The 60,948-nt window shown below is 38.6% G+C and overlaps 1 protein-coding gene across 1 annotated transcript; it reads right to left on the minus strand.

The window, feature by feature from the left end:
- Positions 1–47,083: 47,083 nt before the first annotated feature.
- LOC138875041 (uncharacterized mitochondrial protein AtMg00810-like) lies at positions 47,084–48,140 on the minus strand. Its single transcript, XM_070153850.1, has 2 exons — positions 47,888–48,140; positions 47,084–47,820 (listed from the first exon to the last, which is right to left on the minus strand). The coding sequence occupies exons 1-2, from the start codon at positions 48,138–48,140 to the stop codon at positions 47,084–47,086; spliced, it is 990 nt and encodes a 329-aa protein (XP_070009951.1).
- Between the last annotated feature and the right edge of the window lie 12,808 nt (positions 48,141–60,948).

The raw sequence follows: 60,948 nt of genomic DNA on the forward strand, positions 1-60,948 counted from the left end.
GGCGAGCTTCTAGAGTTTATAAAGGTTTGGAATAAGTTTTCCCTGAGTTACACTTTGGTCCCCAAATTTTCTGGTATCTGCACAGTTCACCGCGGCCGCGGTGAAGGCCAACTATTCTGCCTGCATTTTGTGGACTGCCGCGATCCTACCGCATTCCCACCGCGGTCGCGGTGGATTTCACCCCAGTCCACTTTTTGCTTCTTTATGCTCGGGTTCTTCTTGATTCGACATTTTCTTCACATTATTGATTCCAAAACACTCCATAGTTCTTCCTAACCTGGATTATTCCCTACGAAGAAAAAGAACACCAATTAGAGCATTTTGTTATCATTTCGCCTAAAAAATAACAATAAAGCATGGTATAATTATTGTGCAAATATCGTCTATATAGCCTAATATCAACACCCCCACACTTAAACCATTGCTAGTCCTCGAGCAATCCACCTCACTCTATCAAAGTTCCTTCCCTAAGCTTTTCCCTTAACGAATAACACCCTGAACAATTCACCAAAGTTGCACCTAATAGTGAACAACATGTGCCTCAGAAGTCGAATCTCTCGTACCATGCATTATTCACACTTACTCAAATCACTCTATACAGAAGTCAAGACTTGCCTTTCCTTCGTGAATTAGATGCCCTCACATCACACAAGAGAGTAGTTCCACAATTAATATTATTAAGAACAATTAGGAACTATGAGTAAAAATTCACTCACTCTCCAAAAGAACATTCACATGCCACAAAGATGCACCATAGGCTTGCTCGTAGTGTATTACTCTACTAATCAGGCCTATTCAGTCTAAGATCAATTAGGACTTCACTTGATTGTAATGTAGGCTAAGGGATTGGTAGGATATATTTGGATATAGTGACTAACCTCCCTCAGCACTTTTAATACAACACATTAACATTCCAAATCATACTTATGTCAACCAGACGTTCCACCACAATTTATTTATAACATCCCATTCCTTTAAGTGCATTTGTATCAAGCTACCACTTATCAACTACTACATTTATTCACATTTTTTTCGTGGTGCTTCTTCTTTTACTCTTCAAAACTGCACCTTTCCTCTATTTCATTGGCTCCACTCAAAAACCAAACCACACTTTAACTTTTGCATATGTCAAGGCCATTCAAGTGCTCATGGGAGGTAAAAAGGGTTCAAACAGATGATTATTCAAACACTTGGGTAAGGTTCGCAATGTGGTTGCCAAAGAAGCAGGCTTATAGACTCAACGTGGTTAACAACGATGTATTACATTTAGGTGGGTTTACTTTATATTTCTGGCTTAACAAAGAAATGCCTATATCATTTCTAAGACTGAATGAAGCTACTATTTTGCTTTGCAAATACACAGGGCAAGTGCTAGGCATCAAATGTGAAGCATAGAATACAGTATAGCTCTCACACACATGGAATATGACTCACTCCATATTGATTTATCATGACATTCTCTTTTGAGTGTTCAAGTCAGTTACAAACATACAACTTTAAGGCACTTTGGCAAGAGTCAACCATTGAGACTAGGCGTTACACTCTAGTGTCGATTGTGTTCAGGTGTATTAACGCCAAGGGATTCTCTTTCTATTTTAGCTCGTAGCCCACCAATCCTAACTAAAACTAAAAACAAAATAAACAAAAAATACATACACCCGGTTCAAGCTAAACCCCTGGAAAAGAACCGTGGCCCAAAGAAAACCAAGGGGGAGTTACTACACTACCTAAAAATAAAATAAAAAATCTTTTTGGTATTTTCTCTAGACTAACTTCCCTCAAGAAACTTTCTCAAATATCCGTCATCAGGAATAGTCCTTATATTCTTTTTTTTGTTTTACTAATGTCCCTTAAGAGACCCGTCGAAAGGTGCCCGTCTTCGGGCCAAGTCGAAGTTAACTACATGACCGTACCATGCCAATCAATCAAAAATAAAGCAACATCATACAAGATTACACAGTCTATATACAACAACAACCATCCCCCACCCCATACTTAAAAGTATGGCATATCCCCATGTCAACAAGTAAAAAGTAGAGTAAGGTAGGGGGACTTCCCTGAAAATCAAACTTGATCAGAGACAGTGCCAGGATCGAGGTAACATGATCTTCCTAGCGCTCGAAGCCATCCCATAATCTTTTTCTCTGACTTTGCCTGTTGCGTGGCCAGAGTGTCAACTCTGGTGCCCAGGTCTGTGACAGAAGTGCGAAGACCAGCCATTTCTTGCTCCAGGGCTGTCAGGCGGGTACTTCGGCAGGGCTGTGATGGGCCTGCTGCAGCAACTCTCGTAGGTGGTAGGACCTCAACTACCTCAGCATCATCATCAGATTCATCATCCGATTCATCAACATTCACCACCAGCTCTCTTCCAACTCCGATTTTTCTTGCCAAGAATGGGGCTTTCAATGGCAATTTCCCATCAACTCTAAGGTTTTTAGGGACTCTAGCAAGACGGCACCGCTTGGTGACCAGAGAAGGGAAGTAGAAGCCTTTGAGTATCTCAGGTGATCTAATGAACATCTTGTCATGGAGGAGCCAGGCTACATCAAAATCCTGGTGGGTCATAAAACTATAGATAGCTGCTTCCCGTGGCCCATTGACATCAGTCGTATTGCTGGAAGGTAACAAGCGGCTATTGATGTGAGCCAGCACTTTGCCTCCCAATTAAGAGATTGGGAGTTCAATGTTATTAGACGTTTTATCCATATAAACTCCCTGTCAGGCACACATATGACATCAAGAATTGGTGCCCAATGGATCTTCGGGCGGTGGTAAGCAATATAAGCATCCATGTACCCCGTGAATATTGGTAGACGATACACCCGACATATGGCCTCGATGGACGCATTTACCCGGGTATTACGTATAATGACAACCACATTCTCATGTTCCGGGCAGTTAGCATAGAATTCTTTTACCATCTGAACATTGTCCTCCTCTGGTTCCTCAAAGAATATGTCCAGCTAACACCTCTTCAACTCATTAAAGATATTCGGGCATTCCACTTCTAAGGCTTCCCGGTCAATATGCACCTCATGTAACAATTTCTTAGACACCTTTGCATTGTACCTGTACTCCGCCGGTTTGGAGACAAACCTAGTGCTGTCAAACTGTGGCGCACTAGCTTGACCCCTAGCTCTCGAGGAACTTCCCGTTCCACTAGCGGAGGACCCTATGTTGCATCTTTTCCTAGATGGATGCATTTTACCTGTCAAACAGAGAAACACCTATCAAGGAAGGTGTGAGATGTGTGAACTATGGGTGGTTACTCAGACTTCATCACAACCATGGTCACATTAGCCCTTATAACTCCATTGGAGCAATTCCCCAAACATCTTGTGAGCAAGACAATTCCTAACACCTATAGCCCATATGGATACATCAATGCTTCCCCCAAATCACAAGTTGTACTACATCATTACACCCTACAATAATTAGTTCAACACCCACAAACATACACCTCTATACCACATTATACACATAACCCCTTAACAAGTAACCACAAAAACGAAATTCAAAAGAAAAAGAAAGAAAAAAGAACAAAAATCTACTAGAATTACTACACCATTAAAAACATGAAAATAGCATACAACTAAAACAAAATACAAAAGAAAAGGTGGGGGTGACATACCTTGATGGAAGAACTAGTGAGAGGAATGGAGATGGGGGAATAGGAGAAGTGAAGAAGAAGAGAGAGGAATTTGAGAGGTTAGGGTTTATAGTGAGAGAGAGGAATTGGAGAAGTGGGGGGGGGTTGGGCGGTGTTGTGATGAAATAAAATGGGGGGGGGGGATTTTGAGAAGAAAATAAAAAATAAAAAAATAAAAAATAAAAAATTTAAAATTTACTTACCTGAACGACGCACTTAAGTGTCTCACCGCGGTCGAGCCACGGTCCCACCATGGTCGCGGTGGGTAAAGAAATTCGAGGCAGTGTACAAGCCTCTCAATGTGGTCGAGCCGCGGTCCTACCGTGGTCGTGGTGGGTTACACAAAGTTGAGGCAGAATACTCGCCTCTCACTACGGTCGAGCCACGGTCGCGGTGTGAGGATTTTTTTTTTCAACATTACATACGAGAATGAAACAACAACAATCGTGGGTTGCCTCACACGCAGCCCCTGATTTAACGTCACGGCACGACGCAGCCTCAGAGCATCACTCCTCATTCGCGTACTGGGGCTCTTCCAACATTATTATCTCTCTGTCCCCTTTCTCCTCCGCAATTCCAAGGTAATGTTTCAACCTTTGCCATTCACTGTGAACTTATTCATCCCATCTTCTGATTTAATCTCAACAACTCCACTTGGGAACATTTTCACCACTCTGAAGGGTCCTGACCATCGAGATTTCAACTTACCCGGAAACAATCTCAATCTGGAGTTGTATAACAACACTAGCTCTCCGGATTTGAAGTTTCGGTCCACGATGCGCTTATCATGCATTAGTTTCATCCTTTCTTTGTACAATCTAGCACTCTCGAATGCCTGGAGCCTGAATTCCTCTAGCTCATGTAACCCAGTGACTCTGTTAGTGCCTGTTGTCTCCATGTCCAAGTTCAACTGCCGCAATGCCCAAAGTGCTTTGTGCTTGAGCTCTACTGAGAGGTGGCATGCCTTTCCAAACACCAACTTGTACGGTGACATACCAATTGGAGTTTTGAAGGCTATGCGGTATGCCCACAATGCATTATCCAGCTTCCTTGCCCAATCTGTCCTTCTTGCATTCATTGTTTTTGTAAGGACACTCTTAATCTCCTTGTTGGACACTTCAACTTGCCTGTTCGACTATGGGTGGTACAGGGTGGTCACCTTATGACGAACTCCATACTTTTCCAATAGCCGTGTGAACGCTCTATTGCATAAATGGGTTCCGCCATCACTGAGTATAGCTCTTGAGGTGCCAAAATGTGTGAAAATGTTCTTCTTTAGAAAGCATGTTACCCCTTTAGCATCATTGGTTGGGAGAGCCACTACTTCGGCCCACTTGGAGACGTAGTCAACTGCTACCAATATGTACTTGTTACCATATGAGCTGACAACTGGCCCCATGAAGTCGATCCCCCACATGTCAAAAACCTTCACCTCTTGAATTGTGGTCATTAGCATCTCGTGTCTGCGAGATATGTTGCATGTCCTTTAGCATGAATTGAAACTTTTGACCCAAGCATGGCCATCCTTGAACAGAGTTGGCCAATACAAGCCCGACTCCAACACCTTAGCTGATGTCCAAATTTCTCCAAAGTGTCCACCATATGGTGAAGTTTTTCTTTTGAATTGAGGAGAGTTCATAAGGTACAATACCACTTGCTAAATAATTATCAATGTCAGCATACCACGGTGCCTCCTCTATTGTCATTGCTAGTAACTGTTCATCCGGGAATGTCTCTGTATATCCTCAACCTTTACCTTCTTTTCAGCTCCTTCCAACCTTGAGAGGTGGTCAGCTCCTTGGTTCTCTGTCCCTTTTCTGTCACGCATCTCCAGATCGAATTCTTGTAACAGAAGAACCTAGCGAATCAAGCGTGGCTTTGACTCCTTCTTTTCCATCAGGTACCTAATTGCTGCATGGTCAGTGTAAACAATAACTTTCGAGCCAATCAAGTATGACCTGAATTTGTTGAATGCAAAAATGACAGCCAACATCTCCTTTTCCGTCACGGTGTAATTGAGTTGTGCACCGCTTAGCATTCTGCTTGCATAGTGAATTAAGTGCATTAGTTTATCCTTTCGCTGCCCCAAGATTGCTCCTATAGCATAGTCACTTGCGTCGCACATGAGCTCAAAAGGTTGCTCCCAGTTGGGTGCAACAATGATGGGTGCAATCACCAATCTCTTCTTCAACTCCTCCAATGCCAACCTACAATCATTAGAAAATACAAAGGGGTGATCCTTTTCGAGGAGTTTGCATAATGGGTTAGCAATCTTCGAGAAATCTTTTATGAATTGCTTGTAGAACCCGGCGTGCCCAAGGAAACCTCTCACCGCCTTGACTGAAGTAGGTGGTGGCAACTTCTCAATCACGTCAACCTTAGCATGGTCAACCTCGATTCCCTTACTGGACACTCGATGCCCCAAGACTATCCCTTTTTGTACCATAAAATGGCACTTTTCCCAGTTCAGCACTAAATTTGTCTCCACACATCTTCTGAGCACTCTTCTTAAGTTGTGAAGACAGTCCTCGAATGAACCCTCCACCACGGAGAAATCATCCATAAAGACCTCCATAATGTCCTCCACCATGTCTGTGAAAATGGCTAACATGCACCGTTGAAATGTCGCTGGTGCATTGCAAAGCCCAAAAGGCATTCTCCGAAAGGCAAAGATGCCATACGGATAAGTGAATGATGTTTTCTATTTGTCTTCGGGGGCTATTGAGATCTGATTGTACCCTAAATATCCATCTAAGAAACAAAAGTGCGATTGCCCGGCCAGCCTGTCCAATATTTGGTCAATGAATGGTAGGGGGAAGTGGTCCTTCCGGGTGGCTGTGTTCAATTTCCAGTAATCCATGCAAATCCACCATCTGTGACTATACGAGTCGAGATCAACTCGTTGTTCTCATTCTGTACGACCGTTATTCCCCTCTTTTCAGCACACATTGAACAGGGCTGACCCAATTGTTGTCAGAGATGGGGAAGATGATTCCCGCTTCTAACCATTTGATCACTTCCTTCTTCACCACCTCTTTCGTATTCGGGTTTAGCCTTCGTTGATGTTCTCTAGAAGGTTTGTGCCCTTCTTCCAAGAGAATCTTGTGCATACAAAAGGTTGGGATGATACCCTTTTTTATCTGACATGGTCCAACCAATGGAAGTCTTACATTCCTATAGTACCTGCAGGAGCTGCTCTACCTGCACATCTAGCAAACCGGATGATATAATAATAGGCAAAGTAGAATTAGGCCCTAAGAAAATGTACCTGAGGTGAGCTGGGAGTGGTTTCATCTCCAGCTTGGGTGGTTCCTCTACTGATGATTTTGCTAGAGGTGTAGCCCTTTTTTCTAACTCAAGGGACTCGAACTGAGGTTCCCTTTTCCAGAATCCTTGGTCTTCAAGTGCCATGACCCACTCAGCCAACCATTCACCATCTATCTCCTCTAAATTTGTCAAGCAGGCCTCCAATAGATCTTTAGCAGTCACGGTCACATCATCTTCATGCAGGATCACATCCACTGCCTCCACTAGGGAGCAATTAGAATATTCACTAAGTCTCCTCATGGATTGCTGAACATTGAATATGACTTCTTCATTGTTCAGCCTCATTTTTAATTCCCCAGTTTCACAATCGATCAGTTCTCTCCTAGTAGCTAAGAATGGCCTCCCTAAAATGATAGGTATCTCCTTATCTACCTGACAATCCAGACTAACAAAGTCTGTGGGGAACACAAACTTCCCCACTTGTACCAATACATAATCAAGAATTCCTGTCGACCTTTTAACCGTGCGGTCAGCCAGTTGCAAAAGCATCAAAGTCTGTATAGCTCTGCCAATTCCCAGTTTGGTATATATGGCCAACGACATCAAGTTTATGCTGGATCCTAAGTCATATAATGCCTTTGCAAAGGCATAACTCCCAATAGTGCACGAAATATTAAAGCTACCTGGGTCATCCATTTTTGAGCCATGGGTCTTGTCACTACTGCACTGCAGGTCTGTGTCAGAGTTACTGTGGACAGGTCCTGAAAATCAAACTTCCGTGATATTAGGTCCTTCATCATCTTTTCATAGCTTGGCATCTCCTTGAAAGCATCCATCAGAGGAATATTCAATTGAATTTGATGAAGCATCTCCATGAATTTCCTGTATTGATCTTCCTTCTTTTGTTTTGCCAGTCTCTGAGGGAATGGTACATGTATCACCCTTTGTGCACTGCTCGATGGCTTCTCTTTGTTGGGGTTCTGTGTCATAAGAGGTACCACCTGTTCTGCAGCTTGTTCATTCTCCTTAGCCTTACCCCTATTATCTTGAGCATGTTCAACCACCACTGTAGTAAGCTCTGCTGGTTCATCTACCTCCAATGGAATTGGAGTTGCTGGCATGGTCTCTTTGCTGGCTTGTGTGACTTCCTACTCTCTGTCTAAATCTCTCCCATTCCAGAGACTTACTGCCATCAGTTGATTCGGGTTTTGCTCCTTGGGGTTAATGTTCATGTATGCTGGCAATGTTCCCTGAGGGTGATTGTTTAAGGCCATAGACAGCTGCCCCAACTGAGTTTCAATGTTCTTTTTTGCTGAGTCACGCACTGCCAACTTTTCCTGCATCTTACCTTTTTTTCCAATGAGTTGTTGAAGCATACCCCTGATCTCTACCATGTTGTTATCTTGTTGCTGAGGAGGTGGTTGATATGTCAACTATTGCTGGTTCTGCTGTGGATAGTCCTTTTGTCTATGATATGGCACCATTTGGCCTTGGGGTTGCATACCTCCATATTGTGGCATGTTTGGTCTGTATTGCTGATTTGGTGCCGGTCTCCACTGCTGTCCTCCTTGTCTCTGACCCCTAAAGTTATTGACATAATTCATGTCCTCTCTTACCCCTTGGTTGTCACCTTCTCCACTCCATGAACACATATAAGACTGATTAACGCAGGGTGTACACAGTCCTCTATTAGTTGTGTCAACAATATGCACTTGCTTTGTACCCATCTCATCAATCTTCTTTGTCAATATACTCATCTGAGTCATGAGTGTGGCCATATTCTCTGCATGCGAATTATTTGGGTCAAGATGAACTAAATGCACTATTGGTGCCAGTGTTGTACCTCTCGTCATCTACCCTGTATTTTGGGACATCTTGTCAAGAAGGAATTTGCACTCGGTGAATGTCTTACTCAAAAATGCATCTCCAGCTGAAGCATCCACATTGGCCTTTAGATTGTCAGCTAACCCCATGTAGAACCTCTAGCCGAGCATTTGGTATGGAATACCATGGTGAGGACACTTTACTAGTATCCATTTGAATCTTTCCCAAGTTTCCTGCAAGGTCTCAGTCGGTTGCTGCTTGTACTGCAATATTTCATCAATCTTCCTTACAGTCTTATTGAGCGGGTAGAACTTATTCAGGAACTGCTTGACTAATTCCTCCCAGGTGACAATGGAATTTATTGGGAGCAAATTCAACCAGGTCTGAGCTTCCCCAGTCACAGAGAATGGGAACAGTAACAACTTGATAGCTTCTGGGGTCACATTTGGCTGCCTTTGGGTCACACAAATCGACAGAGAATTTTTCAAGTGTTGTTGAGGGTCTTCAATGTGTGACCCAGAGAACAATCCCTTATTCTACAGCAGATGCAACATGTTGTTGGTGATCTGGAATGTCTCTGCTTGAATTTAGGGCACAACTATGGCAGTTGCTAGGTTGTCAGCTGTGGGTTGTGCCCAATCATAAAGTGCAGCTTCTGGCACAAGAGGTGCCACCACTCTGACGTTTGGGTTAGCTGGCTCATCCCTGATGTTTCCGTTGACATTCTCTACGTCACCCATGTCAATTTCAAGTTGGTGTGTTTTTTGTGATTGTTGGATCCTCTTGTTAGCACGGTTCAATGCCCTGAATGTTTTCTCGGGGTCTGAGAGTCCTTCAAGCATTTCTCCAGTCTTCAAAGAATTTCTAGGCATGCACCTGAATCCCACAAGAGTTCAAACGTGAGAATTTCAACGAAAAAAAAATTGTTCAACACCTTAGAGGTTTGTTTTAGACTAATAATTCCAGCACTACTTCTAAGTTGTAATATATAACATCGTTACATCCCTAACAATGGTGCCAAAATTTGATCACGCCCAACTATGTCTTATAAAAGACAAAGCGGTCATTACAAATATAATCCGATTTTAAGTCCGGAGTCGAATCCCCAGGGAACTAACCTATCTATTACAACTCTTAGCAATGCTATTATTAACTCAAACAATTTCTAGATGTAAGATTTTGACCAATAAAGATTGGGCTTTTTGTTTACTACTTCAAATGATATTAAAAATAACAATAAACTAAAGCAAAGGTAATTCAGTGGTAAAAAGATCTAGGACATTGATTTTCCCAATTGCTAGTTTAGGTTTTAACTCTTTTGCTATAATCTCGCTGTAATACTCTATGAGGATTAAGAGCTATGGGTTATCGTAATTATCTCTCGATCAACTACGATAATTTACCAGAGCATTCTTTCGAACTACTCTAGCTGACAATATGTGCAGCTCTAAATTATCCCACCAAAGTTTCGTTATCTCTTAACCCACTTTTAAGTTCAAGTAATGAATCTCTTCAATTACCCCAAAAGTGGTATTGTTCAACAGCAACCTAACCTAATATTCTTTCTCAAGCAATATGAGGTAATTAGACACGATTAATCAAGGGCTCATTCAATTAATCACCTTACAAAACGTAGTTGAACAATCATATAATAAATCCGGCTCGATTATAACAAGTTGAGTCAAAACTTCAACCAACAATTGGTTCCATCACCCCTAGATCAATTGTATAGCTACTCATAACAAAACAAGATAAAACTACAAAGTTGTTCATAATGTATAATTGCAAGAATTAAAATGAGATAGAAAAACTCTAATGTTTGGTTGATCTTCTCACACTTGTTCTTGCCTCAAAAGTAGTCTAAAAACAAGCTTAATAATATCTTGGGCGAGCGTCTAGAGTTTATAAGGGTTTGGAATAAGTTTTCCCTGAGTTACACTTTGGTCCCCAAATTTTCTGGCATCTGCATAGTTCACCGCAACCGCGGCACGACCGCGGTGCGACCGCGGTGAAGGCCAACTATTCTACTTGTGTTTTGTGAACTGTCGCGGTCCTTTCGCGGTCCCACTGCGGTCGCGGTGGATTTCACTCTAGTCCACTTTTTGCTTCTTTATGCTCGGGGGCTTCTTGATTGGACGTTTTCTTTACATTATTGACTCCAAAACACTCCATAGTTCTTCCTAACTTGGATTATCCCCTGCGAAGCAAAAGAACACCAATTAGAGCATTTTCTTTTCATTTCGCCTATAAAACAACAATAAAGCATGGTATAATTAAGGTGCAAATATCATCCATTCATAGGTCTTAGAAAATACGTATGTTGATAGATTTTATTTCATGATCTTAACTGAAGGCATAATGATCTTATTACTTTCCGAGAGATCTTATTGACTTACTTCCATATGCATTTATTCATTTATACATGTACATTAACCCATGATCAGATGACGTTATATATATATATATATATATATATATATATATATATATATATATATATATAGGGTATGGGGAAAGGTTACGGCGTTATATATGCACCACCACCTGATCAGCTGGTATACGTTGATGATTTCGCCCACTGAGGCTGATATTATATGATGGGTTGCCCTCAAAGGCTTGAGGATGTTATGTACACTTATACCTATGCATGATATGACATTTATACGCATATACATGACACTATAAATGTTTCATGATTCATTGAGCTATTCAGACTTACACGTTGAGTCCTTTACCCCATGTTTTCTTCATGTCTTTTATATTCTACTTTTCATGCCTTACATACTCGGTACTTTATTTGTATTGATGTCCCTTTTGCCTGGGGGACTGTGTTTCATGCCCGCAGGTCCCGATAGACAGGTGTACAATCCTCCTAGTAGGCTATCAGCTCAGCAGAAGGTGTTGTTGCACTCCACTTGCTCCGAAGTTGCCTATTTGGTCAGTCTGCTTTTGACATGTAATGATTGGTATTGCAGGTCCCTGTCCCGACCTTTATGACATTTATGTACTCTTAGTGACTTGTAGACAGTTTTCATGTATATGGATGATTTTATGGCCTTGTCGGCCTATGTTTTGAGTGTACAAATGATCATTTCGGTCTTATAGGCCCGTATGTCACATGTATAAGATTGTATACTATGTTAGGTCATTCTATGTCGAGTATTCTTTTTGGTTTAATTCTTGTCATCTCATGACGGTCTTTCCAGCTCATTCACCCGTGATAGTATGATAAGAATGATAAGTTACGTTGGTACTCGGTTGAGTTTGGCATCGGGTGTCGGTGGCGGCTCTTAGGTTTGGGTCATGACAAAAGTGGTATCAGAGCAGTTCTGTCCTAGGGAGTCTACAAGCCATGTCTAGTAGAGTTTTATTTATGGGTGTGTTGTGCACCACACTTATAAGAAGGAGGCTACAAGGCATTTAGGAATGTCACTCTTTCTTCTTACTCTAGATCGTGTGGTAGAGCTTAGTTGTAAGAATTCAAACTCCTAACAACAACAACAACAACAACATACCTAGTATTATCCCACACCATGGGGTCTGGGGAGGGTAGTGTGTACGCAGATGTTACCTTTACCTTGGGAGGATTGAGAGGTTGTTTCCAATAAACCCTCGGCTCAGGAAAACATAAGTACCACATTAATGAAAATATAGACAAGAAGGGATAGCACCAAAAAGCCATATAAAAGTAGTATAAAAAAAGATAGTTGGTAATAGATTGTATGTGGTTGTGGAAGAGTTGAGTCAGAGGAACTCGATTTTGCAACATGCTTGTGATAAGTAAATGTGAGGTCTTCAGCATATCACGTGTGTACTAAGATGTGTAAGCTTCTTGATAAGGAGACCTAAGGCAAGAATATCTATCCACCCATATGGTAAAATGAAATAAGAGAATCAGAAGGTAAATACAAGTTTCAGCAAGTAAAAGAAGCAAGGTGAAGAAGGGTACGAGGTACCTAGTTAGAGAACATTATAAGTATTAATAATTCAGGTAGACAAATATAAGCATTTTGAGTTACCTTCAACAGTAACAGAGGTATGTACAATTGGCCTCACCCATCTCAGTTATGCCCTGTGGGAGCTAACAGATATAGTTTAAGAGAAGAATGGGATATCAGGATCCATCTGGGGTTAGAATAACCCAAAATAGTAGATTGATTGTTATCATTAGCTAACATTTATGAAGGATAGTGCAAACATGGTAATAGATCTCTTTGTGAGACATCCAGATGGTGCACTCTAGAATAGTACAGTAAAATATGAATACTAGAATGTTTAAAATTTTCAAAAGATATGTAGTGGAATCCTAGAAGGGATAAATATTTACCTTAGTATGACTCCTGCCCCTAGTGAAAAAAAGACAGAGAGAATGTTAGGCATCCCGAATAGCCAGTGAGATGAATCAAGGGGAGCTAAAAGTGAAAAAACGCTTTGTTGAAGTTCTCAGAATAAAGTGATAGACATAAATATTAGTCGGAGAATAAGAAGAGAATAAATGAAGCATTATGAGTAAGATGTGATAAATGGGTGATAACGGTAAATAAAAACATGACAGAATGACAGAGTCTATAGTAAAGTAAAGGAAAAAATATGAGGCGACAGGCCTTGAGACAATAAAGCTGTATAAGCCATAAGTTATACCCTTATTCCGAGAAATGAGTTGGTGACTCGAACGTGATTATCAGAAGATTAAGTTAAACCCCCGGAGTAATAAAAATTAGTATGGGCTAGTGAACAAGATAAACTGAACGTGAATTAGAGATCGAAAGGTTTGATAATAGTCGGCATCGTGAGATTTTAGAGATAGCGTTCCGGGAATAACAGAATGTACAAAAAAGGAATAACCTATAAAGTTCATTTAGGAAGATGCTTCCCTAAAGCAAGCCCTGAAGCTTAAGGGACTAAATGTGCTTGTTACCCTAGGTATCACTCTCGTGAATAAGAAATTCAGTTATCCTTGGTACAGAAGGGTTACTGCAAGGTGAGTAAGAGTTAGTGAAGATGTGAAAAGACACCAAAGATGAAGAGGTAAAATATTTATAGGTAAATCCTCATAGCATTAACTATTAGTACTCCCCTAAAGGGGGGGAAGATGGTGTGATATGGTATTAAGTTGGAGTTATGTGGTTCAAGTAGCTGTGGAATAGTAAAGGAAGAATACAGTAAAAAGGTGAAAGGAATGAGATTGTAGTTATTCATATCCTACAAATATGTTACGACTCCAGAACATTATGCAAGCACGACGCTGGGAAGAGGTAGTAAGGGTTGCCACCCAGGATGTTATTGATAAATAAGTGCGAATGAACGCTGGATACATAAGGAGACAGTGTGAAAGGTAAGTTAACACAAAAGAAATAACCTAAGAGAGATTATGCAGAATATAGTTATGGCTACATAAGAGGATACAAATAAATCAACAAATTATGCAAGATAAACGTAGTGAACCCCAACATAAGGAATCCAATCTCGTGAATATGACATCGTAATCCTTGAGAAATATTCAGATAGGAGTTGGGATAGTTAAAGGTAATGTATAAGTGTTATTAAAATAAAATAGAGTACCACTGGGAAGACAGTCAAAAATTTCAGTTCAGAAGTAACCATACAAGCAAAAGGGTGCGGAGATAAGTAACTATGTATAATTATAGTCTAGCAAGAACATCAAAAATTCTGTTAGATATATGATGTAATAAGCTCGCAGCTTTACAAGAGTCAGAGGGTATCCCCTAAGTACTACAATAAAAGACTAACTACGGATATGTGTAGGTTGCAAGATGAAGTATCGTAGAGCGACAAGGTTTTATGTAGATGGGAGTAAGGATAAGAAAAGGTGAGTGAGAAGGTGACGAGAATAGGTAAATCCTCAAGAATAAACCCATCAAAAAAAGAGCTAATTGTTTCCAGAAGTTATTAAAAGCTCGGTACAGTCTGAATGAACTAAGAGGAGTATAAGACTAGGATAAATTAGAAGAGATGAAATGTTATCCTGGTAGTAGAATAAGGGTGTAATGATGATATATAAGAGGATGGAGTTTAGGCCTCTGATTTGTTAATGATTTTAAGAAAAGGGATCTCATGAATTGCACGTGATTAGAATACCCCCATAAGATGAATTATGTTAGGATGCTATGAAATACAGTTTTTGAAGTTTAGTATTGTCCCTAGGTAGATTGGGGTATATTGAGATACTTTATGCCTTGTTTTGATTATGTGCTCATGTTGATTCATTATTTATTTGGCTTATATGACTTCTTTCACTCTCTTATTCATGTGATATATCAAGCCTAGGTTTATGATTATTTATGAAGGCATAGGATTCTTGATTGTTGATTTGCTTAAATCATTTGTAGTCATGTAGAATTTCCATGAGCGCATTTCTGCATAATTACTATGAAGTCCTTGTACATCTTTTATGTGTTAGTTCTTGGGAATATGCATACATTTTGTATATGGATACGTGATTTGGACTAAGATTTGTGGCACGAAAGGTAAGGTCGTGCACATGAAATAGAGCTATGGCACACAGACATGATTAACAGATATTTTATTAAACGTAAGCTATCAAGCTACTTGCTACACTTGGATAAGGATCCGACCTGCTAGAGTCAGGTGATTATCCATGTTAGTTTTGGCCACGTGAGCGTGTTGGTCATGGATTGTGTTTTGGGTCGATACATGGATTTTTTATTAGGTTATGGTGATACATGGATTGTGCATCTTGGTACATAGATTGTGTACCAGTTAGTTAAGGGATATAGTTTGAGCATGCATAGATATCTGTAATGACCCGGCCGGTCATTTTGAGAGTTATAGCTCCGTTCTCCCATTTACACCTCATTATGTGCTTTATAGCTATTATATAACTTGTCGGGGTAGTTGATTCGGGTCCAGAGAGATTTTAGAATGAACTAAGACACTTAGTTTCAAGGTTGAAAGCTTAAGTTGAAATAGTTTACTGGATGTTGACTTATGTGTAAACGACTCTGAAATGGAGTTTTGATGGTTTCATTAGCTCCATTGGGTGATTTTGGACATAGGAGTGTGTTCGTATTATGATTTTGAGATCCGTAGTTGAATTAGGCTTGAAATGGTGAAAGTTGAATTTTTGGGAAATTTGACCGGGAGTGGACTTTTTGATATCGGGGTCGGATTTCGATTCCGGAAGTTGGAGTAGGTCTGTGGTGTCATTTGTGACTTGTGTGCAAAATTTGAGGTCAATCGGACGTGATTTGATAGGTTTAGACATCTTTTGTAGAAATTGGAATTTCCTTAGTTCATTATGCTTGAATTAGGTTGCGATTCGTATTTTTTGATGTTGTTTGATGCAATTTGAGGGCTCAACTAAGTCTGCATGATGTTTTGGGACTTGACAGTATATTTGATTGAGGTCTCGAGGGCCTCGGGTGAGTTTTGGATGGTTAGGAGACCAATTTTGGACTTGGCATTTCAGCTGAAGATTGCTCGTTTCTGTTACAAGTTTCCTTGTATGCGATCGCGTGGGCAGGTCCGTAATCACGTAGGCTTGTTTGGGAGAAATGGTACTTTGCTCAATGCGTTCGCGATTGAAGGTTCACGTTCGCATAGGTTTGCTAGCTGTGAGTCACAAATGCATAGGAAATGCCGCATTCGTGAAGAGATGAGGTGGGCAGATGGGTGTCACACATTTGTGCTTCGCGATTGCATGAGGTGAGACGTGATCGCATAGGTTGGAGGAGGCAGAGGTCCGCGTTCGCGGGGATGTCACCGTGTTCACATAGAGTAAGTTTGAGTGGCAGGCTGGTTTGTTCTATGCGAACGTGTGAGGTTGATCGCGTTTGCGATGAAGGCGCACTTGGGCAGAATTATAAGTTTAAAAAATGAGGGTATGATTTCATAACACAAAATTGATTTGGGAGCTCGGTAGAAGGTGATTTTTGGAGGGATTTTCACGTGGGTGTTTGGGGTAAATGATTCCTATCTAGTTTTGGTTAATTTCCATGATTATGCCTTTGATTCCATCATTTAATTTGTGATTTGGGGTGGAAAATTGGGGAAATGAAGAAGAGTTTTTAGGCTAGATTTTTGAGTGTTTGAATGGGATTTTGATATTGGATTTGAGTAATGTTGGTATGGGTGGACTCGTAATCGATTGGGTGTTCGGATTTTGTGACTTTTACCTGATTCCGAGACGTGGGCCCATGAGCGGTCTTTGGACTGATTTTTGACTTTTGATTTATGACTTAGTATTTCCTTATGGAATTGATTCCTTTAGCCCGTTTTGGTTGCATCAAATTGTTTGTGGATAGATTTGAGGCATTCAGAGGCCGTTTTGCGAGGCAAAGGTATTTTGGAGTAGAGATTTGCTCGACTTGAGGTAAGTAACAATTCTAAATTTGGTTCTGAGGGTATGAAACCCTGAACTATGTGTCATATGATTGATTTTGAGGTAACGCACATACTAGGTGACGGGCATGTGGGCGTACACTGTAGGAATTGGCACTTGGTCCTTTCCATGGAACTGTATAGATGATTAATTTGTTGATGTTTATAAATTCTTCATGTGATATAGTAATTGAGCTGCAAACCCTATTCTCATACTTAGGCCATGTGTTGATGCTGAAGGGGCCCTTAGAGGTCATGTACATGTTAATCTATCTGCTAAAATTGTTGTGTTATACTCAATCTCAGTTTTACTTGCATATTATATCTCAGTCTTTGTTGTTCTTTGTTGATACATTATATCATTTCTGTTTGGGCTGATTTTCATGATTTTTGAGAGCCCGAGAGACTAGAGAGATTGATGACTGAGTGAGGTCGAGGGCCTGATTGCGATATATTGATACTATAGCACGTGAGTTTTTCGGGAAGGACGTGAGTTGTCTGTGCATATCCAGATATTTATACTATAGCACATGAGTTGTCCGTGCGGATTATAGCGCTTGGGCTGAAGGAGCCCCTCCAGAGTCTATACATATCCCAGTGAGAGCGGGTACCTAATGAGTATGAGTGTCGAGTGCCGAGTGATGAGCGATTGAGAAAGACTGAGTGACTGTTGCTTTGACAGGATACTTTGATTTCATTTATTGTTGCACTTAGCTGCCATATATCATTGTCTCTAAATATCTGAAAGATATTATATTATGTTCTACTTGAACTTGACATGAGACAACTGATTGGACTTAAATTGACAAACTTGAAAGCATACTTACTTTCCTATGTTGTAATTACTGAAATTGAACTATAATTGTAGCGCTCATCACTACTTTCAGTTCTTTATTTAGTCTTGTTACTTACTGAGTTGGTTGTACTCACGCTACACCTTGCACTTCGTGTGCAGAACCAGGTGTTTCCAGATATGGTGGGTGTTGATCCATTGCGCAGTTGACTTTTCAGAGATTTCAAGGTAGCTGCTCGGTGATTTTGCAGACCTTGTTTCTGATTCCCTATCCTTCCACTTATTGTATTTAGTTTCGGACTATCATATATAGTATTTTCTAGACTAGTGATATTTAGATGCTCATGTACTCAATGACACCCCGATGTAGGGAATTTTTGTGTTGTATCTTGGGTTTTCTATTCCTTTTATGAGGATCTATATTATTTAAAACTGCTTAAATTCATTTTTCTGTTAAAAGTGTTTGAATTAATTGAAATGTCGACTTGCCTAGTACCACGTTAGGCGCCATCATGACAGGTTAGGATTTTGGATGTGACAATATCCTTGATTCATTTTGAGGTATTGATTTAGATACTAATTGTTGCGGGACATCTAAATATGCTAGCTGGGATCCTCGACTCCGTTGGTTGAAGCATCCCATCTTTAAATACTATATCTGAGCAGTGTTATGATTATCTATTGAATTGGAAACGCATGCATTATACCTTTCAACTATTGATATCTTTGATACTTGTTGTTCATAAAATTATTTATTGTTTTGGTTCTAAGCTCTATTTTTATATCTGTGTTGTAAGTATTCTGATGCCCATAGACTCGCCACTACTTCTTCGAGGTTAGACTGGATATTTAATGCGTACCGACTTTGGTCTACTCGTACTATGCTTTTGCACACCTATTTGTGCGGATCCTCAAGTGGGTACTACAAGAGCCTCTTTTTTATCCCAGGTGTTTGCTCAAAGACTTAGAGTGAGCTACACTCCATATATTCATTTCGGATTACCCGAGTCCTTGTCCTTTTACCATTCCCAATCTATTTTGTTATTTCAGATAACCTTGATCATGTATTCAGGCTTGTAATTATTTAATAGTTACTAATGCACTTATGCTACCTAGTACTTGGGGTTGTAATATTTTGGTCGTGTTCGGGCCGTGTTATGATTGTATAGGATATTTTACTATTTTGAGATCATTCTTGCCTTTATTTATGATACGATTCTACTAATTAAAGGAATCTGAATTATATTTTGTTGATCGTGAGTTGTCTTGCTCGGTAAGTATAGCTAAGCAACATCATCGCCTAAGGTTCAATTTTGATTCGGTACGAGTTGGTATTAGAGCCCTAGGTTGTGTAGGTCTCATGAGCAGGTCTGTAGAGTCTCATGGATCGGTTCAGAGATGTTTCTACTTATCTATGAGAGGCTACAAGATATTTGGAAACTTCTCTTTCTTTCATTCTCTATCATGCAGATTTATGTACTCAGGAGTTTGAATCTTTGCTCTTCTATTTTCTCGCAGATGGTGTGGACACATTCATCAAGATTAGTTGGGTCAATGTAGTACCCCAGGCCAGGGCCATGAGAGGATGGGGATGAGGTAGAGGCTTGGTGGAGCACGCGCCGTAGTTAGAGGCCTTGTTAGAGTACCTACTGTGGAGCCACTGGTAGCTCCCATTGAGGAGCAGGTTCTTGATCAGGGTGAGCTGGTTGGACAAGCTCAGGACCCTGAGGGGTTTATCGCAGTCCCAGTACTTTAGGATGCCCTTGTTTGTCTGGTTAGGATTGTGCATGGTTTGTCATATACCGGAGTACTTGCTCTGGCACCGGCTACTTCTCAAGTCAGGGGAGGGGCACATGCTCATGTTACTCATACTCTTGAGAAGGTTGCTTCCATGTATTAGACACCTTGAGTAATAATAATTGGGGGGACATCCTCCCGTGGTTGATGTTAAGCTAGTAATGGAGGCTGCTATGTCTGAGGAGGAGCAGAAGAAATTTGATCGGTTTAGGAAGATGGGTCCTAGACAGTTTGATAGTGATCATTTGGCTAATTCACAGGATTTCTTAGATGGTTGTCAAGAGATTCTGCAGAATCATGGCTTGGTTGAGTTGAATGGGGTCAATTTCACTACTTTCAAGCTCAACAATCCAGCCAAGATTTGGTGGCAATCATATGAGAGTAGCAGTCCAACATGTCAGTTCCACTCACTTAGGGTCACTTTTCACATCCTTCTTAGAAAAGTTCATTCCCATCACGAAGACGGATGAGATTTGAGGCCAGTTTGAGCACATTAAGCAGGGTTGTATGTTTGTGACCGAGTATGAGATGAGATTCACGGAGCTATCTCGTCATGTAGCTTTTCTAATCCCCACCGAGGTTGAGAAGGTTAGGAGGTTCATAGAGGGGTTGATTTTTTTTATAAAGAATGTTATGTCTAGGGAGGCAGAGACAGGGACTACATTCCTTCAAGTCTTGGACATCGGCGCAGGAATTGGCACATTCAGGGTCAGGGTAGGGAGGACATTGTGATGAGAGGCAACAGGTCCCGACATTCCAGCAGTTTCAATGGTACCTTGTATTGAGGTAGGGATTATTGATACCCAATTTTTTCCTCATATCTCTCAAGTACACATATACCTTCAAGTTAGTGCATGAGCATCACCAAGTATTTTTCCATAATTTTCTATAATTTTTAAAGGCTTTTATTCAATTTATTCTTGCATTTTTATATAAATAATTATTAATTGCATCACAACTAATTTTAGCATGATCTATTATTTAATTTTTCATCATTTATATTCATATTAAGCTTTAATTATTTTTATATATACTTATTTTGCATCCTTAGGCTAAAATTGCATATTTTGCAATAATAGACCATATATATGCATAATTATATTATTTACACAAAAATGACTTTTTATATTTTTATAATGTTCAGTAATTATTTTAAATCATTTTCATGCACAAGTGATATTTTTGTTATTTATTAATTATTTTTTTATAAATTATTTTTTGGTTAAATTGGGTATTTAAAATATAGCCCCCTAAAACCCCAATTTCGGACCTAGCCCAATTACCCCAGCCCAATACATCAGACCACACCAAACACCCAACACCTAGACCCATACCCATTTAAAACCCCGACCCAATTCCCTTTTTAAATCACAACCGTTAATCTCTCAAGATCAACGGCTCATATCACCTCACCCCTTTTAATTATACCCATCCGCCCAAACTATAATAATTTTACCCCAACCCGTCGCCCCTATACACTTTCTCTCCTTCATCTTCTTCCTCTCAAAAACCTAGAGGTCATGATTCCTTACCTGTGATGACCCAAGAGGTCATCACTTGTTTTAAAATAAAATTCTGCATTTCGAGACTTTAAAAACCTCTTTTAGCATCACCTCAATTTTTGTGCGCAGTCCGGGCACGTAGCCGAAAAGCCTAAATGTAAACATCTATGAAAAATAATAAATTTTGATTATAAAATTAATTAATTTGACTTTGGTCAACGTTTTGGGTAAACGGACCCGGACCCGTGATTTGACGGTCCCGGAGGGTCCGTAGGAAAATATGGGACTTTGGAGTATGCCCGGAATCGAATTCCGAGATCCCAAGCCCGAGAAATGAATTTTTAAGGAAAATTATTTTCTGAAATTGTTTAAAGGAATTGGAAATGAATTTTGATTAGAACATGTTGGTATCGGGCCTGTATTTCGGTTTCGGTGCCCGGTACAGGTCTTATATATGATTTAAGATAATTCTGTGAAGTTTGGTAAGAAACAGAATCTGTTTGACGTGATTCGTACCTTAAATGCAAATTTAATGTTTAAAGAAATTTTGAGAAATTTCATTGATCTTGAGGTTTAATTCGATGTTTATGATGTTATTTTGGTGATTTGAGTACACGAATAAGTCTGTAAGATGTTTTTGAGGTTGTGTGTATATTTGATTTGGAGCCCTGAGAGCTCGGGTGAGTTTTGGATAGGCCACGAGGTGCATTCTGAACTTAGAAATTACAGGTTTTTATTGCTGGTGTTTCAAGCCTGCAGGCTTCGCATGTCTCGCAAATGCGAGCCTTGCATTGTAAATGCGAGAGGTGGCTTGGGCAGCCTTCTTCGCAAATGCGAATTATATGTCGCAAATGCGATGCCCGCCTAAATCCTCTATGATTGCATATGTGAGTCCCCCAGTCGCAATTGCAACTTCGCAATTGCGATTCCCCTTCGCATTTCCCAACCCATCAGAGGTCGGGGTTCACAATTCCCATATCTGAGACCTGCAACTTTTATACTTAGACGATTTTAAATCCATTATTCACATCTTTTCAAAACACAAACTCCTTAGGGCGATTTTCCAAGAACAACTCTTCTTCCAAATCGATTGTAAGTCAATTTTTACTAGTTTCCTTCAATCATTAACATCTTTTAACATGATTCAAACTCAAAAGCAATGATTTTCATGGGGGAAATGGATGTTTTGGGTAGAACCTAGGTTTTTAAAAAATTGGGTATTTGGACCTCGATTTAAGGTCCAATTTCAAAACAAATTATATATTTGGGTTTGTGGGGGGATGGGTAATTGGGTTTTGGTTCGAACCTCGGGTTTTGACCATGTGGGCCCGGGGCAATTTTTGACTTTTTGGGCAAAACTTTGGAAAACTCATTTTTATGCATTCAAATTGATTCATTTGGCATTTATTGATGTAATTAAGTAACTTGTGACTAGATACGAGCGAATTGGTGGTGGAATCAAGGGGTAAATCTATAATTGAATCGTGAATTGTGTTTGTGGCATCGAGGTAAGTGTTTGGTCTGACCTTAGCTTGAGGGATTAGGCGTTTTGTCCTATTTTCTACTTGTTTCTTGTTGAGTACAACATATAGGCATGGTGACGAGTATCTATACGTTGGTGTCAAGCATGACTGTGAGTCTTATATTGTGATTTTCATGACTTCGTTGTATTATTCATGCCTTGGTAAAGATTTCTATTTGTTATGTAAAGTTGTGGAAAGAATTGTGACCTATGAACATTGAGGAGCGTTGGCTCCAGTTGTATAACGAATTGTGAAAGTATAAGTGATAATTGAACCTCTAGAGCGTTGGCTTGAGTTGTGAAGTGAATTGTGAAGTAAAAGTGAGAAAGAGAAGAGCTCATTATGTTGCCCCCTTGTCGGGCTATTTTTGAGTTGTGGCTCCTTTGCATTGTGTTCTTAAATGATATTACGGATGCTTAGGTTGATGATTCTTTGTGTTGGGTAGGGATTATGGTTATAGCTGAGGTAGTTAGGTGTCGGAACAAGTTTGGTTATAGCTGAGGTAGTTAGGTGTTGTAACAAGTTTGGTTATAGCTGAGGTAGTTAGGTGTTGTAAAAGGTTTTGTTGTAGTTGAGGTAGTTAGGTGTGGTAACGAGTTTGGTTATAACTGAGGTAGTTGGATGTTGTAACAAGTTTGGTTATAGCTGTTTCTCCCTTGTCGGGATGTGATTACTTATACTGTCGAATCCCTTGCCGAGATAGTGTAGACCTTATTGATCCCTTGTCAGGACTCTTGTTATGATTGTTGTCAATATTATATGTGGATCAGGTTGCACGCTGTAACAATATTATATGTGGATCGGGTTGCACGCCGCAACAATATTATATGTGGATCGGATTGCACGCCGCAACAATATTATATATGGATCGAGTTGCACGCCGCAACAATATTATATGTGGATCAGGTTGCACGCCGCAACAATATTATATATGGATCGGGTTGCACACCGCAACAATATTATATATTGATCGGGTTGCACGCCGCAACAATATTATATGTGGATCGGGTTGCACGCCGCAACAATATAATATGTGGATCGGGTTGCACGCTGCAATAGAGATATAATAAAATGGGAACGGGTGGTATGCCTACCACAAGACAAGTGAAATGGGAGTGGGTGGCACGCCTGCCACGAGATACAGGAAATGGGATCAGGTTGCATGCCTGCAACAAGATGTGAAAAGAAAGTGAAATCTACCTTTGTTCCCTTATTCTTGTTAGTGGGTGGTTTTTGATTCCTTAATAATTCTCTTGATATTCTGTTTTTACTTGTTATTCCCCGAAGCATGTTTCCCCATCCCATCTTTATTTGTTTATTTCTTCATTACTTTTCGCTGTATATTATATAACTGCACAGGTTCATTTGGTAGTCTGGTCCTAGCCTCGTCACTACTTCACCGAGGTTAGGCTAGACACTTACCAGTACATGGGGTCGGTTGTGCTGATACTATACTCTGCACTCTTTTGTGCAGACCCTAGTGTTGTGGACATCGGACCGCAGTGAGATTGTTGATTCTTGATCATCAGGTGACCCGAGGTAGGCCTGCAGGCGTTCGTAGTCCTTGGCGTCTCCTTCTATCTACTTTCCTGCTTCTTACATATATTTCGAGAGACAGTGTTGTATTTAATTCTTTCAGACCTTTATTTGTGGAATTCTTAGACCGTATGTGAAACTGTGACACCAGTTCTGGGTAGTCGAGACTCCAACAGTTGTAGTAGATATTCATGTTTAGATAGCTTATTGTTTCTTTCTTCCGCTTATGTTAAATTTCGTTGTTTAAATGTTATCATTTCGAAATTGTTAATGAATATAAAATGGGTAAAAAGATAAATTGTGAAATTAATTGGCTTGCCTAGATCGTATTAGTAGGAGCCATCACGACTCCCGAGGGTGGAAATCCGGGTCGTGACATTACATTATTTGGACTCCTTAATGGCTACCCGATTTTGGTATTACCTAATAGCTTGCCTAAAATGGCAAGCAGATCTTAAGAGATTCGAACCAAATCTAGTTCAAAATCCTTAACATGTTGTGTATTTTGTCTGTGTTCATCTCGTGTTCTTTGTGAGTATGGTTGTTTTACGAATCTCTTGTGGATTCTTAGTTAGCCATAAAGGTTAGCGTTTCAAATCTTCTTTAATTGAACCAAATCTGGTTCGATTTTATGTTTTTTCTGAATAACCTCCTGTCTATATTCATTCTATTAAAATATATGATTCTTTGCCTTTATTTTGTATCGATTTTATGGTTCACCTAAAATAAGGGTTTCAGATCTGTGATTGAACCAAATCTGGTTCGATTTTGGTTTTCTTTTTTTTATTTTGAATAATCTTCTGTCTATATTCATTGTATGCATTATGTGATCCATTGCCTTAATTTTCTGCCGATTTTGTGAAAGTTTACCTAAAACTAGGGTTCAAAACTTTTGCTAATTTTTCGGTACTCTTTCATTTCTCATATGGGACTTATATTTTCCTTATTTCTGTTCAATCTACCATGTTTCCTTTATTCCTTTACCTTATTTACCTTGAGACTGATTGTTAATTGATTCCACATGATATTTTCCTTATTTTAAATGTTACTCGCCTGATTACACGCTACTATGCTCTGTTAACTTACTGAACTCTATACAATTGATTCTGGGTTTAATTTCTTTCCTTATTTGTGTATGTTTGATTTTTTTCCCTTATTTGTTTGCCTAATTGAATACTATTTAAACCCTTTCCCCTCTCCCCTTTAAACATGACTTGAATCCTCAATCCTCAATACCCTTTAAAAATTAGCTTTGAGTATGATTCTGCTATTTTATATGATTCTACTCATGAGTGACACTGTTAGTTGGTTATATGAATCCTTGTAAAACTAGCTTAATGTTTAACTTGTCCATGCACACGGTTTGCTAATCCTGCACCTATTCTGAACTTTGCATTTTTAGGGTACTATCAACATGTAATTAGTTAATTTATCCTAACTTTACAGATTAGCTACTTAATGCATATGTCCTGTCAATTTGTTGCTAACATGTCTAGTATCCCTCTGAATTCATGTGATAACCTGACTATTTTGACTAATTGCTTCTGTGAGTAAACAAGGTCGTCCTAAATGCTAGCATTGAAAAACTAGCTTAACTAGACTGTTAACCAGACTTCAACTCATTTGAACTATGTGTTTGAGCATGAACCTTGTTTGTTTTCTAGGTCTACAAGTTCCATGTCTTGAACTTTGTTTTCTTCCGAAATCAAAACTGTTTAAATCTTCCTCTCTTTATATGTTGTTTCTCTTTTAAAAACTTTCACTCTTAGTCCCTTAGGTTCTATCCTCAACCACCCAGTGTGAGCACTGCTCAGGGTCCATGTGAGACCCTATGAACTCTGACGCACTGGGAACTGGTTCCTAATCTCTTTTAAACATTTCTGAGTGTGTGGTTCTGGTGTGAGCATTGCCCTGGGTCCCTAAGGCCCTTGAGAACTGTGACACATTGGAAACCTAGTTCTACATGTGTTATAGGTGAGACATTCGTATTTGGCTATATTGTACCTATGAATTGAGGCTCGAAGTTGATTGGTTTGAAGGCCCGGTTCCTAGATTTATTTGGGCCTAATGAAGGCTCCCTATAGTGCATTTTATTACTATTGTGTAATTAATTTATTATTTGGTCTGTAATACCTTTGTAATAAACAGATTCTGGGGTATTTGGTAAAATCGGGTGGGAGGATTTCTCATTTCCTTTTGTTGAACTAGGAGAAATCCTACCTATAAGGATTCATTTATGCTATTAATTCTGCTCATTTGTCAAAATTGTTAAGTTCTGCAATGTACTTGGAAACCCTGCCTATAAGATTTTCATTGGTGATGTCAATTCTGCTTATACTCGTACGAGTTTCATATGGTGTGTACATTAGAAATCCTGCCTATAGGACGCATCAATATGTGTTAGCATCATGCCTATAGGACCCCAATGTTTGATTCAATTGTTTGCTGGTAACATGTACAATTTCTGCCCTTGTGCTGCTTGATAGATATCATGCCTATAGGATTTAAATCAATTCAGTAATAGATATCATGATTATATGATTTAAATCAAATTTGTAATAGATATCATGCCTATAGGATTTTACTAATTGGTTTTGAATACAATCGCCATTGTCAATCACTTAGACAATATGCCTATAGAACTTAATAATAATTCTGGATTCTATAAGTGTGATGCATTACTGTTTGAAGTACCCAGACGATATTCATTAAAATCATTAGGCAATAATAGGTCATAATACTAGCCTCATTGAAACTGCATCTATATAATACTGCTCACCTATTTCTCACCTAGATATCCTACCTATAGGATTTTAAGATCGATAAAGATTGTCGATTAATTGCGTGCATTTGCTGTTTATATGCAGAGGTTAACATGAGCCCCTATTTGCTTTGTATTTGCAAGTATTAACATGTTTTATTTGTCACCTAGTCTTTTACATTTCTGAGCAACCTAGGCTTAGTCTAGAACTATACCAAATAGAGGTCCTAATTCCTCTAGGGCCATAGATAAGGGACGGGTAGTGCACGCATAGGAATCGAGATAGAATCAATTACGAACGCTTTAGGTAACAACTTAAAAATAGTAATCGGGTAGTAGGAGATGATAGTCTGTGCCCGTTAAATAATATGAGTAACATCCTGACTCGAGGGAGTTACGAAGTATTATTTATACTGCACGGGGTGATCCTTTAGGCTAAAAACTATAGGACCCCCCATCCCTATTAAATTTCCTCTTGTTTAATTATTAGACTAATTCATAAGTTAAGTTCAGTCGGGACCCACCGTTGTGGATCTCGGGGGGTGCCTAACACCTTCCCCTCAAGGTAATTTTGAGCCCTTAGCCGATCCCTGGTGATACAAACTAGTATAACATGAGTAATCTGCTCTAGGTGCCCTAACGCACCTTAATCTGTTAGGTGACGACTCTAACCAATTCCTTTTTCCTACTCTCTCAAAGGAGTAATCAAATGTCAAAACCCGATTTTGCGAGAAAAAAGGGGGCACAACATGGATTATTCTGGGAGAGGCCATTTTAGCAATCCAGTTCCTTAAGCTTATTAGCCTGCTTGTGGAGCTCCAGTTAAGTCTTTATTTAGTGTATTACCAGCACATAGTTCCTACCATACTCCTTAAGTTTATGGCTCTTCAGTGGGTACTAAAGTTACTAGAGGTAGCCTTAGATTCAGCAGCCATTCTTAGCTCGAGGTTGTTTTGAGTGTGGAGAGGTGGGGCATATCAAGAAGGATTGCCCTAAGCATTGTAGAGGCACAACACAGCGGGATTCTCAAGCTGTGATTCTACTGCCAGTTGTTATACCACTGGCCCCACCAGCTAGATGGGGAGCTTAAGTGGTCAGGGGACGTCCTAGTGAAGGAGGTTAGTCGGGTAAAGTTCAGGCCCACTATTATGTATTTCTAGTTAGACACAAGGCAGAAGTTTCTGAGGTAGTCATTACGGATATTCTTGCGGTCAGTCATATTGATGCTTCAGTATTATTTTATCATGGTTCTACATATTCCTATGTATCATCATACTTTGTATCGCCTTTGGATTTGCCCCGTAGTTCTCTTGAAATCTTGTACATGTATCTATAGTTGTTGGTAAATCTATTATGGTTAATCGTATGTATTGGCCTTGTGTGTTTACCATTGGAGGTTATGACACTAGTGTTGACCTCCTGCTGCTTAGTATGGTGGATTTTGATATGATTTTGGATATAGATTGATCATCTCCGTACTATGCAATTCTTGATTGTCATACTAAGACTGTGATATTGGCTCTACCAAGGTTTCCATTGGTGTAATGGAGAGGTTTTCTCGGCCATACTTCCAATAGAGTGATTTCATTTCTAAAGGATCAGCAGATGGTTGAGAAGGGGTGTTTATTATATCTAGATTTTATTAGAGAATTTAGTGTTGATACTCCTATTGTTGAGTCAGTTCCAGTAGCGAAGGAATTCTCTGATGTATTTCCTACAGACCTACCAGGCATGCCACCTGCTAGGCATATTGATTTTGGTATTGAATTGGTGTCTGACACTCAGCCCATATCTTTTCCACTATATCACATGGCTCCAACTGAGTTGAAGGAACTAAAGGAGCAGTTGCAAGAGTGGTTAGATAAGTGGTTCATCAGGCCTAGTGTATCACCTTGGGGTGCACCAGTATTCTTTGTGTAGAAAAAAGATGGTTCTATTAGCATATGTATTCACAATAGCCAGTTGAACAAGGTTACCATCAAGAACAAGTATTCATTGCCTTGCATTGATGAATTATCTTATCAGCTTTGGGATGCCAATGTTTTTGCAAAGATTAAATTGAGATCGAGTTATCACTGGTTGAAGATTCGGTCTTCTGACATACGTAAGACGGCTTTAGGGACTCGTTATGGGCATTATGATATTTTGGTGATGTCTTTTGGTTTGACCGATGCCCCAATAGCTTTCATGCATTTTATTAACAGTGTATTCCAATCTTATTTGGATTCTTTTGTCATTGTGTTCATTGTTGATATCTTAATATTTTCCTATAATGATAAGGAGCATGAGCAGCATTTGAGGATTGTGCTCCAAATTTTAAGGGAGAGAAAGTTATAAGCTAAATTCTCCAAGTGTGAGTTTTGATTGGACTCAATGGCATTCTTTGGCCACGTGGTGTTTAGTGATGAGATCAAGGTGGATCTAAAGAAAATTGAGGCAGTTCAGAGTTGGAAGAGACCTTTTACCGCTTTGGAGATCAGGTTTTTTTTGGGTTTGACAAGGTATTATCATCGCTCCATTGAGGGTTTATCATCTAATTCGGCCCCATTGACTATATTGACTCATAAGAGCACTCCATTCAGATGGTCTAACGAGTGTGAGGAGAGATTTCAAAAGCTCAAGACTGCTTTGACTACGACTCCGGTATTGGTATTGCTTTCATGATTGGGGGTCTATACTATTTATTGTGATTCTTCATGTGTTGGTCTTGGTTGTGTGTTGATACAGGCTGGTAGCATCATGCCAATTGAATACCTATGAGAAGAACTATCTGGTACATGAATTCGAGTTAGAAGCTATTGTGCACGCGCTCTTGATTTGGAGGCATTACTTGTATGACGAATCTTGTGAGGTTTAAACATATCATCAATGTCTTCAACATTTGTTCAAGCAAAAGGATTTGAATTTGAAGTAGCAGAGATGGTTGAAGTTTTTTAAGGTCTATGATATCATTATCTTGTATCATCCGGGGAAGGTTAATATGGAAGCAGATGCCTTTAGTAGAAAGGTGGAGAGTATAGGGAGTTTGGAATTTATTCCAGCTGTAGATAGGCCTTTGGATATGGATGATTAGTCTTTGGCCAACAGATTCATGAGATTGGATATTTCGGAGCCTAGTAGAGTTCACGCTTATGCATTTTCATAGTCATCCTTGTTTTGAGTGCATCAAGGCTCATCAATATGATGATCCCCATTTGCTTGTCCTTAAGGACATGGTGGGGAGGTGGTGCTAAGAAAGTGGGTATTGGTGATGATGGAGTATTTAGGCTTCAGGGTCAGATCTATGTTTCTAATATAGATGTTTAAGGGAATTCATTCTTTAAGGAGGCTCATAGTTGACGGTATTCTATTCTTCTAGGTGCTACAAATATGTATCATGTTTTGAAGTAGCATTATTGGTGGCGAAGAATAACGAAGGACATTATTGGGCATGTGTTACTGTGCTTGAATTTTCAGCAGGTCAAGTATGAGCATGAGAGACTTGGCGGTTTACTTCAGAGGTTAGATATACCTAAGTGGAAGTGGGAGCATATAACTATGGATTTTGTGGTAGGGTTGCCATGAACATCGAGGAGATTTGATGCTATTTGGGTCATTATGGAGAGGCTGAGCAATTGTGCGCATTTCATTCCGGTCATGACTTTCTGCACTTCTGAGTAGTTGGTTCGGATCTACATGATAGAGATTGTCCTCTCACATGATGTGCTTGTTTCTATCATCTCGGATTGTGGACCTCAATTTACATCGCACTTTTGGAGGGCTGTTCAGAGTGAGGTAGGCGCACCAAAAGGTCAATTTCGATAAGAGCCAGTGCTTCCTCTCGAACAGAGCTCCTCGCAGAAATTCTAGATCATTGAAGAGGAATAAAAAAAATGGTAGTTTTTCTATCAAGTACCTGGATGTTTTCTTGTCCCTCAAGAGAATAAAGAGAGAACCTTCCTCTACTGGAGAAAATGAAAAAGAAAATCTCAAATTGGAAAAGAAAATTGTTGTCCTCCAGAGGTCGACTTTGGACGAACAGTCCTAGAAGATCATTCAAATCTTGGAGGATACATTGACATCCTGTGTTATATATTTTGGAGGCCAGTAGGATCAGTTATATACCATTAGTAGAGTTTGCCTACAATAACAACTACAAGTCTAGAATCTAGATGGCACCATATGAGGCATTGCATGGGAGGACATATCATTCTCTTGTGGGGGAGGTTTGAGTAAGACAGGGATAGGTTGTTGTGTACAGATTTGGTTAGTGATGCTTTGGAGAAGGGAAGTGGATTCAGGAGCGGCTTCGTACAACAGAGTCCATGCAGAAGAGTTATGCTGATAGGAAAGTTCATGATGTGGCTTTCACAAAGGGTGAAATAATGGTTAGTTTATCCCTCGGTATATTAATCCATTTGAAGTGTTCGAGAGGGTTGGTGATGTGGCCTACGGACTTGCCTTGCCACCCAGCTTGTCAGGAGTTCAGATGGTATTTCATGTCTCCATGCTTTGGAAGTATCATGGAGATCAGCCACATGGGTTATATTTTAGTTATGTGCAGGTGGATAACAATTTGGCTTATGACGAAGAACCAATGGCCGCTTTGGATAAACAGGTTCAAATATTGAGGTAAAAACAAATTGCATCAGTGAAGGTTCAGTGGAGAGGTCAATCGATCGAAAAAGCGAATTGGGAGACCAAACATAATAAGCGGAGCAGATATCCTCATATTTATGGCATTCCAGGTATGATTCTAAACCCATTTGAGGAGGAATGTTTGTTAAAGATGGGGAGAATGCAATGACCCAGAAGATCATTTTGTGCATTTGATCCTCGTTTCCCTATTTGATGTTTTCCGTATCTTATTTGTTATTTTGTGACTTGCGGGGATTGTAGGTTTGTCTTTGGTGAGGGTTGAGAGTTAATTTAGACACTTAGCCTCATTTAATAAGCTTAAGTTATAAGAGTTTTTCGAGGTTTGTCTTTTGAGTAGATGGTCTCATATTCATGATTTGTTTGTTTCAATGGGTTCAATAGGTTCGTATGGTGATTTTGGAGAGTTTGTAAGTTTGACAAAGAGTTGGCATTAATGATATTAGACTCAGATTGTTGTTTCAGGAAATTGAATAGGTACATATAGATGTTTGGAACTTGTGTGTGATGTGTGGTAGGAATCCAGAACGTTTAGGCATGATTAGGACGTCTTTGGCAAAGTTGGAAGATTTGGAAGTTAAGAGATGGGTTTTTGATGTTCGATTCAGAGATTTGATGTCATTCTTGATGGTTTGGTTTTCTATATGAGTTTGGAATAGGTAATTGGACTTGCTAGTATTATCGAATGGTGTTTCGGGAGGCTCAGGTGTGATTTGGAGTGATTCAGGATTATTTTGTTTCATGTTGGTAGAACAAGTTCTGGTGTGTCTCACTTGCGAAAGTTTTTGTGCATGTACGAGATCAGCAATCCATGTAGCCCATCTATATCATTGCAGAAACAGAGAAGCGTGCGCAAAATTGAAGATTGGCCTTAGCTAGCTTGGGAGTCAGCATGGGCGAATGTAGCTGCGCAAAAACACTTCTTCACCTACGAGAGCTGAGCGCAGAGGTAGCTCCGCAGAAACGGACAGTGTAATGCGCGAAGGTGGATTGCTTAACTGGAGCTCGCATCTGCGAGAGAGATGTCGTAGAAGTAACGTTGCATGAGAGACCAAAATGTCTGTAGAAGCGGAAATCACTGGTAGAATGTTATAATTTGAGGGTTTTGCTTATTTTCACTATTTGAGATTTGGAGCTATGTAAGAGGTGACTTTTGAGGAGATTTTCATCACTAATTTGTGGATAAGTAATTTTCACTAATATTTGACTATATATTTTGAACTCTCATGGATTTGTACACTTAAATCATGAGAGTTGGGAGGAAAAATTTATGATTTTTTCTAGTACTTATGACAAAGAATTTTCAGGATTTGATGGTCGATCTGGAGTTGGTTTTTGAATCTAATCACATATTTTGATCTGTTGGTTTATGGTAGTTGGGATCTACCCCTTGACTTAGATTTTGACTGTGTGGGCCTAAGTTGACTTTTGGGGATTGTATAAAAGATTTAAACTTTATTGTTTATAATTGATTTCTATTACTTTGTTTGATGTTATTCGGTTATATTTGACTAGATTAGAGATATTTGGAGTTGGATTTTTGACGATTTGGCATTTTTGGTGATTTTCAGTTTCTGGTTGAAGGTAAGTCCATTGGCTAACTTTTTTTTTGAGAGGGAAACCACCTAGATTTGATTTGATTGATATGTGTTTAACGGATTGAGGGTGATGTATATACGAGGTAGCGAGCATATATACACTTAACAAGTTTACATCATGATCGGGATAGAATTGAGACACTTTATGCCACGGCCGATAATCCAAGTAGTCGCGATGGCACCTAACCCAACCCGCTAGGTAAGCCAGATAACACTAAGACTTAAATTTACAAAGCTAGTATCAAATAAATACCACATATGTTTGAAATGTACATAACATATTACAAATCTAAAACTATCAAGGACAAGTGGTAGTTATGTCCAAAAATCAGGTACGTCTCCAATGCTGACTCCCGCCATACTCAGCAGCATCAACTCCAAGATCTGCACGCAAAGTGCAGAAGTGTAGTATGAGTACAATCGACTCCATGTACTCAATAAGTATCGTAACTAACCTCTGCGAGGTAATAGAAGCAAGAATTATAAATGATACTCGCCAATCACCTGTAGAGTCCATAAATTCCAATAAATATAGAACAATAATATGATAAAATCATGAAACTTCAGATAATACCACCTTGGTGCACACAAAGTTTCCTTAGCGTCCCATGTTTAGTCAACAATCCAGCATATAGGGAAGATATTCTATGGACAGTTTATGGTAATTCTAACTATTAGGAATTATCCAATGGGTCGGTTCAATGATCGTATCTCTATATGCATCATCTATCTATGTGATCTTTATCCAATAAAGACGATCACATAAATATTGATCTAACCGGATTACTAATATTCAAATTAATAATCCTATGATCAAGAACAAATTTAGATTAAATTATAAGAAATTCCACTCTCATTATCATGATCTCCATCACGATGGCAAGTCTTGAAATTTAATCAAGAACCTTATCAAATTAATCAAGTAATTAATAATAAGTATGATAAAAGAATATCAAATGCAATGTATTTTTATATCAAATAATATTCACAAAAATATATTTAAATCATCAAATATAAGATTGGGTCTAGAGCATATCTACTATATTCCCAACAGTATATTTCTAAACTTAATTGATTCGGGTACTGAGACATAATTGGTTAAGTAGTACTTATACAAAATGAGCCGAAAAGAATATATGCATGTATACATCTGTCAAGGTCACATGGAAATTTCAAACAATAAAAATGTCTAAAGAATTATGAATCACGTTGAAGAGATTAGTAAATTGGACAAACGCGCCTGTTTGTGCAAGTTGCAAGTGACGATAACTACCAACCAATTCTGCACCTTCTTCAAGTACCCATTAAATATTTATATCAAATCATATTAACTTAATATAGTTAAATAATTTAATAAGGTGAGGATGCATATCAATTAATTATGATTAAGTATTGAAAATATATGCATAAACACACAACATGCATTTATTCTTTTGATACAAACAATCGGTGCTAGTAAAATTTTCCTCCTCCTTTAATCACTACCACAAAGCCTAAAAGCCAAATCGGGTCACAAACACATCAAATCACTGGGCCACGAACATATTTGACCCAAGCATATCTGGTGGTTGCCCATGCTCATGCAAATTATTTGTCAAAAACTTGCTCTCATAAAATGGTAAAGTTATCTTCATGTGACCTATAGTTCACAGGTTCGAGCTTTAGAAGTAGACACTAATGTTTGCATTAACATAGGTTGTCTACATCATACCCCTCAGAATGTGACCCTTCCACGGATCTTGCATGAGCGCGCGGTGCCTTATGCACCGGATTGGCCTCTTTTTTTTTTTTTTTTTTGCTCTCATGAAATTTTGTTGTTGTAAACATAATATTGGGAATTAGAATCTTGTACTTAAAGACAACAAGATATCCTTTTTGCAACATGTCGGAGCTTATATCCAAGAACATGGCCTTAATCAAAGTACAGCAAGAGATAAGAGCATAGAGCTAAAATGGGTAGATAGGGATATGCCAAGAATATGCTCAAATCTTGTCAATCAGCTTAGTCCGGTAAAGAATCACAATACGATCTCATATATATATATATATATATACTCCCTCCATTTCAATTTATGTGAACCTATTTCCTTTCTAGTCCGTGCCAAAAAGAATGACCTCTTTCCTTATTTGGAAACAATTTACCTTTATGTAATGTTGTACGGTGGGCCGGGCTGGGACCGGGCCCGCGGTCCTAACGGGCCTGGCGGGCCGGTCCTGGTGGGCCGGTCCTTAATGGTGCAAAAAGCCCGTGGCGGGCCGGGTATGGTAAAAAAGCCCACCAGCCCGGGACCGCTAAGCCCGGGACTGGCTGGCGGGCCTGGGCCGGTCTTACCGGGCCTAACGGCTACTTTTTTAAAAAAAAAATTTAAAAAATAGCAACGGTCAAAAATTAAAATTATAGCCGTTGAGCTGCAATTTTGACCGTTTGGAAGTTTAAAAAATAGTCATTTGGCCCCCAAACTTTATATAATTACACTTTTTCCCAATTCTCAACTATAAATACCCCCTCATTCTTTCATTTTTACTCACTAATTCATCAATCTCTCTCAATCTCTCTACTATAATTGCTTATTTTATTGTTAAAATTTCGTGAAAAATTGTAAAGTTGGTGAACTGAAGTATTCAAGTCTTCAACGATTTTTAATTTTCAAGAAGTTGTTCGGCGATTCGGTAAACGCGTTCCAACTCTTAAGTTTTAATATTATAGTTTTGTTAGTTTTATTTAGTATAATTATAATTAATATGGCATTTTCTTAGAAAAATATTTTTGGTGGTAAGGGTAAAGCTAAAATTGGTGAAAGTAGTGGTCAACCTACTACCCTTCCCCCGGCTCCCCGACCCAGACCTGGTAGACGTCCTGCTGCTCCTATTATTCTTGATAGTGATAACCCCTGTTTTCAATATTCCGATAGTCAATTTTGCCATAATGTTGCACCAGGTCAAAATTTAGATGATGAAACTATGAATGCTCTTTATCCTATTGAAACTATCTTTGAAAATGATGAGGAAAATGGGGATGAAGATGAAACCCAACCGGATTTAGATGATACACCTACTAGTCCTGTTAATAACCCAACTGATGTACCGTCCGACCCACCTGTAGAAATCCCTAGTTTTAATAGACAACCTTCTAAACGCCTAGAAACATCATTAGTTTGGAATTTTTTTACTCAAGTAAGAGAACAAAATAAGGCTAAGTGTAAAACATGTGGGAAATTACTGGCGCATAAATATACTGGAGACCGTAGCGGCACGGGTAGTTTGACTAGGCACATAAAAACACACCCTAGAGATAAAGCTAGATATTTACAAATGAAAGCGCAGCTAGAGGGAACACATGTAGATTCTGATGTTAACCCTAGTACAGGTTCAAATCTAGTTCAACCAGGAATTAACACTGTGACTGGAGGTATTTTATATTACGATCCAAATAGAGATCGTGAAGAATTAGCAAAGATGGTTACCGTTATGTGCTTACCCTATTCTTTTCCTTCTAATCCTAATTGGGTGCATTATATTAGAAGAGTTTTTAATCCTACTTATAAAGGTTGGCCTCGCGCAACAGTTAAGAGCGATATTTATAAATATAAACATGAATATGAACAATATTTGCGGTATTTATTTACTCATATAAGTAATCGGATTTCTATTACTACTGATATTGGTAGAAGTGGTAATGATTGTGATTATCTAACTGTTACAAGTCATTGGATAGATGAGGAGTGGACAATGCAAAAACGCATTATTGCGTATAGAATAATTAATTCATGTCACACAGGTAAGTTTATAGCTAACACTGTTGCAGATATTTGTAGATATTTTTGCTTTAGAGATAAAATAATGGCAATTTCTATGGATAATGCTTCTAGTAACACTAGTGCTATAGGCATACTTACAACAACACTAAATCCCGCATTTAGGAATATATTCCATGTTAGATGTATTTGTCATATTTATCATTTAATTGTCGGTGATGGTATGCGAATTTTAAATTTAGAAATTGAAAAGGTTAGAATGGCTCTTAATTGGATTTTTTATTCAAACCGTAGAAGTAGACTAAGAGAATATTTTAAAAAATGTGATAAATATGGCCTTAGAGAAAGAAAGGTTCCTAAAACTTGCCCGACTAGATGGAACTATATGTACGAAAGTTTAGTAGTTGCATATGAATATAGAAACCCAATTAATGCAACGTTTAATGATCGGGTGGGTGGTGAGGATGATGATGAAATGCTTACTACTCAAGATTGGACGAATGCTAAAATTCTTATAGATTTTTTAGAACATTTTCAAATTACTACAAATGCATTTTCTGGGCAATATTAACCGACTATTTCAAACTATTTAGTTTATATTGCAGCACTATGTGATTTGTTTGTTGAATTTTCGGAGGGTGGGGAAATTTATCAACTTGCTATAAATGCAATGAAAGAAAAGTTTAAAAAATATTTTTTCCCTATCCCTCCTATTTATGGTGTTGCTGCAATGTTAAATCCTACAATGAAATTAGGAGGTCCTCATTTTTGGTACTCAAATATTTATAAGGCTTTAGATCTTTCAAATGAGGAATTTGCTACACTTGCAGATGCAAAAGCCTCAATTAAAATTAATGCTCAAACAATTTATAATGATTATCAACTTGCCTTAGAGCATGCTAGGTCAAATGTTCCAACCCCTACTTCGTCTAGTTCACAATCGTCTAAAAGAGCTGCGGGCTTAAAAGCACTTAAATCTTGGACGGAGTTCAAGGGTTCTCAAGTTGATAATTATGATGAAACTTCACATCTAAATGAGCTTCAAGTTTATTGGTCGCAGGTACTTGAAAAGGAAAATCCAGACGGCACTTTTGATCTTTAATAGTGGAAGGCAAGGGAAAAACATTTTCCGGTTCTTGCAAGGATGGCTCGGGATATTTTATCTATTCAAGCTTCAACTGTTGCATCAGAGAGTGCTTTCAGTCAAGCAAGACTTCAAATAGGTGATCATAGAGCGTCAATGAGGGAGAGCTTGGAAAAATCTGTATTGTTCAGAGATTGGATCCGCTCGGAAAGAAGAAACTTTGGAATTGCGGAATCACAACCGGCGATAGATGAAGCTTATGAAGAAATGATGGCAGAACTTGCGGAGGATGCTGCTTCGCCCGGAAGTGGTGATGAACAAGCTTCTTTTCCACCACCACCAACGTGTACCTTGTACTTTGGCATATCTTCTTTTAGTTTTTTTTCCGTTTTAATGGTGGTATTAGTACCTTGTTGTGCTCATTCCATTGGGGGGAGGAAGACTAAGAAAGATATACCATTTTTGGTAATAAAAATTATAAGACATGCCCTTGAATATCTTTTTGCAATATTTTTTTGTCTTTAACTTGCAATTATTTATAAGCTATAATATATATACATAACATACAATATATACTACAAGAAAATATATAAGGTATATATACATAACATACAATATATACTACAAGAAAATATATAAGGTAATATATATACATAACATACAATATATACTACAAGAAAATATATAAGGTAATATATATACATAACATACAATATATACTACAAGAAAATATATAAGGTAATATATATACATAACATACAATATATACTACAAGAAAATCTATATATATATACTACAAAACATTATAAGAAATTATATTTGGAAATATATATACATAACATACTATATATAGTATACTATACTAGTATACTATATATATACTATACTAGTATACTATATATACTACAAAACAAGATTTTTCAAAATTCAAAATGAGGGCCCCACCCCCAATGACCACCAACAGCCATATTGCACAAATAGCCGGGTTTTTTTTTCAATTTACAAAACTAACCTTCTCTAACACTATAAATACCCCCCTCCCTCTTCTTCATTTCAATACTCAATACTCATTTCTCAATCTAAATTTCTCTCAATCTCTCAATCTCCAATTTTTAAGACTTCAAGTCTCAATCTTAATTTTCAAGTTACATCATGCCTCGTTTGGAAAGAGTGCGCTTATTTGTTTCGCACTACTATGAAGTGCTTGAAGAAAATGAAGAAGGCCAAATATTAAAATGCAAGAACTGTGGAAGAGTCTTAAATTTTCGTTCAGGGTGTACCACAGGCATTTTAAGGAGGCATATAACGTATTGTGTTGATGGTATTTATCCGCAAATTCGTCTTTAAGATATTTCAACAATTTGTGTTATTTTAAAATTATTAGACGTATTTATGCTTCATGTTGTACTTTCTTATTAATTTATTATGCATGGCAATTTAGTTTTACTATTGTTTTGTTATTTTACTTTTTCGTCAAGCACTTTAATAATTAGATTTCTACATATATATTACATATATATTATTTATATAGCCATGATATGGTTTACAAGAAATTGCCTTAAACAAAAAAAAATTTAAAAAAAAAAAGCCCGAACATAAAAAAAGTCCGTTAGACCCGCTAAGCCCACAAGCCCGGCCCGTTTAGCCCATGACCATATGGGCTTAGGCCCGTCACGGGCTGGTTCCACCCGTTGAGCCCACGAAGCCTGGGACCGTGAGGCCCGGGACTGCCAGAGCCCAGGCCCGCTAAGCCCAGGCTCGTTAAGCCCGGACCGTTTGGCCCATTTAGGCCCGGGCCCGGGCCAGAATACAGCATTACCTTTATGCAATGATTTATAGCCACACAAAATATATGTGCTTCATTTTACACCACAAGTTCAAAAGTCTTCTCTCTTTTCTTAAACTCCATGTCTAGTCAAATGAGTTCACATAAATTAAAACGGAGGGAGTATATATATATATATATATATATATATATATATATGATATTACTTTTACTAATGAATGCACATGGCATTTTCCCATGACATTTATGTACTTATTTATACCTAGCATATATACTCAGCTTGCTAGTTTCCAAACGTTTTTGATTGTCTAAAAGATACAAATTACTTGTTTCCTATTATGTTCAACGGACAAAAGTTACTGTTATAAAATAAAAGTAATGCAGTAAAATGTAAATAAGAAGAGATAGAAAGAAGGGAGAAGTGTTTTCTTCTTTCACTTTGGTGTATTTTTCCATTATAATTACATGACCTTTTATAGGCATAAAAAGTAAAGATGATGGACATAAAGTAGGAAATTTAATATTTAAGTTATTCACAGCATGGGCATCCAATGGAGTATCCAAAGTAGTATCCAATGTACAAACTATTCATAACACTCCCCCTTGGATGTCCATGTAAGATAATGTGCCTCATTAAAAATTTACAAAAAAAATATTGGGATGTACATAGTTATTTATAATATGCATTGCTTGTTGCCTCATTAAAAATCTTACTAGGAAAACCCAGTGGGACAAAACCTTGATTAAGGAAAAGAGTGCAGTGTGTAGTTATTCCCCCTGATGAAAAATCACTTAATGTTTCGAAGACGAAGCATTCCAATCTTATATATCAGCTTTTCAAATATTGAGGTTGGTAACGCCTTAGTGAACAGATCAGCCAAATTATCACTTGAACGAACTTGTTCTACATCTATTTCACCATTCTTCTGAAGATCACGAGTGAAAAAGAATTTCGGTGAAATGTGTTTTGTTCTATCTCCTTTGATATATCCTCCTTTCAATTGAGCTATGCATGCAGCATTGTCTTCATACAATATTGTTGGAATATTCTCTTTCGAAGAAAGACCACATGTTTGCTGAATGTGTTGAGTTATAGATCTTAACCAAACGCATTCTCGACTTGCTTCGTGAATGGCTATTATCTCTGCATGATTTGAAGAAGTAGCAACCATAGTTTGTTTTGTCGAACGCCATGATATGGCTGTACCTCCACTTGTAAATAAATAGCCTGTCTGAGATCGACCTTTGTGTGGATCAGACAAATATCCTGCATCTGCATAACCAATCAATGATGGCTTGGATTCATTTGAATAAAATAAACCCATATCAATGGTCCCTTGGAGGTATCTGAATATATGTTTAATACCATTCCAGTGTCTTTGTGTTGGCGAAGTACTAAATCTTGCCAATAAGCTTACTGAGAAAGCTATATCTGGTCGGGAATTATTGGCAAGATACATTAATGCCCCAATTGCACTAAGATATGGTACTTCGGCACCAAGAAGCTCTTCATCATTTTCATGAGGTCGGAATGGATCTTTCTTTATATCAAGTGATCTCACAACCATCGGGGTACTCAATGGATGTGCTTTATCCATATAGAATCGCTTTAAAATCTTTTCGGTGTATGTTGATTGATGGACAAATATTCCATCTTTCATATACTTAATTTGTAGACCAAGACAAAATTTTGTCTTTCCAAGATCATTCATTTCAAATTCTTTCTTCAAACAGTCTATTGTTTTTGGAAGCTCCCCAGGAGTTCCAATGATATTTAAATCATCAACATACACGGCGATTATAGCAAATTCAGATCCAGACCTTTTTATAAAGACACAAGGACAAATTGGATCATTCTTGTACCCTTCTTTCAACAGGTATTCACTCAGGCGATTGTACCACATACGACCTGATTATTTCAATCCGTATAAAGATTTCTGAAGCTTTATTGAACAAGTTTCTCGAAAACTTTTATATGCTTCTGGCACTTTAAATCCCTCAGGTACTTTCATAAAAATTTTGTTGTCTAATGATCCATACAAATAGGCTGTAACAACATCCATTAGATGCATATCAAGTTTTTCTTGCACTGCCATATTTATGAGATACCTGAAGGTGATAGCATCCACTACAGGAGAATATGTCTCCATATAATCAATTCCAGACCTTTGGGAAAACCCTTGTACCACAAGTCGCGCTTTATATCTAACGACTTCATTTTTATCATTTCGTTTTCGTACAAAAATCCATTTATACCCTACTGGCTTTATGCCTTCAGGTGTTCGAACTATGGGTCCGAAGGCTTCACGTTTTCCAAGTGAAGTTAACTCTGCCTAGATAGCGTCTTTCCATTTTGGCCAATCATTTCTCTGTCTACATTCATTGACAAATTTTGGTTCAAGATCCTCATCTTGTTGCATTATTTCAACAACAACATTATAAGCAAAAATGTTATCGATAACAATATTATTTCAGTTCCATCTTTTCCCGGTTGAGACATAACTTATTGATATCTCTTCATTTTCATTATTTTCAGGTACCTGGACTTCTCCTAAGGTCTTATCATTTGTTACGTCTTGGGGCTCTTCTTGAGCCACTACCTCTGTGTTATGTTCACTTTGATCACTTACTCCTTTTTCTTCTTCGAGGATTTTTATCTTTAGAACCGATTGGTCTACCACGTTTCAAGCATGGCTTAGACTCATTTGCTTTAATTAATTGTCCAGCCAGGATATCAACTCGAATTGGAGCATTAGCAGCTGGAATATTTGACTTAGTCACCCTTGGTAGGTCAGTGAATGCATCTGGCAATTGATTTGCAATATTGTGTAAATGAATAATCTTTTGAACCTCTTGTTCACATTGATTTGTTCGAGGATCTAAATGAGACAGTGATAATGCATTCCAATCTATCTTCTTTGTCAGCTGCTTATTTTCTCCCCCTAATGTTGGATATACTGATTCATCAAAATGGCAATCAGAAAATCTTGTCGTAAATAAATCTCCAGTTATCGGCTCTAGATATTTTATCATAGAAGGAGATTCATATCCAACATATATCCCCAACCTTCTTTGAGGACCCATCTTTGTGCGTTGTGGTGGAGCAATTGGAACATATATCCCACAACCAAAGATCCTATGATGGGAAATATTTGGCTCCTGACCAAAAGCCAATTGCAATGGGGAGACTTTATGATAACTTGTGGACCTTATTCGCACAAGTGCTGTTGCGTGCAAAATAGCATGACCCCATACTGAAATGGGAAGTTTTGTTCTCATAAGCATTGGTCTAGCAATTAATTGGAGGCGTTTGATCAATGATTCTGCTAGACCATTTTGTGTATGAACATGAGCAACCGAATGCTCAATTGTTATCCCAGTTGAAATACAATAATCATTAAAGGCTTGGGATGTAAACTCACCAGCATTATCAAGACGAATTGTCTTAATTGCATAATCTGGAAATTGTGCTCTTAGCTTTATTATTTGAGCCAACAATCTCGCAAATGCCATATTGCGAGTTGATAGTAAGCACACATGTGACCATCTTGTAGATGCATCTACCAAAACCATATAATATTTGAATGGTCCACATGGAGGGTGAATGGGCCCACATATATCACCCTGTATACGTTCCAGAAATGCAGGGGATTCCATCCTAACTTTAATAGTTGATGGTCTAATAATTAATTTTCCTTGAGAACATGCAGCACAAGAGAATTCCTTAAATTGAAGAATCTTCTGATTCTTCATTGCATGTCCATGTGAATTCTCAATTATTTTACGCATCATATTAGAACCAGGATGGCCCAACCGGTCATGCCAAATAATAAAATTATCTTGATTAGTAAACTTCTCGTTTACTATGGCATGTGTTTCAATCCTGCTAATACTTGTGTAGTATAAGCCGGAGGAAAGAGCAGGTAACATTTCAAGCACATATTTCTTACCGGACATTATTGTAGTAATATAAAGATATTCAATCTTTTCATCATTTGTAGTCTCAATATGATAGCCATTTTGGCGAATATCTTTGAAACTTAATAAGTTTCTTTGAGATTTACTACAATATAGTGCTTCATCAATAGCCAAATTTGTTCCTCCTGGTAGTAATAAATTGGCTCTTCCAGAACCTTCAATTAATCTTGTACTACCGGATATTGTATTAACATTCGCTTCTTTCATTACCAAATAAGAGAAATATCTCTTATCTTTTAAAATAGTGTGTGTTGTAGCACTATCCAGAAGACATATATCATCTTTATTAATCTTGAGTCCAATTGAAGACTAGGAAATTTTCATATTCTTCATAAAAAACAAATAATACATCATAAGAAATATGAAAGACAAGTGGAAAAAAACATTAAGAAATACATTAGGAATGTAGAAACTAGCAACACATGATGCATTAGGAAAATACACTCAAGAAAAATAAACTAGTTGCAAACATAAAAATAACAACTTTTATAGCTTCATTCCCCAGTAAGATGATTAGTTCTTCAGTCAATATCCTCAAAGAAGTCTCCAACTTCTAAATGAGTAATATTTGTTAGGCCTTCAAAATCATCATCTTTATATGCAAGATGTGCCTTAGAATCATATTTATTTGATGGATCTGCTTCATCATCATTATTTTGAAAGGTCAAGTGTGCCTCCACATTATTTTCCTTTTTCTTGAGGGAGGCTTGATAAAGTTTGACAAAATGTTCTGGCGTACGACAAATGCGTGCCCAATGACCTCTCATACCACATCGGTGACACATACTAGTTTTACCTTTTGAATGATTAATTTGAGAACCCTTATTGTTCTCCAATTTATTTCCACCATAATGACGATAATTGTTTCGCCCCCTGCCACGTCCACGTTTACGACCATGTCCACGACTACGGTAATTATTTTGTTTTCTTTCAAACTTATCATATGTTGCTACAGCATTCACTTCCGGAAATGGAGCTGACCCAGTGGGACGAGCTTCATGATTTTTCACTAATAGAGTATTATTCTACTCAGCCACAAGTAGGCATGTGATTAACTCAGAATATTTCTTAAAACCTTTTTCACGGTATTGTTGTTGTAGCACCACATTTGAAGCGTGAAAAGTAGAAAATATTTTTTCCAATAAGTCCTCATCTGTGATAGTGTCTCCACATAATTTTAATAGAGAACTTACTTTAAAGATAGCAGAATTATACTCACTTACGGTTTTAAAGTCTTGCAACCTTAAATGTATCCACTCATACCGAGCTTTCGGTAATACCGTAAGTTTTAGGTGGTCATATCGATCCTTCAAATTAATCCATAATTCAAGTGGATCTTTTACGGTTAAATATTCAGTTTTTAACCCTTCATGTAGATGATGACGAAGGAAAATCATGGCCTTCGCTTTATCCTGATTTGATGCTTCATTTCCTTGTATAATAGTATTTCCAAGACCTTTAGCGTCAAGGTGAATTTCAGCATCAAGAACCCATGATAAATAGTTCCTTCCGGTGATGTCAAGTGCCACAAATTCAAGTTTTGATAAATTTGACATAGTGAAAACTATCATAAAAGATGAATAAGTTAGAGAAATAATTATAATAATAAACAATTAATGAAAACAAAACGATTAAGGTAAAAGAAATGAAAATAGAGCTATATCATGTTAACAATCTACTATTTCATTTTATTCTTGCCATAAAGTAGAAATTACATACTTGTTTCATTTCACTTTATATTATTGATATATATGTGTTAATAGAATTGAACGTGACTAACATTATTTATATGTTCCAATAAATATAAAGTAATTAAAAAATTATTGCTTGTCAATTCATTTCTCACAGTTCTTCAAAATGCCTTAAAGATATGTTTTGATCCAGGGAGTCCATGACATTAGTGCATAGCTAGTTTGATGACTTTGAGGTCCTCTAAGAGTTGAGCACGGAAGGAAGTAGTTATTTAATCACTGCAATGTACTTAAACTATTTAAGATGCCCAAGCGCACAAGTAATCTGCAAACAGTGAGCATATGATATGTACTGCCATAAATAAGATGATTATAATGATACATACCTTAATAAAATATGGCTCAACTTAGCGGGAGTTAAGAATAAAATTAGAGCTTCGTGCTGATAACGTGTAATAAAATAAAAGTAATGCAGTAAAATGTAAATAAGAAGAGATAGAAAGAAGGGAGAAGTGTTTTCTTCTTTCACTTTGGTGTATTTTTCTATTGCAATTACATGGCCTTTTATAGGCATAAAAAGTAAAGATGATGGACATAAAGTAGGAAATTTAATCTTTAAGTTATTCATAACATGGACATCCAATGTAGCATCCAATGTAGTATCCAAAGTAGTATCCAATGTACAAACTATTCATAACAGTTACAAAGTTGTTCTGCTTGGTCTATCTTTGTTTTGAGGACAATTATTGCTCTGTATTTACTACTCAATGACTGTTGTATTGGCAGCTTATATTGCTCCATGTTCAAGCAAAGGGGGGCCAACAATTCCTCCATAATTTTACTGTCACCTTTTTTTTTGCAACCACTCATTTCCTAGAACATAGTACTAATACTGCTTTGAGGAACCAAAGGGGTAGTGGTAGTGGAAGAAATGCCCCCCCCCCCCACATATGCTTGTGTAAATCTGCTTTAGGAGTATTGTCAGGCGCGGAGCTAGAGCTGTCAAACCAGTGAAAGAAGATCAGAAATTGAGGTTCGTTAATGGAGGTTAGAGATTTTCTAGAAAGTTCTTCATCGAGAAACATAAGGGAAAGAGATGATGAAAATAACCGGTCAACCTTTAACAGTTGTGGCCTCTTTGTATTTATAATCTGTCTATACAATGTAAAGAATGGATAACTACTAAAAATAACCACTATGCTATGTTAACAAAGAATAAAGGCTAACTAGTACAAAAGGCTAAGTATAAAATAAATATCTGGGCCAACTTAAGTATGCTACATTGGGCCTAAAGTAGTGCAAGCTGGAGGCCCAACACCCCCCTTCAAGTTGGATGGGGAAACAACCTTCAACTTGCCAAGAAAGGAGTGATGGAGGACACCAGTTAATGGCTTGGTGAATACATCTGTCAATTGCTCAGAGTTAGGAACATGTGACAACTGGATGAACCCTTCAGTCAACTTACTCCAGATGAAGTGACAGTCCACTTCAATATGTTTAGTGCGCTCATGGAAGACAGGATTTTTGGCAATGTGAATGGCTGTCATATTGTCACAAAAATAGAAATGGGGAAGGAAACATCAATAGTAAGATCATGCAACAACCTGGACAGCCAAACCAATTCAGCAACAGCCGTACTAATAGCCCTATACCCAGCTTCAGCGAAAGAAAGAGAAATCACAGGTTGTTTCTTCGATTTCCAGCCAACAAGGCTATCACCCAAGAAAATACAAAAACCAGAAACAGATTTGCGAGTGTTAGGGCAAGCAACCCAATCATTGTCAGAATAAGCTTTGATAGAGAAATCAGTAGAGTTAGAGTAAAAAAGGCCAAGGTCAGGAGTACCCTTGAGGTACCTTAGCAAATGAAGAGCAACAATTATATGAGGAACCCGGGGAGTCTGCATAAACTGGCTCAGATGTTGAACACTAAAGCAAATATCAGGCCGGGTATGAGTCAAGAACAATAGCTTCCCCACAAGGCTTCTGTACTTCTTAGGACTAGGAAGGAGATCCCCAACATCAGCCTTAAGCTTCTGATTCAAATCAAATGGGCTAACAATATAATGAACATCCATGCAATCATACTCTTTGAGTAAGTCAGAAGTGAACTTCCTCTGATTCAATATAACTCCATCAGGTAAGGCATTGACCTCAATACCCAAAAAATAATAAAGAGAGACCAAGTCTTTTATCTTAAACTCAGAATCTAAAAAGTTTTTCAAAGCTGAAATCTCATATAAATCATCACCAGTAAGGATAATATCATCAACATAAACAGCTAGGATGACAAGATGACACGGGGCCTTTGATAAAAAGAGAGTAATCGGTGAGTGAATGATGAAAACCTTTAGAATATAAAGCTTGAGGCAATTTGGCATACCATTGCCTCGAAGCTTGTCTAAGACCATAAAGGGACTTTTTCAACTTGCAAGCCAAAAGAGTAGAAGAAGAAGGAGATGAAATAGAAAGGCCAGGAGGTAATTTCATATAGACCTCCTCATCTAACTCACCATGAAGAAATGCATTATTAACATCAATCTGAAATAAAGACCAATTCTTCTTAATAGCAACATCAATTAAACACTTGACAGTAGACATCTTCACTACAGGAGAGAATGTCTCATTGAAATCCACCCCCTCAACCTGAGTGTCCCCTCTAATAACAAGTCTATCCTTGTATCTTTCTACTTCACCATTAGCTTTGTATTTAATTTTATAGACCCACTTGCAGCCAATAGGCTTCTTACCTAGGGGTAACTCAACTTTATCCAAGTGTTATTAGCTTCTAGGGCTTCAAACTCTTTTCTCATAGCATCCTGCCAAGCTGAAATAGGGGCTGCTTGAGAATAAGTGTATGGCTCAAACTCTATAGGTTGGATAGCAGAACAGGAAAGGGAATTAGGTAGTTTAAAAGATAGTCCTTTAGATAAGAGGGATGAGTATGTGTTCTGGCAGATTTTCTTAGTGATGCAACAGATGTGGCAGGAGAATAGGTAGATGGAATAGAGTCAAATAGATCGTCAGTAATGTGAGGAGAAGGTGAGACATCAGAAGGTGAAGGTGAAGCATCAGAAGGTGAATGGTAGTTGTCAGAAGCATTAGGAAAAGATGGATCATCAGAAGGGAAAGGAACTGAAAGAGGACTAGAAGAAGTGGTAGCATCAGGAGGCATGCCAGATTCAAACCAATAAGTGGGAACTGATGATGAGGTGGTTGACAATGGGGACTTTGACACAACTGGAAGGGAAAAATCTGAAGAGAAAGGGAAGAGTTGTTCATGAAAAATGACATCTCTAGAGACAAAACACTATTTTGACTGAAGGTTATACAACTTATAACCTTTCTTTGCAAAAGGGTAGCCAAGAAAAACACATGGAATAGCTCTAGGTTTCAGTTTGTCTCTTTGAGGAATGGGAACAGTAGCAAAATAGAGGCAGCCAAAAGTTCTTAGGTGTGAATAGCTGGGTGTCTTGCCAAACAACAATTCATAAGGTGATTTATTTTGTAGTAGTCTAGAGGGGAGTCTATTAATGATATATGTGGCTGTGAGAAGGCAATCTCCCCAAAACCCGATTGGTACTTTGGATTGGAAAAGCAAAGCCCTGGAAGCTTCTAGAAGGGTTCTATGTTTCCTCTCCACTACACCATTTTGTTGAGATGTGTGTGGATAACTAGTTTGATTAATGATTCCATTTTCAGAAAAGAAGGAAACTACAGCATTGCTATTTCCTAATTCTAGAGCATTATCAGATCTTATCCTTTGGGTGGTGACATGAAATTGAGTTTGAACCATCAACACAAAAGCCTTCAAGAGGGGAAAGGCATTACTTTTGGACCCCATTAGATGAGTCCAAGTGCATTTAGAGAAATCATCAACAATGGTAAGGAACTATTTGGAGCCTGAATATGTAGAAGTGTGATATGGTCCCCACGTGTCAACATGAACAAGTTGAAAAGGCTTAGAACTATGAATAGAACTATCAGGAAATGGCAATCTAGTTTGTCTAGCCATGGAACAAATAGAACATGGAAAAGACTGTGTAGGAGAAATATGAGAGGAAATTTCAGAAATACTTTTCATCTTAATAAAAGGAACATGTGCAAGTCTATTATGCCAAACAATGTCCATCTTATTCATAACAGCTTTATTACAAGAGGGAGAAACAATATTTACAATACAAGGAAGATGGTCAAAAACAGATGAAGATGACAAGCTACTGCAGGCATTTGACTCAGTAATGTCACACCTCCTTTTTCACCTACACCCGCAAGGGCGTAAAGGAGTTTTTCCAATTAAAGGACAATCAGAGCGGGATTTATTATTATTATTCAGAGTCGCCACTTGGAAAATTAATGGTATTCCAAGTCACCGGCTTTGAATCCCGAACTGAGGAAAACTTGACTCTATATCACAGTCTGCGAACCAGAAATCCGGATAAGGAATTCTGTTAACTCGGGAGAAGGAGTTAGGCATTTCCGGGTTCCGTGGTTCTAGCACGGTCGCTTAACTATTGTATTTGATTTTATCAGATTTAATACATGTGTGCCTTTTATTCGTAAACCACTATTATCAATATTTTAAAAGGATTGCAACGTCGTGAAAACGTGTTTTGAACCACGTCGCAATCAATGCACCCGTGATTGTCAACACATTTCGACTTCGTTGAGATTTGGATTTGGGTCACATAAATGTGCACCAGTATTTAAGAATGTAATTTTATTAAAGTCGTGCTTAAAGAGTCTAGCGTATTATTATTTGGGGAAAGTCATGAGATTCGCTAAACGGCCATCCCGAATTCTAATTAACTTTCATTTGACACTATTGAGGGCCTCGCATTTGTATCTTTGTTCGGCGAGGCTCATCTCATTTTATAAAAAAAACAACCTAAAAGCAACTATATTCTTCTATTTTTATTTGTCTCTAAAGGCCCTAATTTATTAGTTAACCAATCAATTATCACTAGAAGCATTCAAAGAGGCCCAAACCTTAGGGCTATGATTCAGCAGCCCAATGGGGTTTCAGTCTGTTGGGCCCCAATCCGATTCACAATAAGCTCCAGCTTCAGGGCCCAAACACACGCCAGTTTTTAGTTCTTAGCAATTAAGTGATCATCAATGGGTCTTGCGCTATTCTGGCAGGGCATCACTCCACTGGGCCAAAGTGAGCCCAGAAATATGGCTCAAGTTGAAACAGGCCACAATACTAATTATGAAACGAAATTGAATTCAAATGATCACCAGGCCACAGTCCTTTCACATCGTTGGATTAACATCTATAATACACTACTTGACATTCAAAACCGTCCAGGAATATGAAGCAACAATTCGATTTTTAGAAAACAAAACTGGAGACTTATCGTCAATTTCAGAATCCTAGTGGGATTGGACAGTAGTTTCCTTACTTATGAATCAACATGCTGAGACTCGAACTTAAATCCAACATTTAAACCAACGTATTCATCTATGACTATGATCGACTTAATTACAGATTGAGAATATGAAAATAACTAGTAGAAGTTCTATCCTGTACTGAACCGTCTGTTAATACAGGGACATGAACCAGCTAATAGGGAATTAATTACAACTAGTATGGACTTATTCTATGAAATTAATTACAACTAGTACTTAACAGGTGTATGCATCAGCTAATAGGTGACTAACTACAACTAGTAATTAACTCGAAAAATAAAATAACATGAATCTGAGACATAACAATTTATAGTCCCATTAATACATAACCAGTCAGTTCAATTATGCATTTCGAATTTAATAACAGTGTACAACCACCAAATCACGACAAACTATCTCAAACATAACAAGCTAATAGATCTACAACAGAGAATTTGCTTCAATTTCATTTCATATTGTCAACAGGGGATGATACATCGAAACAGGTTCAAAAATGTATACCTGGAAATCAGAAGATCAAAGGAAGAAGGAGAAGTTAGCAACAGTAACAGTTCCAGGGAACTAGTGATAACCCAGCAACAGTCAATGAACGAGTACAACAGCCCAGAAAGGATTCAGCAGTTCAAAAATGAATTGAAGACCAAGCAGAATCAAGAAATTAACCCAATACTATATCAAACAACCAGAAAATGAACCCAGCATACCCACGCACTTAACAGATTACCATAATCAACTCGATTTAATCATATTCAATGCCCAGCTGACCCAAATTACCTTCAGACCTCAAATACCAAATAGAAACAAAGGAATTCAAATAGTTTTGGATCCTATTTGAGTTAGAAACTTGAATTAAGTGCTGGAGTTCAAAATAGCCTAAGGAAAAGCAATGTAACAATTGTTTTTTCGAGTTTTCTATTTTATTTTTTTTGGATTTTCTACTGGATTTTTCGAAACTAAAATCTAGAAGAGGATTTTTGAACTTCCATTGATTTGAAATTCAAATTTTAGGCTCAGATCTGCAGAGAGGGTTTTGGGGGAAATTTTTGGGGTTCCAACCTCCTTCAACAAAGCAATAAAGACTGCCTTTTATAGGCAAAACTAAGGGGAAGCTTCAGATTTTCAATTGCCTATTAGTCCCTTGTTTTCTAACTTATTATACAAGTTAACACCCTCATTTCCTAACTTGTTACTCAAGTTACTGCTTCTAAAAAACTGAAACTTACACCAAGGCCCCCTTCTAGAAGGCCCTAGGGTGTTCTTCTACCTCTAGAATACCTATACTACACTTATTTTGGTTTTGAAATTACTATTCTTTAACGAAACAGCCCTTTTCCATGCCTAAACTACCCCTGAACTTAAACTAAAAGTACATTTATAACCAAACATTTTCTTAAACTCTACATCTATCCCGATTTAAACTCTTATTGAGTCTAGCAATTGAACTCAGAATTAATGACCAAATTAAACTATCAACTATAACCAAATTCAACAAATCATGATGATTAATTAAACTGAAATTGAACTAAGTAGTAATTAACCTAAACTAAAGGAACACCAGAAATTAATTCAAGCAAAACTTAGTAAAACTAATTAACAAATTATCAACGGCTTAACTAAAATCAAACTAAGATCAGTAATTGGAACATATTAAAATCAAACAAACAACTAGACTTAATCACAAAAAATCAGGACACAAGATTAGAACAATATTGTCAAAAATTTAAAACGCAAATTAAACTAGACATTGACCATAGAATTCACACATGCAGAAAATTAGAAAAGGAAAAAGAAATTGAAAATAAAAAAAAATACCAACAAGAACTCACTGACAACAAAGAGCTCCGGCCAGTGGTTGTTTCTCCAAATCCCCCAAAATTTCTGACCCGTAACATCCTTAACCACGTGTTTTCATAAGAAAACACCTGGTTAGGGTTGTTAGGGTCTGAAATCATGGAGATTTTGCATTAGGGTTTTGGTCGGTAACCTTTGATTTGATATTCGATCTATTCCAGGTAGATTCGAGAGACAGGGCTATGGGGGTTGGGTATAGGAGGCCCAAGCGGTCACATGGTGTTAATTTGGTGGTGATTGGATTACTTTGGGTTTTGGCCGGAGAATCTTTGATCGAGGATTCGACGAGCTAGGGCTGGATTTGAAGGAAACGGGTGGTGGATTCATGACGAGGGAGAAGAGGAGGTCTCGTGGTGTTATTTTGGGGTAATTTGGAGTAGGTGTCGTTCACCGCCGGCGAGCTCCGGTGAAAGGATATGGGGGCGGCTGGTGTTTAGGGTTTAGGTTAGAGACGGACGGGGGGGGGGGGGGGTCTGAGAGGGGTGTGTTATTTTCGTACATTTATATAATAACGAGGGGGAAGTCCTGGCCGTTAGATCTGATAACCTCGACGGTCCGGATCAACTGGGAACGAAACAACGTCGTTTTGAGGGCAAGAGGGGCGGACCGGGTAGAGGGACGGGTTTGGGCCGGTTTCTGGGGTGTGTTTGGTCTGATTTTTTCTTTGGGCTGGGTGAATTTAATTGAAATGGCCCAATTGTGAGCAGCCCTCTTTATTTATTCCCCTTTTTTTGTTCTTTTTATTTCTTTTACTCATTTTTCATTTTGTATTTTTTTTTTATTTTTCCCTAATTTTATGAGGATGCACAATTAAAAATAAAAATCCTAATAGATGTCAAAGCTAAATTAATTAAATTCTAAAATTATTTAAAACCTATTTCACGGCAATTCACAATTAAAACGATTAAAATGCAAAGTGGACTATTTTTGTGATTTTTATATTTTGTTCCAAAACAAATTAACCCCTACTTAATCCTAAAATATGAACTTATATCCTAAATGCATATTTTTGTATTTTCATATGAATTAACATGCACAAATAAAATGCAAACAACTATCAGAAAGTGACGCCAAAATTCACAAAAATTGTAAAAATAAAGAAATTATTTTGTTTGAATTTTTGGGAATAATTAGCTTAGGGCAAAAATCACGTGCTCACAGCTGCCCCTCTTTGCCCGGAAACACGAAGAGTTTTCGTGCAAAGATAAGTGAGCGAAAATGAGCGATTTTTGCCCGTTCGCATATTCCGTGTGAAGCATTTTTTGAAAAAGTTGACCGCACCCTGCTTCAGAGGTTGCCTACATATCCTGGGCTAAACTGGAATCAGGTCAGTGTAGTTCAGGAGTGTCTGGTAGCTGGGACTACCAGGAGATATGATTTCACTGCGATTGCTGCTGCTACTGCTTGCTGACCTTCCTTATTACACCATGGCAAAATAAAAGAAGCTAAACTAAACTATGACCTATGAATTACAAAATCTTATTTAAATTCTTCAAACTTGTTGTTGTACTTCCTCATTGCCTTGTTGTCTTGTGTTTTCTTGGTAAAATCCCTTGTTGCCATTGCAAACTACAAACTGAGGTATTGCTCCTTTCTTCAAATTGCTGAACTTGAATGTATTCCCTTGTTGTACGGGTGGGCTCCCGATTACTGAAACTTGAACTGTATGTCTTTGTTCTCCAGGCGGACTCCTGACTTCTGAATCTTGAAATTGAATGTATTCCTCTGTTATCCAGGCGGGCTCCTAACTGCTGAACTTGAACTTGAGTGCATTCTTCTGTTATCCAGGCAGGCTCCTGACTTCTAACTTGAGAGTGCTCCCTGCTCTCCAGGTGGGCTCCTGACTTCAAGATAGACAAAACAAAGAATTTGAAAGCTAAAACTTAAATTGCACTCCCTTGTTCTCCAGGCGGGCTCCTGACTTCAACTTGAAATGTATTCCCTGCTCTCCAGGCGGGCTCCTGACTTCAAATAGACAAAACAAAGAAAATTTTCTGCCCCAGTTTGGTGGCTGGGGGCAGATGTGATTGTAAAACTAAACCATATTACCAAGTATTACTAAGGATTTGAAATCTAGGTCCCATTATTCAGGGGGGGTCCTGACAACTCTTGACTAAATGATGATTTAAAATCTAAGTTATATCTTCTACAGGTGTGACTTCTGCTAAATCATGTTATCTAAGAGGATCTTTAAACTACTCCCCATTATCCAGAAGGGTCCTGAAAATCAAAGGTCAAATTTTATCTTAAGGGTGACAACTTCCATGTCTGAATTACACTACCTTATAACAGAGTTTACGCTAAATGTAGTTATCTAATTGAAATCTTAAAGCTAAGTCCTATTATTTAGGAGGGTCCTGGAAACTCCTAATTGAATCCTGTCTCGAATATGCACATTTCTAAGCCAACTTATATTCCTTTAGGATACATTTATGCTAGATTATGCTATTTTTGAACTTTAAACTAGGTCCCATTTTTCAGGAGGGTCCTGAAAATCAAAAATCGAAACTGCTTGTTGACTGCCTTTCTCCACGGAGGTTCCTCTGAAACAAACGAACTTTTCTGCCCCTATTTTAATCAAAGAAAATTTGTCAGTTCAAAAATGGTGGTTAGTTGGTGGCATTCTTGCTGGAGATCTATCTGCTGCATTGTTTTGTTCCGACTGGCTTCCCGAACTGGCCTTGAATCGCTTGCCTTTCTTCTTGACTTTCAAACCCCTGACTCTGACAAACCGAGTGTTCTGTACCCATGTTGTTGTTTCACACCTCTGACCCTTTTTCTGAACTTTTGCACTTCCCACGACATTTCCCAATCATTCCACCGATGACACTTCCGGTGATTCCCTGTATTCCACCTTTCATCACATTGTTTTTGACATGCTCTGACCACATCGCGATTTACACTTTCCGGGATCTAGTAGTGAGTTTTAAAATCCCTTTCCACTTGCTTTGAACAAAACTGACATTGAAACATTTTAGACAGATAAAAACCCCAAAGAGAATGAAATGCAATGAGTTTACGAGTTAAGGATAAGAAGAATCCAAAACTGGATGACTGTTAAAAAGAAAAGGGGAAAGAAACTTATCTGACCGGAATAGCCGGTACCAATCGTCATGACATGCATTTCGGACTAATCGGCCCAATCTGTCCAACTAACCAACTCTTGGTCGCCACCCTTTGTTGCCCCAGAATTTCCATCACTTGATTACTTTATCCAAACCTTAGCCCTGTTCATCATGTGGTGCCTCGAAACAATTTTCCACCAACAAACCTTTCTTCATTAATCATTTTTCAACTCATTTTCGCCTCAAGGTGCCCGCGAGTATTTTCACCAATAAGACTCTCTCATTTTATTCTTTCTCTCAACTTTCGTCGCCTTACGATGCCTGTGCAGGTTTTCACCAATAAGACTCTCTCATTTTTATCTTTTTTCTTTTCTTGCTTGAACCAGAGTGTTGCCCCAGATATGAATTACCTTTACCTGCTTGACTTGGCATTTCTCAGAGACTGATCAGAAGGTCTTTCTTTGGACCGTAATGTGGGCTTTGGACGGGGCTAGAAAGAAAGGGTATGAAAGGCTCAAAATAATTTCAAAATGGGTTAAAATTACAACTTTCGAAATTAGATTTCTTACAACAACCACGACTTCTACCCCAGTTTCTTGCTTGGGGACTTTTGAATTTTATTTTGGTATGACTGAACCTTAGAGAGGCTGCCTACGTACCCTTTCGGGATCAAGTCAAACGTAGTTCACGTCATGGAGACTACGTTGTTTTTTTTTTTCTTTTTCGCTCTTCTTTTCCTTTCTTTTCTTCATTTTCTTTTCTTTTTTTTCTTTTCTTTTTCCTTTTCACTTTCAATTTTCTTCTTCTTTTCTTCTCCTTCTTTTATTCCTTTCTTTTCACTTTTCTTTCGTTTCTTTTTTTTTCTTTTCATTTTCTTTTCTTCCACACTCGCGTTTCTTAATGGTGACATTGGTTCTGAAAGAGGGATATGAAAGAAAATAAGTAAGGCTCAAAGGGATGACAAGGGGTAAAAGTGTTTAGATAGCAGAACAAAACGCCTTCGTCATTTCAATCTTTAAAGTATGCCAAATACAAACAAGTACAATCAAAATAAAGAAATCATACATAGTATCTCTTGAACGCATCAGAATTGATGGTCATTTCTACGCATTCTCCTTCTATGTCTGTCAAATATAGTGCACCATTAGACAACACTCTGGTTACGACAAATGGTCCCTGCCAATTTGGAGCAAAATTTCCTTTTGCTTCTGCCCAATGAGGCAAAATACGTCTCAACACTAACTGTCCGACTTCAAACTTCCTCGGACGCACTTTCTTGTTGTATGCTCTTGCCATTCTTTATTGGTACAGTTGACCATGACACACTGATGCCAATCTCTTCTCGTCAATCAAACTCAACTGCTCAAGGCGGCTTTTCACCCATTCATTATCATCGATCTCAGCCTCTACTATGATTCGGAGAGATGGGATTTCCACTTCTGCGGGCATCACTGCTTCCGTGTCATACACCAAAGAGTAAGGAGTTGCCCCCACCGAGGTACGAACAGTGGTGCAGTATCCCAATAATGCAAAAGGCATCTTTTCATGCCACTGTCTAGATCCTTCCACCATTCTCCGGAGTATTTTCTTTATATTCTTATTGGCTGCCTCAACTGCACCATTTGCCTTAGGGCGGTATGGAGTAGAATGACGATGAGTAATCTTGAACTTCTCACATGTCTCCTTCATCAGATGTCTATTAAGATTAGCCCCATTGTCTGTGATAATCACCTTCGGTATCCCAAACCGACAAATAATGTTCGAATGCACAAAATCCACCACAGCTTTCTTGGTCACAGACATGAACGTCTTAGCTTCCACCCATTTGGTAAAATAATCTATAGCTACCAGAATAAACCTGGGCCTATTTGACGCTGCTTGATCAATTGGCCCAATAACATCCATGCCCCAGGCAACAAAAGACCATGGTGCGGACATCGTATGTAGTTTTGATGGCGGAGAATGAATAAAGTCTCCATGCACTTGGCACTGATGACATTTACGTACGAAACTGATATAATCTCACTCCATAGTAAGCCAATAGTAACCTGCCCGTAGGATCTTCTTTTCCAAAACATATCCGCTCATATGCGGTCCACAGACTCCCGAATGTACCTCAGTCATGATAGATGTGGCCTGCCTCGCATCCATGCACTTCAACAACCCGAGGTCTGGAGTTCTTTTGTACAACACTCCTCCACTAAGGAAAAACCCGCTTGCCAACCATCAAATTGTTCGTTTCTGATCACCTGTGGCCTGTATCGGATACACACCCATCCTGATATAGTCCTTGATGTCATGAAACCAAGGCTCACCGTCAACTTCCTCTTCCACTACATTACAATAAGTGTGCTGATCGAGGACCTGAATCTACAAAGGGTCCACGTAAGCCTTATCTGGATGGTGTAACATCGATGCCAGAGTAGCCAACGCATCGGCCACTTCATTATGAATCCTTGGAATGGGCTGGAACTCTATTGAACGAAACCGCTGACAAAGCTCATGCAAACATTGTCGGTACGGTATAAGCTTTAAGTCCCGTGTTTCCCATTTTCCTTGAATTTGGTGTACCAGTAGGTTCGAGTCACCCATGACCAAGACTTCCTAGACACCCATATCTACAGCTAATCTCAACCCCAAGATACATGCCTCATATTCTGCCATGTTGTTCGTACAATAAAAATGAAGCTGAGCTGTAACAGGGTAATGTTGCCCTGTTTCAGAAATAAGCACCGCTCCTATTCCCACGCCTTTCATGTTTGCATCCCCATCAAAGAAAAGTTTCCATCCTGGCTTCTCACCTTGTTCCAACTCTTCAACATGCATCACCTCTTTATCAGGGAAATAAGTCTTCAAAGGTTCATAATTTTCATCAACCGAATTCTCGGCCAGATGGTCCGCCAAGGCCTGTGTTTTCATCGCAGTCCGAGTCACGTAGACAATGTCAAACTCTGTGAGCAGGATCTGCCACTTTGCAAGCCTCCCTGTGGGCATAGGCTTCTGAAAGATATACTTTAACGGGTCCAAACGAGATATGAGGTAAGTAGTATAAGATGACAAATAGTGTTTCAGCTTCTGTGCCACCCAAGTTAGGGCGCAACATGTCCTTTCAAAATGAGTATACTTAACCTCGTAGGGTGTAAACTTCTTGCTGAGGTAATAGATGGCCTGCTCCTTCCTTCCGGTGATATCATGTTGACCCAATACACAGCCGAATGAATTGTCCAGTACCGTTAAATATAGAATCAAAGGTCGCCCTGGTTCTGGCGGAACCAACACAAGTGGATTTGACAAATACCCCTTTATCTTATCAAACGCCTCCTGACACTCGTTTGTCCACTTGACTGCACCGTCTTTCTTTAACAGCTTAAAGATAGGCTCACAAGTTGCCGTGAGCTGGGCGATGAATCTGCTGATATAATTCATCTCCCCAGCAAACTCATCACCTCGGTCTTGTTCCTCGGAGGTGGCAATTCATGGATGGCCTTGATTTTTGATGGATCCAGTTCAATACCCCGGCGGCTGACTACGAACCCCAACAATTTTCTAGACGGCACCCCGAACACACATTTTGCAGGATTAAGCTTGAGATTGTACCTGCGAAGCCTTTGGAAGAACTTTCTCAGATCCCTGACATGGTCAGATTGCTGTCTAGACTTTACAATCACATCGTCCACATACACCTCGATTTCCTTGTGTATCATATCATGGAATATTGTTGTCATTGCCCTCATATAAGTTGCCCCAGCATTTTTCAAACCAAACAGCATAACCCGATAACAGTATGTTCCCCATGGCGTGATGAATGTCGTCTTTTCTGCATCTTCCTTGTCCATTAAATCTGATGATAACCCGCGTAACAATCCACAAAAGAACCAATCTCATGTTTGGCATAATTATCAATCAATATGTGGATGTTCGGCAGCGGAAAATTGTCTTTTGGACTTGCCTTGTTAAGATCCCAGTAATCGACACACACCCTGGTCTTGCTATCTTTCTTCGGCACAGGCACAACATTAGCTAACCAGGTGGGATACCGTGTAACCCGAATGACCTTCGCATCAAACTGCTTGGTGATCTCTTCTTTGATCTTTACACTTATGTCCGTTTTGAACTTTCTCAGCTTCTGGTTGACAGGAGGGAATGCCGGGTCAGTGGCCAATTTGTGAACCACTAAATCGATACTTAGACCCGGCATGTCATCATACGACCATGCAAAAATATCCTTGTACTCAAACAATGCTTTGATTATCTCCTCCTTGAGTTGTGGCTCCAGATAAACACTTATTTTAGTTTCACGAACATTGTCTTGGTCCCCTAGATTAACTGTTTCTGTGTCATTTAGGTTAGGTTTGGGTTTTTCTTCAAAGTGACTTAATTCTTTACTAACTTCCTCATATGCCTCGTCATCATCATATTCCACCTCATCATCACACTCGATTTCTTGCACTATTATTTCTGAGTTAGATTGGCTTTTAAAACTGGGCTGAAGATTCCTCATGCATGTCATGTCATCGATATCAGCACAAAGAGAACTGTATAGAAAAGAAAGGAAAAAGAAATGGAAACAAAATTAGGAATTAAGAAAGAAAAGGAATTGCATTTCATTGAATGTAAAGATAACAGGGTTTTAACTCATCCAAACGTACGGAACATAGCAACTGAATTACAAACCCTGGAATAATCCAGGTGAACAAAAAGGAAAACAAAACCCACTACCGCGAATCCCTCCGAGATGGAAGAGGAGTGGCTTCCCAGTTGTTGACATTAGCACGTGGCCCGATGTACTGTATATCTACTTTGCTCGACCCTTCCCCGGCCTCAACCATGTTCACCTCAGCAAATACCTTCTCAAGCCCTTTCTCCAAGTTCCCATCTGCACCAATCAGTGGACCCGACACCATTGCCAATAATTGCTTCCCGATACTTGGCCTGACGAAGGACCTGGACAGACGTGGAATTGGTTTGGGAAGAACCCAACCTCTTTTCTTATCTTTCGGGCTCGTCTTACATCCACCGCCGTAGGCTTGAAACCCATCCCAAAGGTATCCAGATTCTTGGGCAAATAAACTGGCTGAACA

Source organism: Nicotiana sylvestris, chromosome 8 (assembly GCF_000393655.2).
Source record: "Nicotiana sylvestris chromosome 8, ASM39365v2, whole genome shotgun sequence".
In the NCBI taxonomy this organism is placed as follows: domain Eukaryota; kingdom Viridiplantae; phylum Streptophyta; class Magnoliopsida; order Solanales; family Solanaceae; genus Nicotiana; species Nicotiana sylvestris.

Excerpts from the sequence above, each read along its gene's own strand:
- LOC138875041 (XM_070153850.1), bottom strand. The coding sequence starts at position 48,140 with ATGTCTACTGTCAAGTGTTTAATTGATGTTGCTATTAAGAAGAATTGG. Across the intron at positions 47,821-47,887 it reads TCAAGCTTTATATTCTAAAG|CTGTTTATGTTGATGATATT; the intron begins GTTTTCATCATT and ends TTGTCATCCTAG.